Source organism: Bufo gargarizans, chromosome 6 (assembly GCF_014858855.1).
Source record: "Bufo gargarizans isolate SCDJY-AF-19 chromosome 6, ASM1485885v1, whole genome shotgun sequence".
NCBI classification, from domain to species: domain Eukaryota; kingdom Metazoa; phylum Chordata; class Amphibia; order Anura; family Bufonidae; genus Bufo; species Bufo gargarizans.
Genome location: NC_058085.1, coordinates 276879128 through 276945077, shown reverse-complemented (window position 1 = coordinate 276945077; position 65950 = coordinate 276879128). Strand labels below are relative to the sequence as shown.

The 65950-nt window shown below is 45.2% G+C and overlaps 1 protein-coding gene across 4 annotated transcripts; it reads right to left on the bottom strand.

Moving 5' to 3' along the window:
• Positions 1 to 5749: 5749 nt before the first annotated feature.
• PKIG (cAMP-dependent protein kinase inhibitor gamma) lies at positions 5750 to 57364 on the bottom strand. Of its 4 annotated transcripts, none has more exons than XM_044297514.1 (3): positions 57297 to 57364; positions 8992 to 9172; positions 5750 to 6554 (listed from the first exon to the last, which is right to left on the bottom strand). In XM_044297514.1, exons 2-3 carry the CDS (start codon positions 9140 to 9142, stop codon positions 6475 to 6477), a joined length of 231 nt encoding a protein of 76 aa, XP_044153449.1. In that variant the 5' UTR covers positions 9143 to 9172; positions 57297 to 57364; the 3' UTR covers positions 5750 to 6474. The 4 variants fall into 4 exon arrangements, with proteins under 4 accessions (XP_044153449.1, XP_044153448.1, XP_044153450.1 ...); XM_044297513.1 differs by lacking the exon at positions 57297 to 57364 and adding an exon at positions 48339 to 48537; XM_044297515.1 differs by lacking the exon at positions 57297 to 57364 and adding an exon at positions 45407 to 45517.
• Positions 57365 to 65950: the final 8586 nt, after the last annotated feature.

Here is a 65950-nt window from a genome sequence, read left to right as displayed (position 1 = left end):
ATTTAAACTCTCTTCATGTGTTCCTGCCCCTACAGAGGTCAAGGGTCAATCTCATTGTGGGGCGTCATGGTGGATTCAAGGAAACAGAATTACCGGTAAGTCCAATTGCGTTTTTTTTGCGGTGCGGAGGCACGGAACGGAACCCCAGAAAGCACTTCGTAGTGTTCCGTTCTGCATCTCCGGATTCGCGGACCCATCGTAATCAATGGGTCCGCATCCGTGATGCGGAATGACGATGGAATGGTGCCCATGTATTGCGGATCTGAAAACGCGGACCGCAATACGGGAACAGCACACCAACGGTCATGTGAACGAGCCCTAACAGAGGAACACGACGCAGTCATAAGAAAAGATGCTATTTTATGTGGAATACAAGTACTTATTAAAAGATGTCAGGAGAGGCGACAGGTGCAAAACGGACACAGGTGTGTGAATAAGCTCTTAGGCACAAAAGTAAAGACTTATCACTCCCTGCCATCTAGAGGCTTCTGCCATTTTAAGCCTCATTCACACCACCGTGTCCGTGCTCAAACTGCGAGAAGGTGGTCAGTGATGCATCCGTGAAGGATCCGTGTTTCACTGACCTTGCACAGCTGGAAAAAAAGAAAAATTGGCATTCATGTTGCATCCGTGGCTTTCATGGACCCATAGACTATAATGGCCGCGATGGATCCGTGAACGCGGACAAAATAGAGCATGCATCTGTGCTAAAAACATGGACCCACGGACCGTGCTAAAACACATTAAAATGAATGGGGACGTGTGTGTCCGTGAAACACTGACATGTGAACGAGGCTTTAGGCCCCTTGCAGACGAGCGTGTCTGGATTAGGTCCGGATGCGTTGCGTCTGCGATCAGGTAAAATCGTGCGAGTAGGTGCGCAATTGCAGTCAGTTTTGACTGCGATTCGGTTCTGATGTTCAGTTTTTATTGTGCAGGTGCAATGCGTTTTGCACGCACATGATAAAAATAATGACTGTGGTACCCAAACCCGAACCCAGACTATTTCACTGAAGTTCGGGTTTGGGATTGGTGTTTTGTATATTTTATTATTTTCCATTATAACATGGTTATAATAGAAAATAATAGCGCGCTTTAATTCAGAATGCTAAGTAAAAGGTCCATTGTGGGGTTAAAAATAAAAAATTCATGTAACTCACCTCATCCACTTGATCGCGCAGCCGGGCTCGTCTTCTTTCTACTTCTTCTTGCAGGACCTGGCTGGGAGAGGACCTTTGGTGATGTAATCGTGCTCACCACGTGGTGAGCATGGCGACATCAGCGCAGGTCCTGCTGAATGAAGATAGAAGAACCTTCTATCTTCATTCAGCAGGACCTGCGCTGACGTCACCGCGCTCACCCTGTGGTGAGCGTGATGATGTCACCGAAGGTCCTTTTCCAGCCAGGTCCTGCAAGAAGACGAGCCCGGCTGCGCGATCAAGTGGATGAGGTGAGTTACAGTTATTTTTTATCTTTAACCCCACAACGGACCTTTTACTAAGGGTACTTTCACACTAGCGTTAGTGTGATCCGGCAGGCAGTTCCATCCGTCCTTCAGTTGTTTTGCAATGCCAGATCCGGCACTAATGCAAGTCAATGAATTTCGGCAACTGATCAGGCATTTTGGACGGACATAATACAGTAAAAATAAAAATGCCCTGTTGTGTGGCAGTATAAAAATACCTCCTCTTAGTGCCCCCTGTAGAGTGAATGTCCCCATAGTGCCCTCATGATGTGTGCCATAGCCCCCTACTGTGTGACCAAAAAACCTTAGTGCCCCCCAGTTGAGACAAGGTCCCCATAGTGCCCTATAATTTGCACCAGTATAAAATACTCCTATATCGTGCCCCAATAGTGCGCCTCCCCTTATCCCCATGGTGCCTGACAATTTGCCAGTATAAAATGCCCCCATAATGTGTGCCAGTATAATTCCGCTATATAATGACCCCAATAGTGCTCCTATCCCCCCTTTTCCATATTGCCCCCATGTGTGCCAGTATATAAGATAGGGTCCCCAGTAGATGCCCCTTCCCCCCCTTCTCTATAGTGCTCCCCATGTGTGCCAGTATATAAGATGAGGTCCCCACTCCCCATAGTGCTCCTCCCTCTCCATTGTGCCCCCCATGTCTGCCAGTATATAAAATAGGCAGGGCCCCGTATGTCACTTGCTCAGAACCCCCAGAGTGAGGAGGACCCCCCCTCCCCTAATATCAGTTGTTAATTATTTATTCAGGCCCCCCATATCAATGTGACAGACCCCCCCCCCCCCCCCCCATCAGACTAAAAATAAATAATTAAAACTTACCTCTCCTGCTTCACTTCTCTCCATGTCCGCTGGTCGCCAACAGCCCGCGCTGCACAGTCACGTGACCCGACTGCGTACAGCGTCAGGTCATAGTGCGCGCTGTACGCAGTCAGGCTGGAGGAGACCAGGGAGGAAGAGGAGCTGGAGGGGTAAGTAAGCGCCTCTCTCTTGCATACTAGAGGGGGCCCATTTATACTAGTGGGCACTTCTAGATGCGCTCACTAGTATGAATGGGCCCCCACACAGGCCGGGCCCCTGTGCAGCTGAACTGGCTGCACAGGCGATATGTCCGCCCCTGTGTCAGAGCTTTTAAGCAGCTTTCTAAGAATTAACATTAGAGGCCTTGTTTATATAATATATAAAAGGTGCGTGCCCCATTTAGTATACAAGAATTGATTTCAATGGGCATTGAGTAATGCATCATTCTCCCTGCGGGGGCGCTGCAGCAGAACTGAACACCTACTGCTAAGTTGCTTCACTGATGACAGCAGATAATCTATAATTGGTTTATCTTAAAAAAAAAAAAAAAAATTAACAAAAAGATTGTCAAAGCGGATAACCCCTTTAACTACTGCTCATGACATCCAACCAATTAATTGAATAGGGGTGGCCCTAGTAACTGCTGATTATGCGTATTTGACTCCTCACCTGGGTTGTCACCACATTCTGGCCGCTGAGGTGTCCAGCGCTGCCCTGTGACTCCTGACTGGGGAAGAGTAATGACCCCACACCTGACTCAGCAGTGCTGGCCCCACAGTCCATTAGGAATATGACAAAGTTATTACTGCGCCACTTACTACCTGACCATTCCAGGGCATCCGCTTACAATAATGGTGTCGTGATGACAGGAAATCAATAGCCCATTATAGGCTGCAGCCTCAGCTCCACGTCCTGCTGCCAAGTGTCCCCTCACCAGTAAGTGTCAGCAGTGGGAATGCCGCCTAAATGAGTCAGAAATTGGGTCTACTTTCTAACATGCAGGCCAATAAAAAGTCTCTGTTGATTGACAGATTTCACCCATTGCCAGCGCAGCAGAGCCGAGCTTGTCATATGGTACAATTCCTTGTGAAACCACAATGCGATTTTATCCAGGACTGCAGGAAAACAATTAATGTTTGGCTATGTAAGCGCTCATGCACACAACCATATGTATTTTGCAGTCCGCAAAAAACGGATCTGCAAAAAATGCGGATGACGTCCGTGTCTATTCCGTATTTTGCGTAACGGAACAGCTGGCCCCCAATAGAACAGTCCTATCCTTGTCCATAATGCGTACAATAATAGGACATGTTCTATTTTTTTTTGCGGAACGGAAATACGGACATACGGAAACGGAATGCACAAACTTCCATTTTTTTGTGGTCCCATTGAAATGAATGGTTCCACATACAGTCCGCCAAAAAAAAAAAAAAACGGAACGGACACGGAAATAAAATACATTTGTGTGCATGAGCCCTAAGGGCACCTTCACACGCGGCAGATTTTTTGTGGCAGAAATTTCTGTAACTGAAAATCTGTTCCATTCATCTGTGTGAGGTTTTTTTTCATGAGGAACTTAACCTTCCGTGCGGATTTCCAAATGTCAATTATATTTGCGGTTTGAGCTGCGGATTTGGGAAATCTGCGACAAATGCGCATCTAATCCGCAGATTTTAGTGCGGATATGTTGCAGAAACGCACATAAGGATATTTGTGCAGATTTTATGTGAGATCACTGGCATCCTAAGGTTACCTGCAGAAATTTTGCACAGATGTCCGTGCGTTTCTGTACCAAAAATCGCACATATTACTTGCTGTTTTTGGTGCGGATTTTATGCGCTTTTGTCACAGATCTCACCCTTGCATTGAAATGGGTGAAATCCGGACAAAAGAACCGCACAAAGAATTGACACACTATGGATTGCAATTTCTGCACAGCAGGTAAATTTCTGCAAGGAATGAAAAAGCAAAGTTTAGGCTACTTTCACACTAGCGTTTTAGTTTTCCGTTATTGAGGTCCGTCATAGGGGCTCAATACCGGAAAAAAAAGGCTTCCGTCTTGTCCCCATTCATTGTCAATGGGGACAAAACTGAACAAAACGGAATGCTCCAAAATGCATTCCGTTCCGCTTAGTTGTGTTCCCAGACCGGAGAGCAAACCGCAACATGTATATTGTTTTCCGTTCTGGGATGCGGAACAAGACAATGCAAGTCAATGGGGACGGATCCGTTTTCTCTACCACAATAGAAAACGGATCCGCCCTCATATACACAGACCTATTGAAATGAATGGGTCAGGATTCAGTGCGGGTGCTATGCGTTCACATCACGCATTGCACCCGCGCGGAAAACTGAGACTGTGCAGAAATCTCTCACCAAAGCAATGTGGCGTAACACAACCTGAGCGCGGTATATTAACACACGGCGGTCCAAGCTCCAGTCTGGTGCTAAGCGTGTAACGAGGGCGGCTTCAGATCTCTATAATATAGGGGCATGCAACACCCCCCGGTACAACTGAAACGATCGCCCCAGGCTCTTATAGTGATTAAGGAATTGATGCAGGTGTTGAAATGCTGATGTATTATGGCCGTCTTAAACCAGGCTAAGGCTACTTTCACACTAGCGTCAAGGAACTCCGGCAGGCTGTTCCGGCGGGTGAACAGCCTGTCGGATCCGTGCTGCCGTTAGTGCACGCGTACCCCCGGGCTACCGCTCCAGCCCCATTGACTATAATGGGGGGCGGACCGGAGTTCCGGCAGCAGCACAGCAAACATGCAGAGAGGCCGCTGGAATAAAACTATGACAAGCTATGGCTCTTCAGCAGTTGAGAAACTGCAGCTCCCAGCATGCGCCGTCAGGACATGCTGGGGGTAGTAATTTAGCAACAGCTGGAGAGCCAAGGTTGCAGATCACTGGAAAAGAGACTTAAGGGGCTGTCCAGTTTCGGGAGGAAACCAGACAATCCTGGGGATCCAGCTGCAATACAGAACTGATCGGTACCTACCTAGCAGATTCACCGCCCCTGCAGCAGTTCCCTCTGCCAGGCACTGTTAACCTGGTGGTAATGTCATGTCGACAGCACGTGACTGCTGCAGCCAATCACTCGCCTCAGGTGCACTGTTGAGCCTAGTCACTGGCTGCAGAAGTCACATGCTGTCAAGGTGATGTCACCGCTGCAGCCGGGTAAATAGAGCCCAGCCACACTAGATCTGTACTTACTGATCACTTCTATATTGCAGGCTGCTCTCCAGGGTAATCCCTTTAAGTGACTTCATGTGACTCAGTTCATACTGCAACCAATCAGATCACTGCATCGGCTGCAATGAACAGTCCCTGCTGAGCCTTGTGGTCCAACAACATGCCTACCTATAGGATAGCTAGGTGTGCCTTCTCTGGGACTAGTGGTTCCACAGTAGCTGGCACACTACCCATCCCTGTACTCTAATGGCAATGATAAGACTTTGGTGTCTTAATGGTGTTTATTACATTTTTCATTCACACAAAATTATAATATTTTGAGGGCCAAATATTTCAATTTTTCTAACAAAGAAAAAAAAATGTTAAAAAAGGATGCACCATTGTTCTCCTGTGCAAACTAAATATCCAATCTAAGCCGAATTTCGTACCAATCCGAGATATAGTACTTAAAAACGTGGACTAAAAAAAAAAGAAAAAAGAAAAGTTGGCAGTCTGGACAGGCCATGGACGTCTGGCTTCAATTTGGTCCACTGAAAGGTTATAAGGCAGTGCTTTGTCACATAATCTGTACGTTGGTCTCTGCTCATATGTGACCCAGGTCTCCTAGGGCAGAATTATTTCCTATGGACAATAAATAATCCCATACACATTCAAAGGGGAAGCGGGCAGTGCCATCTGCAAAATATCACCCCAAAGAAATATTGCATATGATTCTTCTATAAAGGAAATGAAAAAAAATAAAAAAAATCTGCTAAGGCAAGTTTAGGTTGAGCGGTGTTTGAGAAGATGTTATGACTATATTGTGCCACCAGGTGGCGTGTGGAGTCCTGCATTGCGATTCCATTCTTGGGCATCTAACCATCACTGGATTTTTTTTTTTATTCCAGCCTCACTGGAAAGCTCAGTGTGAACAGTCTTAAGGTTCTGTTCTCTCTTTTTGTACAAAAGAAAAAAAAGTCAGTCAGCATTGATGTCTGCAAGACATAAGCGATTCATGACGGCGAGCTGCCATCTTGTGCTTCAGGCGTCTGTTCTTGTCCGCTATTGGAGGATGCCGCTGCTGCTTGTCCTTCTGAAGAGAGAAAAAATAATAATGATCAGTCCTTGTATAATGAAACTGTTCTTCTGGTTTATACAGTATATACACTCACCATTTTTTTTTTCAAGATCACTGCTTGCTGTCAGTGAATGGGGGCATTATCGTTTATATAACAATTCTGTATAGAGCTAATGCTTCTCTAGACACATTTGTATCCACTCTAGACAATCCTGTGAAGGCGATTATTAAATTGGGGGTAAGTTCTAGGTGTGTTGGTGTACACAAGCAAATTTGTCTGAGCACGCTTGACCAGCAGAACTCCGCTCAGGCGGTGTTTGTGCACATTGATATACACTTTGAACACCAGGTGGCACCAAACTATGTAAGAAAATCTCACAACTCTTCACTGGATTGTTTTTACCAGCATGTTAATAGCAAATAGGCTTTATAAATGTAATAGGAAATCAACCTTTAATTGATCTCACTCTGCCTGACTGCAGCTGCCACTAGGGGGAGCTCATGGCACAGGATCCTAAAATGAATAATAAAGAGGCCCTTTCACTGGTCCTGACATTACAATACAAGTGCCTGGCAGTGTTGGGCATATTGAGGAGATGTCCTATCGCTAATTTTTTTCTGATGGGCTGCTCCTTTGCTGCGCTGTGCCCCCTGCTTTTTTCCCGCCTTGTATGCTAATCCATACCATCGGTGCAAGGAGGAGGAGACGGCCATGTTTCTTAGGGGGCGTCTCCTTCTCCCTGGCTGTGAGCTGACCAATCATAGCGGAGCACATCACAGCCAGGGAGTAGGTGAGCTTTTTCTCCTCCCTGGCTGTAACACTCTCCGCTGCGATTGGACCTCTCACAGCCAGGGAGAAGGAGACGCCCCCTAAGAAACATGGCCGTCTCCTCCTCCCTGTACCGATATCACATCTCCTCAATATGCCCAACACTGCCAGGTACTTACATTGTAATGTGAGGACTGATGAAAGGTCCTCTGTAAATCAGCAAGCAGTGAGCTCCCCCTAGTGGAGACAGAAATGTTTCCATTTAACTCCATGTTTTGCTCCTGACCTGTTCAGAGAGGTGGCGTCCAATAAATAATCACATTTATCTCTCCTGCCCCGACAGTTTGTTACAATGTATCAGTGCAGGTAAAATGTATGAATGGAGTCCTGACCGTTTCACTCACGGAGGATTGTCTAGACTGGAAACAAGTGTAACAAACTCTCAGCTGTGAGAAGTATTAGGTCTGTTGCAAGGGGACATTTAGAAAATGATGAGAAATTAAAGAGGACCTGTCCCCTCTCCTGACATGTCTGTTTTAGTAACTACTAGTATTCCCCCATGTAATAACAATTCTGGATGCTGATCCTTTATTACTCCTTCTGGAAGTTATAAATGAATTACTAGAAGTTTGCATTGAAGGTCCAGCTAGGTGTAACCAGTTGGGGATTTGTCCCTATATGACACTACTCAATCAGTGGTGCCAGTGTCAGACTGGGCAGGGACAACCCCCCCAACTGGTAACACCCACCTGGACCTTTACAGCAAACTTTTAGCAATTCATTCTTAACTTCTAACAGGAATAATAAAGGAATGGCACATCACAGAGTCAGGCCTAGTTCACACGACCGTATGGCTTTTTCAGTGTTTTGCGGTCCGTTTTTCACGGATCCGTTGTTCTGTTTTTTGTTTCCGTTGCGTTTCCGTTTCTGATCCGTTTTTCCGTATGGCATATATAGTATACAGTAATTACATAGAAAAAATTGGGCTGGGCATAACATTTTCAATAGATGGTTCAGAAAAAACGGAACGGATACGGAAGACATACGGATGCATTTCCGTATGTGTTCCGTTTTTTTTGTTGCGGACCCATTGACTTGAATGGAGCCATGGAATGTGATTTGCGGACAATAATAGGACATGTTCTATCTTTCAACGGAACGGAAAAACGGAAATACGGAAACTTAATGCATACGGAGTACATTCCGTTTTTTTGCGGAACCATTGAAATGAATGGTTCCGTATACGGAACACAAAAAAACGGCCCGTACACTCGCAAAAAAAAAACGATTGTGTGAACTAGGCCTCAGGAATAAATGCTCCAGAATTGTTATTACATGGAGGATACAAGTAGACATGTCAGGAGAGGAGACAGGGCCTCATTAAAACACAAAGTAAGGCTACATGCACACGACCTTATGTGTTGTGTTTTGTTTTTTTGCGGATCCATTGTAACAATGCCTAAAACGGACAAGAATAGGACATGTTCCATTTCTTTTGCGGGGCTACGGAAGGGACATACTGATACGGACAGTACACGGTGTGCTGTCCGCATTTTTTGCGGACCCATTGAAATTAGTGGGTCCACATCCTGTCCGCAAAAAAAAAATGGAACGTACACGGAAACAAACAACTTTCATGTGCATGTAGCCTAAATCAGAAACGACAAATCAGCAATGACTCACCTGCTCCTTGGATGGCTAGGTCTCCCATGTTTTCCGACAGCTCCCTCACCCCCGCAGGGCCACATTCCCCCCCTTTGATGTCCGGTACTGCATTCCGTCGGCCGGTTCTGTCGCAGGTTATGAATTCAGTGTATGCAGACTCCACATCCATAACGTCGCTCTCATATCAGATTCATGAGCTCTGGAAGGGGAACAGGGCTGCAGTTATTTATCAGACCGCAAGGGGAACGCCCGAGACCCCCAGAAAATAACATGTAACGATTGACTAAACGGTTTATGGTTAACCGACACCTTTTCTGTCATACTACATCAACTATCCTGTATACGAGACCCCAAAACCAGCACTTACTGGTTGCAAAGAGTGACAACCAGTACACTGCATGGGCAGGGGTTGTCACTCACAGCCATTCCAGTATCACGAAAAGCTGCATGGAAACCCCTGTGGGAACTGTAATGGCGCATATACAGGCTGGCGTCCTATATTAATGTGGGGCCCTAGAAGGCAGACCCCCATATTCTAGCCACAGCTCATAACTTAGTAAAACCCAACCAATATGAAAAGAAAACTTTTGATACTGAGGGCGCTTATGTGCCAATGATTACAAACTCCGCTCTGCTACTTCTCTAAATATCTATTACAATAGTGAGTGGACCTGACAAGGTGCATGGCTGCCCATATGGCTGATATTGTAGGACACCATGTGGATCCTTTGGTGCTTTCATTTTGGAGGATTTTACTGCAGTGCTGACACTTGCCCAGCAGATGGCAGCAGTGTAGCAGTCCTGCAGGCACAGTGGTGATGGATGGATAAATGTGTGCAAGAACTAATGGGGCGATTGATCTAAAATTCTGCTGATACTATTTACAGGGTAAAATGGATTTACCGTACAAATCAGCCTTCCCTAATGCTTCCAGCGGATAAATTATGTATCACTGTGCCCGAGAACAAAAGGGAACATGTACACTTAATACCCATCACATGAGCACTCCCATAGGGCACCGTGTACACTCAGAGTTTCCACGTCTGGACAGGTCGACCATTCCAACCTGGACTACCTGCTGATCCAAAATGTCACATAAGCGCGAAGGCCAATCCTGCAGATTCCGAAAAACCGCCAGCCGGAGCAGACAGGACACAAAGGGTTAGTAGTTACGAGTTGGCCCCCCACAAATTGAACATTAATGGCACATCCAGACTACAGACCTCAGTGGTGAGACCCCTTCCCTTTAATGCTGAGAACCTAGTCATGCTGAAGGCTTGTTACAATGTACTAGGGAAGCCAACCATGTGCTGCTGTGGTGTATGGATAGCCTGGAATGATACAGTGTCACAAACATCAGCTCTGTGAGCAGGCCGGCCAGGCCGTATTTCCATTCATCAAAAAACGGATCTTGAAAATTAGCCATCTTCAACGGAAGTCCGTATCTTGCCGGCCAGGAGCGGACATGGCCAATGAAGCCCACAGGAGAGGCTGCAAAGTGGTTTCCTGTAGGTTGGTTGGAAATGACATAGAAAAAGAATAGTCTAAAAGCGGAGGACCCCTTTAAGGGAAATCTTCAGCAGCCACGTGTAATCCTACACACCACCCCAAGCCTGACCCACACTATAACAGGAGAGGCTACACACTGTGCCCTGTGCAGCAGCAATAGGCAGACAATAGCCTCACATCTACCTGAATGGACAGACATTCTGCGATTTAGAAATCTACAAGACACCACAGCGACATCATAACTACCGATTGGACCTAATGTGAACAGAGTTTCCCTTTAAGGCCACTTTTGCAAAGTCAGTGTTTGATCCGTGATTTCCATCAGTAAGGGCTCATGCACACGACTGGATGCCCTGTGAGACATACAGTCCGTGAGCGGGCCATATGTCCGACGCGGCATACATCGTGCGCACAGGAGTAAACATCATAGGTTACTATGATGCTGTGCGCATCGGGCCGCCTGCAGGACTACTGTCCCACACTCATATGAGTACAGAACAATAGTCTCGCGGCGCGGCCAGACGTGCACAGTATCATAGTAACCTATGATGCGGTGTCCTCCCGTGCACACGATCAATGCCGCTCTGGGACATATGGCCCGCTCACAGACCGTATGTCTCGGAGGGCATCCGGTCGTGTGCATGAGCCCTAATTGTGACCCAAAACCAGGAGTGGAGCCTACAGAGAGATGAGGTATAATGGAAGGATTTGCATCTGTCCGGCGTTTTGTCCTGCGCCCGGTTTTGGCTCACAATCGCTGATGGAGAGCAGCCCAAGGGCTCATGCACACGACCGTATATATTTGCTGTCCAACAAAAAAATACGGATGACGTCCGTGTGCATTCTGTATTTTTGCGGAAGAGAACTGCCGGCCCCTAATAGAACAGTCCTATCCTTGTCCACAGAATAGGACATGTTCTACTTTTTTACGGAACGGACATGTGGACATAGGGAAACGGAACGCACACAGAGTAACTGTGGACCCATTGAAATGAATGGTTCCGGACACGGTCTGCAAATAAAAAAAAAAAATGTTTGTGCATGAGCCCTAAGGGCGCATTCACACGATCACGCAGTGTTTTGCGGTCTGCAAATTGAGGAACGGAACAGGCAGCCCATTATAGACATGCTCTATATTTTTGGTGGGGCCGCGGAACGGAACAACGGATGTGGACAGCACACAGTCCTGAGGCCTTATTCACACGTCAGTGGTGTTCTCCACGGACAGCACACATACTGATTCCCTTTAATGCGTGTATTCGCCCATCCATGTTTTAGCGCGGTCTGTTGGTGCGTGGTTTTAGCACAGAAACATGCTTTATTTTGTCCGTTTTTACGGACCCATCACGTCCATTAGAATCTACTGGCCCTTGACAAACACAGACTCCACAGGGACGCCATCCGTGTTTCACGGACCATTCATAGGAGAGGCTCTAAAAATTCTTTTTTCAGCTGTGCAGCGTCAGTGGAACATGGATGACACGGATTCTTCGCGGAAATCTTCATGGATGAATCACTCACCATCTTATTATGGATCTAAGGCTGGAGCAACCCGGCATCTTGTGTCACGTGACAGCAAGTCACAGAAAAGATGCGTGACGAAACAATACGACTGATTTTGCTGTCGCGCGACTATTTTGGAGCTGTGATTTGGCTTTAAAAACACATTAAAGTCAGTGGAGTAGAAGTCCATTGCAAGCTGCGACACAAAATCCATCAGGTCTGGATTTTTTTTGCTACCATAGCATCGCAGTGGCGGCACTATGATCATTAGATCCGATGTCACGTGACATGTCGCCGCGTAGCCCCACCCACTCCATTGATCTATGGAGCTAGAGCTGTAGTCCAGGGCAGTACACGGACTTACGTGCAATCTTCTGCTCTGCAGCTGTCACTCCTTTAGCCAAGATCAGTCTACAGGAATACAAAGTCTAGGACATCAATAACAGCCAGAACTAATATTTGAGACAGTCGGTATAAACAAGCGCAGAAATAACGCTTCCTCCAGCTGTAGCTGCGGACCATCCAAAACATCTTGGCGCTTACTTCAAAGTCCAGTGATGTCCTTGAAATACAGGGAGATCTAACGTCCAAGCGGGTCCCAGGGAGGTCGCCCGCAGGGCCAGTGCCACCAACAACTGCCAGAGAGACCCGTGAGACCTGCCCGCCTGGCACAGCTGTGCCCTGTGTGAAAGTAGGTTTGGGATGGATCCCACATGGTGCAATCTGACCAGATCTGCATCCAATTCTGGGCCCGGTGGTACAATAAGACCGTGCGGGTGCCGCCATCTCCTCCTATGTTACATTTACCCATATGCCATTATAGACAAAGGCCACTCAGCTTCTCGACATTCCTTAGTCATGACATCATGTGTACTCATCTACTCCATTCACTTCCAGAGCTGCAATCAAAATTCTGCTGCCCAAGACGAGCTTCCATGGATCCAGGGTAAACTTCCTACATCATACATTTGTAGATTACCTCATATAAAGACTAATGTTCTGTATGTAAGTTGTGTGTGCTCATAGCTCAACAGAATTTTGAATGCAGCTTTGGATATGACTAGAGAATGCAAAGAAACGTAGTTTAAATAGATTAAAAGGCATCAGTCAGCAGGTTTGTACCTATGACAATGGCTGTCCTGTTGGCTGACGGCATCCGTGTTGGACCCATGGTCATATATGTCCACATTACTGAGAAAAATTGATGTTTTAATATATGCAAAAGAGCCTCTAGGAGCAACGGGGGCGTTACCATTACACCTAGAGGCTCTGCTCTCTCTGCAACTGTGTACACTTAGATTGGCTTTAGGAGAAGTCAGGGCTAGGCGTGATCACATTTACACTGCCTGGTCCTGTCAATTAAAGTGCAGAGGGCGCAGCAGTTGCAGAAAAACTTCTGCCTCTAGGTGTAACGGTAACGCCCCCGTTGCTCCTAGAGACTTATTTGCATATAACAAAACATCATTTTTCTCAGCAATGTGGTCACATATGAACATGGGACCAACACAGATGCCTTCAGCTGCCAGGTGCACATGTAACAGGTCAGCCAGTGTCATAGGTACAGATCTGCTGACAGATGCCCTTTAATGCTTGGGAGACATCGGGGGTCATTTAATAACAGTACTAAGTCCGTTTTTAATGTCACACGTGGCATATGTACGCCACCCTCGCCCCACTTAATTTATTAACATTTACAGGCGTAAAAGTGGAGAGAAATCCACTCCAGTCCGGGGCTGTAGTAGATTTCTCTCTAGCCGCACGAACTGTCGGTGGTGTGCCTCATTTATGACGCGGCATGGCGGCGTGTGCATAGCCATAAATTAGGCACTTCCTCCGGCCGCTCAGGGGCTATCAAAGACCGTAATGAAAAGCCGTCCTTTGATAAATGACCCCCATTGTACACAGCTGCATTGGCTTCCATTACACGTGACCATGTACAGCGCACGAGATGCATTTGTCTCCGGTTCTTTACACGGTCATCAAACACCATGAAAACCAAACAGTAGAGAACGGCGGGGCCTACGAGGGACTAACACCCGGCCCATTGTATGAGGTCATTGTGGCAGGATCAGGTGTCCGCACCCGGCATACACGGAGGACAATGAGGCCTCTGGACATCTGTAGTCAGGAGTCACTCACGTGGAACGAGGCACTTTGTACAGTTATGGCTCATCGCACTCATACGACCGCTGGGATAGCTTTACGGGACTCAGACCGTGTCAAACGCTGGCGCAACTGCATATAATGGTGTCCGGCGAGATTTTCTTTTTTTACAACAAAACGAGCAGAATTTTCGAATGCAGCTTTGGCTGTGACTGGAGTATAAAGCATAACCAGCTTTCATTTTTCACAGCTCCTTTGGAAAATGAAAGGTGGAATCTGATTGGTTGCTATGGGCATCTAAGCCAGTTCTACTTTACACCAGTTTTAACAAATCTCCTGCAGCGATGTTCACCCCGGGCACTTAGATGATGTGGGAATGTGACTCATTGCCACTTCAAGCCCCCAAATCCTCCCAGTGGTGCAAGTGGTGGCAACCACTAATGCGGCCATTACACTGCTCATAAGTGGTTCACCCGACAGTACATGACCATAGCATGTGCCAGTGGTTTTTGTAGTTCTGGTATTCTATTCAGGAACAAGGAAGATCCGGATGAACAATGCCACAGCTCCTGCTCCTAGAGGCTCATTTGCATATAATAAAACATCATTTTTCTCAGTAATGCGGCACATATGAACATGGGACCAACACAGATGCCGTCAGCTGCCAAGTGCACATGTAACAGGTCAGCCAGTGTCATAGGGACATATCTGAGGCAGCTTCCGTGGGCTCTCACGTCTGTGCCTCTGCATCGCAAAAGATAGGACATGTCCCACCCTTTGCCGTATCTTGCAGATTGCGGACTCATTCAAGTCAATGGGTCCGCACCACAATACGGGATTCACGTGGCTAGTGCCCGTGCATTGCAAACCGCTTTTTGCCGTCCTCGGCACAGGCGCGGTGCACTCACTTGACAGCTGTAGCAAATAGACTATGTTCCTATGCAGAAAACGTCAGACTGAGCGGCGATGCAAACTGGGAATGGTAACACTCATTTATCCCTTTATTCATACACTTCCAGGAGGAATAACAGGAGGGGCAGCTCTGAAAAGCTGCTCTAACATTGCGATTTTATGGCCAATACAAGTATCTGCTAAAGTAGACAAGTCCGGGGAGGTGACAGAAGAGGACAGATCCTGGATGCAGATTTAATAGAGGTTTCAGGGGGGGATCATTCTCTACATAGAAAGCCGGATACGCAAAGAAAAGAGCGTACTGAAAAGATGGATCTAAAAAAATAAAAAAAAGAAGTGCTGCAATGCCGAAAGCGGGTGCCGAGCCTCCTTGTACATCACCCGGCTGGCACGCATGGCTGCCCCCTTTATTTCACATCTGATCCACTGTGAGGCGTCTGTTCATTGTGCCTGCACAGCCGACTGCTCGGACCCGCTTCCAGCGTGGAGGTAATCAATACGACAGGATTAGCATTCTGATGTGTCGCCCGCTCCACACACGTGACGCTGGGACATCACTGAAGCAGGGGGCAGACTCTCGTCTCTCATGCTGCACCACGCGTCAGTGACGTCCCCCAAACCAATGGCAATTACAATACAATCTGATCCACAAATCCATGGCAACCAATTGTACATTTAAAGGATAAGTCCACTTTTTGCACCAATGCATCTAAAATGAAAATAAATTATCAGGCAATTTTACAAATAGCCTTGATTAAAAATCTCCTTCCGTTTTCCATCCGTGGTTACAGATCACATACAAACCCTGGGTGGGTCTGACCCCGCAGACCTGATACTCCCTTCCCTCTATCTCCTCCACTACTACCTGTAGATAAGCGTGAGGCAGAAGACAGATGGGAGGACACAGGGCCCCGACAAAAGGGTATGTAACCATGGAGACACATCGCTACGCACAAGAGCGGCAGATTTTTACCAAGACTATTTCAAAAGTTGCTTCATCTCTTTTTGATTTTAGATGCCCTGGAGCGACAGAAAACGGTTACAGAAGTCTAATCTCCAGCCATGCCCCGACAGTATCAGGCTGTCAAAGCATGATGGGAGGTGTAGTTTTGCTGGAGAGCCACAGGGTGGAAACTGTTAGTGCTTGAAGGCGCCCCAAAGGACCCTCTACCACACTGACATATAAAGGTCATGTGATGATTGGCACCGAGGCCCTGTGAAAGATTTTGGATCAGGTCCGCAATGCTTTAAGCTTCACCTCTTTTCATTAAAGAACCCCCCACAATAAAGGTTATCCTCCGACCTGTTAGAAATGTACACAATGTAAACTGTAGTGAAGGTAATTTACCAGTGTGTGTATTTGTGAGTTATAACCTCCCTTCTGATCCTCGGCGGTGTCATGTGACCAATACTCTGACTTTCCCAATAACACAGCATCTTATGTGTGGACAGGAAGCCAGTTTCTCTAATGGGAGCCTCAATATCCGTCTCATAGGAATGAATAGAGAAGTCACTGACTTTCTGTCCTGTGTCAGTTGGAAATCAGAGTGTTGGTCACATGACACAGCTGAGGATCAGAAGGGAGGTTATAACTCGCAAATTCAGTCACTGGAAAGATTACCTTCACTACAGTTTACATCATGAACCTTTCTAATAGGTCAGAAAAAAAAATAAAAATTGTGGCAGTGCTTCTTTAAATCCTAGTAAAATGAAAAAACAAAACAAAACAAAACTAATATAATCTCAGACATTGGGCGGTCATTTATCAAAGACTGGTCTTTGATATCCCCTATGAGCTGGAGGGTGCACCCAATTTATGATGAGCCACATGCCTCGCCATAGGGGGCCATTCACACGTCCGCAATTCTGTTTCGCATTTTTCAGAACGGAATTGCGGACCCATTCATTTCTATGGGCCTGCACGATGTGCTGCCTGGATCCGGAATTCCATTCCCGAAAAAAATAGAACATGTCCTATTCTATTAAGCATTTTCTATTATAGTGCCGACGATGTGCGGTCCGCAAAATGCGGAATGCACATTGCCGGTGTCCGTGTTTCGCAAAATACACACGGATGTGTGAATGGACCCTAAGTTTGGTGCATCATTCACCAGTCTGTGTACCTAGATTGAATCTACTTCAGTCCCCAGTGGTATTTGGTTCAAATCATTTATGCAGGGAAGCCACTGGATCCCCATCGGATCATATTATAGTCAATGAGGAGACGGTGGTGTGCAGCGGTATCCCGCTATGCCGGATATGGCATCTCCGGTAGTCTGTTTTTCTGCTGGAACGGACTACCGGAGTTAAGTGCCGGTCAGGTCATGTGAACCCACTCTTGAAATTAAGTAACAATACGGTTGCCCCAAGCAACCCATAAAATGGCGGTGACACTGAGCAGGTTGCCATGGGCAATAGGTTTATACACAGGTGCATGGCTGGATGCTGAGGAGTATCAGGAATGTACCACTGGGATATAAACCATTAATATACAGTTATGATTGCTGGGGTTGCCTAGCAACAGTATGACTTCCTGTCTGGGTGACTACATTTCACTACATATTACGTTGCATCAGGCAAATATATCAACAGTCTCAGGAACCGGCAAATAAAATGGGGTAAAGGTTATGCAAATCCTACCCAAAAAGCGGCCTTTTGGGGGCATTGTCAGGCGAGCTGGGTGGCCCTCTGGGGGCCTATTTTTGCTATTAAAATGTTGGTAAGTAATTATCCGGTTTAGGCCTCGTACACATGACCATATCCGATTTGCAGTCTGCTAATCGCAAATCCATAAATTACAGAGCGCAGAGAGCTCAGCTGGGTGATCAGGAGCAGAGGAGTGGGGTGAAACTAGACAACCCCTTTAAATCCGTATTTGCCGACACATGGTATATTTTTAATATCAACTGCTGTATTATTCTCAGTCTGTGATAAAAGACGATCTAAAAACTGGCGTGAATAGGTTAATAGGGACGGTAAATAATCCCGAGGCCGTCGTCTTCTCCAGTCTGCAGCGGGAATTGCAAGCGAATCCTTCTCTCCTTCTCATTAGCATTCAGCTCCCGCCGATGAGAAATGACCGAGGCTGTATCTCAGGAGCAGCCGTTCCTGCGCCTCCCCGCTATAAAGCGGCCATGTTATATTTAGAATTTCCCTAATGGGTCAATATCCATAACAACAGGCAAATTAACCCGACCGTGACCTCCGCAGCTTCAAAAATATTCAAATTATGCGATGCTGGAAAAGGCCTCGGCAGAATGAGAAGCGGGGATTTAGAGAAATATTTTAGCACAACACGACGACCCCTGTGCTACAAAAGCAGATGGCTCCACTTTCCATCTGGGCGTCAGATACTTGTGGTATTCAGTTTGTCGTCATCGTACGCTATGGAATGCGAGCAGATCCGGAGAGGCCGATAGTGTACGTCCCGTCTGCTGGAAGCCACCTCGTCTCTGCCAGATGGGACCGACACTATTTAGATAGAAAATGTGCGCAAACAGCTTCTAATTTCCATATAGTTGTATAGCAGTGATGCAATGTACATACTAAAGGCCTCATGCACACGACTGTTCCGTTTTTTGCAGTTCACAAATTGCGGATCCGCAAAACACGGAAGCCGCCGTGTGCCTTCCGCAATTTGCGGAACGGAACAGACGGCCCATTGTAGAAATGCCTATTCTTGTCTGCAAAATGGACAAGAATAGGACAGGTTATTTATTTTTATTTTTGCGGGGCCACGGAACGGAGAAAACGGATACGGACAGCACACGGAGTGCTGTCCGCATCTTTTGCAGCCCCATTGAAGTGAATGGGTCTTGAAGTGAATGGGTCTGCACCCGAGCCGCAAAAACTGCGGCTCGGATGCGGACCAGAACAACGGTCGTGTGCATGAGGCCTAACATTTCAGTTGGTAAAATTAGGGCACATAAGCCCTCATGGGTGGGGTTTGTGTTAGCCCTGACCATTTTTGGCAGGATTGTCTCTGTAAATCAGGGACAGTCCCAGCAAATTCGGGACAGTTAGCAACTATGAATGTAGTCCTTGTTTGCATTTACATTGCAGCCATGCTAGCTTGCACATGAACCCCCTTTTTTGTACATAGCTCGGAGGCGCTGGTCTAACTTTCTTTAGCATTCTACATTTGGGAAAGTGGCTTCACCTTTTTTAGATTGGGTGCTATCACCCCTCTGCCTAGTGCTTATAATCAGAGTATCAGATAGCTGGATTCTACATTGCCTTGAATTTTGTAGGTCAAAAGCCCAGGAGAGGCACGTCTAAGAGTAGGTCCTGTCTGTTGGAAGCCACCTTGTCGCTGGCAGATGGGCCGGACACTATTTTGATTAAAAAAAGTGCATAAAGAGCTTCAAATTTTGATATAGTAAGTACTGTAGTAATGCAATTCAGATTTACCCATGTTTCCAGTGTTTGAATGTGTCTTTGTGCACAAAGCAGTGTGCTGCTACTTGTAGTCCTTGTTTGCTTTTACAGATTCAAAGGCATAATGTTTTGGAAATTTCCAAGGATTTTCACAGTATGTCTACGCTTATTTATCACAAACCCTATGTTGTGTCTTCTTAGGCCCCTTTCAGACGAGCGAGTTTTCCGCACGGGTGCAATGTGTGATGCGAACTGAATCCGGACCCATTCATTTCAATGGGTCTGTGTACATGAGCACTGTTTTTCACTAATCACTTGTGCGTTGCGTGAAAATCACAGCATGTTCTATATTTAGCGTTTTTCACGCAACCCTGACCCCACAGAAGTGAATGGGGCTGCGTGAAAAACGCATCGCATCCGCTGTGATGTGATGCGTTTTTCACTGATGGTTGCTAAGAGATGTTGTTTTCTACCGTATCACTCGCGTGAAAAACGCATCAATGCGCATTTTACCCGCGCGATAAAAACTGAACAACTAAATGCAATCACTAACAAAACTGACTGAACTTGCTTGTGAAATGATGCGAGTTTTCCTGAACGCATCCAGAGCCAATCCATATCGTTCATGTGCAAGAGGCTTTAGGCCTCCTACACACGAACGTGTGCGCCCCCGTGACCGTGCTGAACATAGAACATGTCCTATCTTTTTGCGGAACGGGCGGATCGCGGACCCATTAAAGTAAATGGGTCTGCGATCCTCTGCGACTGCCCCACGGTCGGTTTGCGTGCATTGCGGCCCGCAGCACGGCCACAGGGCGCACACGTTCGTGTGCAGGAGGCCTTAGTGTTATGTTATCAGCCATATTGATAGCCAAGGAGGAAAAGACGTTACTGGCAGACACTTCCTTCCCCACTGAAACACATGGGGCATGTTCACACACAGCGTTTTCTGCGCCAGAATCCACAAAAATGCTTACAATGCTCCTTCCATTGTTTTCAGAGGGAAAACGAGACAGTTTCAGTGAATACGGCTAATCTGCAGGTGAATTTCCCAGCAGTTCAAACAGCAAACTGCGGCAGAAATCTGAGGGTCAGTCTCGGGTTCAGTGGCAAAAATACACATTTTTAAACTGTGTGCTTTTATTTTAAAGAAGCACTCCCACAAATATGTTTATCCTCTAACCTGTTAGAAAGGTACATGATGTAGTGAAGGTAATTTTCTTACTAGTGTCTGTATTTGTAAGTTATCCCCTCCCTTCTGATCCTCAGCTGTGTCATGTGACCAGCATTCCTACTTTCCAAGTAACACAGCATCTTATGTGTGGACAGGAAGTCAGCTTCTCTATGTATTCCTATGGGTGCCCCAATGTCAGTCTCATAGGAATGAACAGAGAAGTAATGGATCTCCCGTGTCAGTTGGAAATCAAACTGTTGGTCACATGACACAACTGAGGATAGGAAGGGAGGTTATAACTCACAAATACAGTCACCGGTAAAAGGATTACCTTCACTACAGTTTACATCAACAACGTCAGGTCAGAGAATAAGATTTTTTGTGGGAGTGCTTCTTTAACCGATATGACTGATAACCCACAATCTTATAGGCTACAAATAAAAGGTTGACCAAATTAGAAAAAAGGTTCTCATTTTTATGGAAACAGCGCCATTCTTATCGACACAGCCCTATTCACTTCAATGTGAATGAACTGCAATACCAGATACGGTCCATGAAAAAGAGAGGCACTGTTCCTGGGGAGAAAAGCAGACATTAGGTCCTCCAATTCCAGATCGTGGCTCACACGGTAGAGACAATGGGGGTCATTTACTAAAGACTGGCGTTTCACATGCCAAAATATTAAGAGACACAGGCCTCTTAATAAATTTGTTGCATCCGTGATGTCCGTGCTGAAATCTACGCCAACTACCAGCTAGAGTAGATTTCTGCAGTTTTCTGGTGCCAATTTTAGTAAATGTGTCAGGTGGCACACTTTTTTAAGACAGTGGTATTGAAGCTCAAAAATCCATGTTATTCTTGCCCTTAGGCTGTTCCTAGTATTGCAGTTCAGCCCCATACATATAAATGCAATACCAGACACAGCCTATGGAGAAAAGTGGCGCTGTTTCTGGGACAAAATAACCCAAATCTTTTCTAATCTCATACAATCCAATAAATACTGCCTATGCTGTAATGCTTGTAAGGCTCTAGGCGCCAACATGTCGCCCTCAATGTGGTGAAAAAGACAAGTCCCAAGATCTTGATTTAAAAAAAAAAAACACCACTTATGCCAGAATATAAAGGGGACAGCTATCCGAAAGCTGTGGCGGCCAAAAGCACAGCTCGCTTTAGTAAAAATGAGTCAGTAATGTGATTCTGCTGTTTGTACAGACGGGGAACCAATGAAGGAGGAGGACAATAAGGGAACAGCTTAATTACACATAAAACCCATAATTAGTGCATACACAAGAAGACGCCCTCCCACAGCAAATCCTGCCACCTAAATGATATAAGGAAGATTTCAAACGTCATGGGCACTGGAGCCCGCTTTCCTATCACCTCCAGCTGTCTCTGCAGTAGCGACACAGCTTTCCCAGAATGCTCAACCTGCTGCATTAACCAATCCTGAGAGTATTAGACCATCCGAATGCAAATAATAAATATCTTCAATTCTACAAAAATAAAAGCTGCGTACCGAATCTTCAGCAGTACAATCGCTGCCGTTTTTCTCATTACCGTCCTCTGCCTTCTAGTGATAATAAACAGTAAAAGAGCAGTGATTTTACAGCAGGCTGTAGAGTGAGGTTTTCAAGGTAATCTGTTCTGCTGCCATCTAGTGGCCAGTACAAAAACCGTAAATAGCTATAAAATTTCAGTTGACTGTTCAGATTAAAAATGCATTTCTGTGGAGGCTGAGAGCTCTGGATCTCTAGAATATGATGCCGTGCCAACTATTTGCGGTCCAGAGGCTTAAGAGGAATGCGTATTATGTGGAAGCAGCACAAAAATGCAGTAAATAACACGAAGAGGGGAAAGGAAATAAACAGAAATAATCCCAATGCCAGATTAGCAGGCTAATGCTTAAATCTCAGTGGTACGTTTTTGGAAATAATGCAATCTAGGTTGTGGAACGTGCCATGCATGCCATGATACCTGCGTCCTACTATATTTTATTTTTTCAGAGTTTGCCAATTTTTATGTCCAAAATGCCAGCTTGAGGAATGCTGTGAAGCAGCAGCAGGCAGAAGCCATCAAGAGACACAAGGAAAGGACACAGACATGACTGTTAGGGCTCAATCACAAGACTCTAGGCTGTCCGTGCCCGTATTGTGGACCGCAAACGGGTCTGCAATATACAAGCACCAGCCATGTGAATCCCGATTCGCGGATGTGGACCCATTCAAGTCAATGCAACATACAGCGCGGTGCGGAGCAGAGGCACGGATTGGAAGCCCACGGAAGTACTATGAAGCATTTCAGTGGGCTTTTGGGTCCCATGCCTCTGCAACACAGAAGATAGTTCATGACCTATCTTTTGGCGTATACTGCTGACCCCTTCAAGTCAATGGGTCCACGCCGCAATACAGGATTCATATGCCCTTAAAGGGGTTGTCTCACCTCAGTAAGTGGCATTTATCACATAGAGAAGGTTAATACAAGTCACTTACTGGATTCATTTTTCCATCACATTATACACTGCTCGTTTCCATGGTTACAGACCACCCTGCAATCCATCAGTGGTGGTCGTGCTTGCACACTATAGGAAAAAGCACCTGCCTATGTGCGCTCCCATGGTCCCAGCCACCAGATAGGCTGCTGCTTTTTCCTATAGTGTGCAAGCATGACCACCACTGATGGATTGCAGGGTGGTCGTAACCATGGAAAAGAGCAGTGTATAATGTAATGGAAAAATCCAGCCAGCAAAGAAAGCAATATGGACAATAACAATACATTAGTAAGTGGCTTGTATTAACTTTCTCTACATGATAAATGCCACTTACTGAAGTGAGACAACCCCTTTAATATGTAAGGCACCAGCTCAGATAATTATTAATCCTAATACCAATCTGCTATTTGTTTCACATGCCCCTACATTAAGTCTCATGCACACAATCATATGTATTTTGTGGTCCTCGAATTGTGGATCTGTAAAATACGGATAGCGTCTATATTGCATCCGCATTTGGTCTGCATTTTGCAGCCAAGTATAGGATATGTTCTATCTTTTTGTGGAATGGACATTCCGCATCCATATGACAATCCAAAATTTAAAGGGGAACAATCTACTTTGGGTTGTTACCCTTAAAGGGGCTGTCTCACTTCAGCAAATGCCATTTATCATGTAGAGAAAGTTAATATGAGCCACTTACTAATGTATTGTGACTGTCCATATTGCCTCCTTTGCTGGCTGCATTCATTTTTCCATCACATTATACACTGCTCGTTTCCATGGTTACAGACCACCCTCAAATCCATCAGTGGTGGTCATGCTTGCACACTGTAGGAAAAAGTGTCAGCCTCTCTGGTGGCCAGGACCATGGGAGGGCACATAGGCTGGTGCTTTTTCCTATATTGTGCAAGCACGACCACCACTGATGGATTGCAGGGTGGTCTGTAACCATGGAAACAAGCTGTGTATAATTTGAGGGGAAAATTAATCCAGCCAGGAAAGAAAGCAATATGGACAATCACAATACATTAGTAAGTGGCTTATATTAACGTTCTCTACATGATAAATGCTACCTACTGAAGTGAGACAACCCCTTTAAAGGCTATGTACACATTTGGTGAGCTCATAAACATAAGGTGGGCACATATTAAACCTGCTGTTAGGAGCCCCCAGATCAGACAGTGGTGAGCTCATACACATAAGGTGGACACATTAAAGCCAATGCCAGGAGCCCCCAGATCAGACAGTGGTGAGCCCATAAACATAAGGTGGACACATTAAAGCCAATGCCAGGAGCCCCCAGATCAGACAGTGGTGAGCCCATAAACATAAGGTGGGCACATATTAAACCTGCTGTTAGGAACCCCCAGATCAGACAGTGGTGAGCAGCGCTCATACACATAAGGTGGACACATTAAAGCCAATGCCAGGAGCCCCCAGATCAGACAGTGGTGAGCCCATAAACATAAGGTGGGCACATATTAAACCTGCTGTTAGGAGCCCCCAGATCAGACAGTGGTGAGCTCATACTCACAGAATCTCCTCTAATTGAGTAGAGAAGATGGAGAGTGCCTGCCTCTTACCCCTGTCCATCCTGTTGCCAGCGGTACTGGCAGCTTCCAATATTCTTGCTGCCAAAACAGTTACTAAAGTCTCTGTGGAACAACAGGATAATCTTCTTTTATAAACTTCTGGGCAATAGAACGCTGGAAAACCCAAAGAAGGGAGAAGTGTTTTTCTAATACCGCGGCCTGGAAACAATTTATAATGTGTGAGCTCTTATATAAGACAAGCGGGGGTGGTGTGTAGGTGTCCATGACAAAATGCAGGATTGTGTTACCGGACACAGCTCAGAAGAAGCAATCCTGCATGACTGTGTCTGAAACGCGTCACGACGGTTCACTTTATATTGCTCATAAAATATTGGCTTCTAGCGCCTTGACATTGAATGGGACCAGTGACCAGTATAGTATCAGTATCTATGTATGTAATGATGAATGTGCTGAAAAACCGGGAGTGCCATCCTAGATGCCAGTTTGTGCCACATTCTACTATATAGAAGACTGGCAAAGGCTAGAAGATTTGTAGACTGCCTAAAGTAAAAAGTTAATTGGTGTCCTTAACATCAAAAACCAATATTCGTGTCACAGGTTACCAACTAGAAAAAAAAAAACAGACTTGGACTTGGCTTATCTCCAGAAACAGTGCCACTCCTGCCCATTGGCTGTGACTGGTATTACACTTCCAGTCCACTGACTGCTTCATTATACAAAATAATGAGAAAACCACAGCACTCAAGGCACATGCCTAACTTCTCTAAACATGTTCTTCTAGATGATAATCTCTGATCATGTACTCTTAAATACTATGTCCCTATTTCTATGTAACGATTATGGATTACTGATGGTAAACGAGCTATGTTGTACTACTACTTTCGAATTATGAAGTATTGTTCTTAATGAATTCTTGTGTAATTATGTTTGTAATTTTATTTTCATTTACTTTATTACTATAATTATCCTACCAATTATGTAACTCAAAAATAATCCCTAAATGTTGCACTTATGTATACATTAGGCCGTGAACAAGGTCTAGGGCAGACCAAAACATTGGCCAGTGGCTTTACTATTTTTTGGATGGATTAATAAATGACATTTATGCAAGATACTACTTGAGTGCCGTGGTTTTCTCATTATTTTGGAATATTCCATTTACCACTGAGCACCATCTCCACCTATGAGGAGTGCCGTTCAATCTTCTTCCAAGATGATTTAATATACAAACACAGCCGCACCCAACAGAGGCATGTTTTTTGGAAAATAAAAAATCCAAAAAGCCTAATCTTGTATGTTTCTGACAACGGAGGATCTAGTCTGCTGTCTGTTGCCAAGAGAAACCATCAGGCTTTTCGAAGGCTGCTATGAATTTCAATACAAAAAACTTCAAAAAGTGGGTTAAACTGTGAAATGTTGCTGGAAGTGGAATTCCAAAATACATGATCGATATATACACTAGTGCCACATTTACTATACATATAAACATGGGGTGCTTAGAAAATATACTTTGATCAAACATATCTATGCCCAGCTACCACGGCAAGATGACCTCGGTCTGGAGAGGAACCTTACTATTGAATACCTATGCTTGTGCCATTCGTGACCACCTAAATTCAAGGAGAGTATAAGCCACAAATATATGCTGTGTCTGCTACAACTGTTACTCTCCAGGTCAGCAGGCCGCAATATGTTGCATCGCTCATGTCAGCAGGCCACCAATTATGACCTGCTGATCTGGGAGGTAACAATTGTAGCAGACACAACATATATTAGTGGTTTCTGCTCTCCTTGAATTTAGGTGCCAATGAACGGCACAGCCATAGGTATGCAATAGAGTTAGGTCCAAATCCAGACCGAGGTCACCTTGCCGTGGTTGATGGGCATAGATATTTTTGATCAAAATATATCTGCTAAGCACCGCATGTTTATATGTATAGTAAATGTGACATATATATATATATATATATATATATATATATATATATATATATACACACACACACACACACAGTACAGAACAAAAGTTTGGACACACCTTCTCATTCAAAGAGTTTTCTTTATTTTCATGACTATGAAAATTGTAGATTCACACTGAAGGCATCAAAACTATGAATTAACACATGTGGAATTATATACATAACAAAAAAGTGTGAAACAACTGAAAATATGTCATATTCTAGGTTCTTCAAAGTAGCCACCTTTTGCTTTGATTACTGCTTTGCACACTCTTGGCATTCTCTTGATGAGCTTCAAGAGGTAATCACCTGAAATGGTTTTCACTTCACAGGTGTGCCCTGTCAGGTTTAATAAGTGGGATTTCTTGCCTTATAAATGGGGTTGGGACCATCAGTTGCGTTGTGGAGAAGTCAGGTGGATACACAGCTGATAGTCCTACTGAATAGACTGAAAAAAAGCAGCTAAGTAAAGAAAAACGAGTGGCCATCATTACTTTAAGAAATGAAGGTCAGTCAGTCCGAAAAATTGGGAAAACTTTGAAAGTGTCCACAAGTGCAGTCACAAGAACCATCAAGCGCTACAAAGAAACTGGCTCACATGCGGACCGCCCCAGGAAAGGAAGACCAAGAGTCATCTCTGCTGCGGAGGATAAGTTCATCCGAGTCACCAGCCTCAGAAATCGCAGGTTAACAGCAGCTCAGATTAGAGACCAAGTCAATGCCACACAGAGTTCTAGCAGCAGACACATCTCTAGAACAACTGTTAAGAGGAGACTGCGTGAATCAGGCCTTCATGGTAGAATATCTGCTAGGAAACTACTGCTAAGGAAAGGCAACAAGCAGAAGATACTTGCTTGGGCTAAAGAACACAAGGAATGGACATTAGACCAGTGGAAATCTGTGCCTTGGTCTGATGAGTCCAAATTTGAGATCTTTGGTTCCAACCACCGTGTCTTTGTGCGACGCAGAAAAGGTGAACGGATGGACTCTACATGCCTGGTTCCCACCGTGAAGCATGGAGGAGGAGGTGTGATGGTGTGGGGGTGCTTTGCTGGTGACACTGTTGGGGATTTATTCAAAATTGAAGGCATACTGAACCAGCATGGCTACCACAGCATCTTGCAGCGGCATGCTATTCCATCCGGTTTGCGTTTAGTTGGACCATCATTTATTTTTCAACAGGACAATGACCCCAAACACACCTCCAGGCTGTGTAAGGGCTATTTGACCATGAAGGAGAGTGATGGGGTGCTGCGCCAGATGACCTGGCCTCCACAGTCACCGGACCTGAACCCAATCAAGATGGTTTGGGGTGAGCTGGACCGCAGAGTGAAGGCAAAAGGGCCAACAAGTGCTAAGCATCTCTGGGAACTCCTTCAAGACTGTTGGAAGACCATTTCAGGTGACTACCTCTTGAAGCTCATCAGGAGAATGCCAAGAGTGTGCAAAGCAGTAATCAAAGCAAAAGGTGGCTACTTTGAAGAACCTAGAATATGACATATTTTCAGTTGTTTCACACTTGTTTGTTATGTATATAATTCCACATGTGTTAATTCATAGTTTTGATGCCTTCAGTGTGAATCTACAATTTTCATAGTCATGAAAATAAAGAAAACTCTTTGAATGAGAAGGTGTGTCCAAACTTTTGGTCTGTACGGTAGATATATATAATATCCTTTACATTTATAGAGTGCTGCTATATGCAATATCCTGTCTTCCCGTGGAAGTGGGAGTCTACCTTATAATAAAATAAAAAAAACACAGAAAAGCAAAAACAGGTAAAGCAATTGATAATCGGTGCCCACATTTCCACTGTGGTTTACCGTGTGAATAGAAATTCCATTTTAACTATAGCATCTGGATACAATGCAAGCCAAGTAAAACCCTGACACAATCAAAAAAGCAGCCCCCCAACAGGTTTGTGTCAGACACAGTTATTAAGATGTAATTCTGGTGACTCAAACCCAACATCAGCTGCACGGGGGAAATCCCATAAGCCTTCTTACACGTCAGTCCCAAAAAGGTCTCTTTTTCCCACATCAGAGCATTGTGGAGCTGCAGACATGGGCAGCTGTGCCAGCTCTCATCATCTGCCAGTGCCAGTCCACTTTACTATACAGCACGGTTGTAGCCAAAGGAAGCAGAGGGTAGCCACAAAGGATGAAAGCCTGGCATTGTTGACCCCGTCTGTCCCGATAGGTCACCTCTTTCGTCTTTCTAGCTCACTGACAAGAGTACACTTTACAGCTATAACCATGTCGACTGGCACATAAATTCGTGCCAGACAGAGAAGCCCTGACTACCCATATGGGGAGTAAGACATAAGCTGAAGAAAATGGAGGGAAGAGTGAAGGCAAGAAAAGACAAAGTAGTGGCTCTCCTGTGCCACTAATTCCAGTGCCAAGGGGCATTGTTGGCATATCTTATCCAGTCAATATGTCCTTCACACGACAACTTCTGCAATAAGACAAAAATACCGTACTTTGATATTTCTGACTTACAAACCCTGTCAATTTCTTATAGTACGGGTTGTTAAGGTTATGGGGATACCAAATATATGGGTTTCTTTTTTTTTTATGGTATGTTCTGTCATTTGGCCATCCCCTTTGCATCCGCTGCGCTGGGAAACTATACAAATGCGATTTTCTTTAGATCACAATGGTGAATGCCTTCTAAATCGACGATCTAACCACGAGCTGCGTCGGACGGGGAGACTGACAGGCACCAGTAAGGAAACCAGTCTCTTAAAGGGGTTGTCCACTTTTGTAATACTGATGACCTATCCTCAGGATAGGTCATTAATATCAGATCGGTGGGGGTCCGACTGCCGGCATCCCCAGCGATCAGCTGTTTGAAGAGACTGCAGCTTGTAGGACATTGCAGTGGCAAGCAGGTGTAATTACAGCTCCGCCATTCCACTCACTTCAACGAGACGGCTCCTTCCTGTCCAAGTGAATAGGATCGAGCCGTCCCATTGAAGTGAGTGGGACGGCTTCGTTGCAATTCCACCTGCTCCTTCCTGTGGCTGCGTAGATGAGCAGGAAAACAAAGAAGAGAAGACAGGGATCGTACGAGCACTGCGTTCTCTTCAATCTGATATTGATGACCTATCCTGAGGACAGGTCATCGATAGTATAAAAGCGGACAACCCCTTTAGAGCGCTGGAGACAGCAGCCATCAGCATTTTGTACACACGCTCAATCTCAAGGTAGGGACAGGTGATCTGTTCTTAAAGGGACATGACTATTACATTTTTTTAATCATAACAACGAGTCGATGTTTTCTGGATAGAATTATTTGACGGTCATGGTGTTATCTCAATTCTACACCCACTATTATCATGAGGATAACATAGCAGATAAAATCTTCCCTCACAACAGCAGTAAACTGACAATAGGTTACCCATCTACACAGGAGTTTTATCTCTCTGCTGACTGCTACAGAGGGACAATATTTTAAATGGAATTTTCAAGCGGCCGTGCAGAATCTGCCTCCCACTGTTTTCAATGGGAGGCTGCAGTTTATGGCACGGGTACGGCTATATCTGCATCCGCATGAATGGCAGCGCATCCTCCCATTGAAAGCAATGGAAGGTGGACTCTGCTCGCCCGCAGTTGCCTTTTTGGTCTGTGGGTCTACTGACCTGAATTCACAACATCACAGGATCTATGCGGCCGTCTAGGGCACGAGATGCACTCGTAGGAAACTGGCTTCTGTAAGTCACGTAGAGAAGAGAAAATGTAATAAGGACTCATTCACATGACTGTATGGCTATCGTGCACTTGTTGCGGACCGCAAACTGTGGGTCCGCAATACATAGACACTGACTGACCCATTGACTTTAACTGGTCTGCGATCCGCAAAATATGGCAAAAGATGGGGCATGTCTTTTCTTTTGTGGAGCAGCGGCACGGATTGGAAGCACATGGAAACACTATGAAGCCCTTCCATGGGCTTTCGGGTTCATGCCTCCGCACCACAAAAGATAGAACATGCCCTATCTTTTACAGATTGCAGACCCATTCAAGTCAATGGGTCTTCATAGCCAGAGCCCATGCATTGGGAGCTGCTATTTGCAGTCTGCAGCATTGGCACGGCGACCATGCGGTCGCGTTAATGAGCCCTAAGAATGAGAAAACCCATGACTCTTAAAGGGCATGTCCACAATATTATTCATATAGAAATAGCCATCAATGCATCTCCTGGTGCCACATTCAGAATAAAAGACCAGACGAATGCCAGCTTCCCTAACTAAAATTTTACAAATGTTAATGTCATTTTCAAAATCTCTGCTTGCTGAAAGTGAACTTTCACATTCTTCAATACACCCAGGCCTGAAAACCCTACACTGTAAGATAAGATGCCTACACTAGCAGCAGAAATCCCATCCCTGTCAGTTTGCTACAATGTGTCAGCGCAGGTAAAATGTATCACCCTGCAGTTCAGATTCGTTAGCTTACAGAGGATGAATAGGAAATATGGCAACTGTTCGAAACCAGAAACAGGAACCAGCCAAAAATATTAGCCATCCACAGATGAAAAACACAATGGAGAGAATTAGAGCGTATAGGCTTCACATGGTGAAGAACCACGTGTGGAAATGTACATCCGAAGCCTAGCGCATAAGACCATATTTTGGATCAGTGTTCGATCCACATTCTTTTCGTATTGCACATGGACCCATTCTTCTCTAGGAGTTCGTAAAAAAACAGGGGCAGCACACTGATGTCATCCATACCACGGATGAGAATAGTCATGTCTAGTGATGGGAGCGAGAAAAATACGGATTGCACACAGAAGGGATCCATATTTTGTGGACCACAGTATGGACACTGTTGTGTGCATGAGGCCTTAAAGTAATAGAGACAAGGTCATCTCTAAATGTCCTAAGAGCCATGAGGTCTAGCAGAGGACAACCCCAAATGCCCATGTAGCACATCGCCAGAAGCTGGGGATGATCTCTTCTTAAGGGGGCATTCACACGACTAAGTGTTTTGCGGACCGCACATGGCCGGCGCTATATGGAGAATGCCTAGGCGGACAAGAATAGGACATGCTCTATATTTTTTGCGGGGCCGTGGAACGGAGCAATGGTGTGCTGTCTGCATCTTTTGCAGCCCCATTAAAATGATGCGGATCCATTTATACGGTCGCGTGAATGCACCCTATAGTGTAGCCTCACATTGACTAGGCACAGAGAACTACAATACGATCGGTAACATGGTTGAATAAAATAGAAAAATGACCCGAGGAACCGGATTTTTTATATAAATTGTTCTGTTATTGTAGCTGAGAGAAAAGTGGTCTGTAATCAGGGCGGACTGGCCATAGACCCCACAGGGAAATTTCCTGGTGGGCCGATGCCCAGGGGGGCCACTAGAGCCCTTCTTAGGCCGCTGTGTATGTAACAATCTGACGCTTTCTTTGGGGGCATCAGGTACGTATGTACCCAGCTGGGTACCACAGATGCCCTCCAGAATTACCATTATTACCACTGAATACTGTGGCAGGCACAGGAGCCTCATGCTACATGCAACGCTGTTCACCCCGCCTGTGGCCTGCATTTCATATGATATAACCGAGCCCCTCTACTCGTGCTGCTCCCACCTTCTGTAAATTTGTAGGCGCCACATTTTTTTGTCCGACCCTGTCTGTAATGAACGGGAAAGGAATTGTCAGCTGCAGACAGCAGTCCTACAACAAATGATGGAAGGCCTGTAACTACAAGTCATGAGAAAAGGCTGGAAGAAATTGGCTTTATCGTTGCTAAAGATGATGGTTAATACAGATTAAAAAGCAAGTCAACCCTATTAAACAAGGCATACTGCTTGGTAAGGTTGATCCTGCTGATGAAAATGATACCAGTCTTGTGAAAACCGGTTCTGGCGTTCCCGAGAATAAAAGGGTTTTAATCTTAATGCACATGAGGGTTTCTCAGGGGCGTGGCCAGCACTATAGCTAGGCCACGCCCCTCAGGGGTTTTGAAGTTCTCAGCTGCATAAAGAATAAAGGTCTTTTCTCTTGGGAACGCCGTCAGCGATTTACACAAGACGGGTATTATCTTAATCAGAGGGATCAACTCTACCAGACTGTCTGCCTAGTTTCATAAGGTTGATCTTGCTGTCAGGTGCTCTTTAAATTGACAGTCCAGGATTGGGGAAAAGGACTGCTCCTGTGCAAAGCCTAACTACGGACTGTATCTGGTATTGAAGCGTTCAAGTGAGCAGGGCTGAACTGCAACATCAGGCACAGCCCATGGACAAGGGAGGGGTGAACTCACGGGGTAGGTTTGTTCCAGACATCTCATAAACTAAGGGGGATATCTATCAAACTGTTGTAAAGTAGAACTGGCTTAGTTGCCCGTAGCAACCAGATTCCACTTTTCATTATCCAAAGGAACTGTGAAAAATGAAAAGGTGGAATCTGATTGGTTCCTATGGGCAACTAAGCCAGCTCTACTTTACACCGGTTTGATAGATATCCCCCTAAATCTCCATTCCATTGATGTGAAGGGGTTGTTTTTTGCAGCAAGCATGTGGCCATCTGCAAGCCCTAGTCCGATAAACAGAACAGTCGCAGAAATATCTACAACAAATCTGATGTATGTGAATATACCCCTAAAGGATAGTCCCTGAGCTATGACAATTTTCTAACCTGATCCCTTACATAGGCCAACAGAAGGGACATGAAGAGGAATGAACGAGTACTACCAGATCATCGTCCGCTTGTGTGAGCTACATTTACATGCTGCAAGCATTGTGGATGAACAATCATTACTACGATCATTAGTTCCCAAACAGTAACAACGTACACCAAGATTCAGCAATCTGCTCAGTGGCACACAGGGACAATTGTCACGAATGAGCGTTCATATGAACCTAGCCAGATAACCTGCCTGTGTAAACGCGCCATCTCTTCTCAATAAAGGACTATCCTGCAATTATAATGATGTTCTGGCGCTTGATAAATGCTCCCTTTAAGGCTATATGCAGACGACAGTGAAAAAACGTTTTAAGACCAATGGTAGTCGATGGGGTTATTCACTTGGCAGTTTTTTTGACGGTCAGTGAAAAACGATTAAGAAAAAAAAACAAAAAACGAACATGCTCTATCTTGTCCGTTTTTCACTGACAGACTGCCCTCATACAATTGAATGGGTCAATTTTTTATATCCATTTCTCAGAAAGGCATCAGTGAAAAAAAGTCCATTAAAAATGTCTGTTTTTCACCGTCGTGTGCATGTGGCCTAAGAATAGGTGTTTCCTTACATAAATCTGCCACAACAGCCTCAATAACACATTCTCTCTGCAGACAGTGATCACGTTAGACACCCAAAAATGTTTTCTTGAAGACCTGAAGAAGGTTTTAGATGCCACCCAAATCCAAGCTAGAACGCAAAGGAAATGGTCAGACGGGTAACATAAAAAAAAAATCATTCTTATTACTGCCCATTACCGTGCCACATGACTGATATTATGCCATTTACTTGTGTACTCCGTTACACAATGATGCTCAAAAAGCCGCCTCACAACACGGCGGCATGTCAGCCAGAAGCAAAAAAATTTGGGAGTTTTCCGGGCTGAAATAGTAAAACGTGAACAATGGATAAATATAATGGCGTTCAGCTCTGGCCAAAAGCAAAAACAGAACAAGCACCTCTATATAAAGGAATCGTACAGGAACAGAGCGCTATTGTATTATATGCAGTCTGTTATATGATTGGACATACTGTGTCGCATATACCACTTTAATACCTGCAGGTTTGGTACCATGACAAAACTCAGTAATTGATCGAAATGAGTCGGTTCTGAGTGCCCCCGATATATGAAGATTTCAATATACATTAATAAAGACTGAAGATTTTATTCCTGTGCCGGACATCTCTTCACTTGCTGAAATCTTCACGTACCGGAAAGGGTCCGCAGCACAGAGATGGATTCAGTCATGCTGGCGTGAGTTTTGTTTTCTAGGTTTGGGACTGCCATGGGTCCTGCATTCACCCCAATTCATACCATGTTTTTAGTTTTTTTCTGTGTAATCTGTATACTTCAACCTAGCCATAGGACCCCCATTCATCTGACAAAGGCCAAGAGTGTCTCTTTGGCCCCCACCCCTCCAGTGGGCCACCACACAAAAAAAACTGCAGCACTTTATGTGCATGGTGAATGCGTCCGACATATACATCTGTCCCATAGTGTGATGTGAAAATAACCTTATAGTGTCACACGTGATCGCAATGTGACAATACCCAATAATCAGGAGTACTCATTATCTAAATATGGAAATTAAAGAGTTCTAAGAAAACTCTCCCAGCGCCCCCAAATGTGATAAAATAATATGAGAACATATACTCATCACTTAGACACTTGACCACTGCAGCCAGTCACTGCCCTCAGTGGTGTACATCACAAGACCACTGAGGCCAGTAACTGGTTGCAACAGTCAGATGCCGAAAACCAGAGGTGAGGTGGAGGTGGCAAGGAACTAAGTGCTACGTTCTTCTATCATTTGGGGCACTGGACAAACGTTTCAAAAAAGTGTGATTTGGGCAATATGGGTACTATGGGGGATCTATGAGATGTAGCAGTAAATCCAGCAAATTGAAGATGAAGGTATTAAATATGTACACACTGGCATGGTAGTAGTATGATTTGGGACAGACAGGGCACCCCATGTACCGGCTACCTATATATAACCGACGGATAATACATAACCCATCTGTACAGCACTCACCACGTGAGGCTCAGATTTTATTATCTCCTTTTAGTCTCCATCCACCCATTAATAACACGGGATGTAGTTTATATATTGCTTGTGTACAAGCTCATAACCAGGAACATATAAATCTTTTATTAGCATTCCTATGAACATTACTGGATCTAGGGCGAGAAAACCATAAAAGAGGTTTTAATAAACGATTCATAAGAAATGCACAGGAAGACTGCCGCCCTGCCAACGGAGATCCCTCATAAGAGCTGCACAAACGATTTGTGGCAATGCATCCATGCCCTGCATTAAAAACAGGGCTCCAACCTGTGGCTGTAGGATAGCTACTACTCCCAGCATCCCCAGCTGTCATCGTTTCGGACAGGGAGAGCATCCTAATTCAGAAAAATTATGCCCAGGGGTCGTCTTGATGAGACAACCCCTCTAAAAAAAGGTCGGAATACCACCTTACTGCAACGAAAGGCGGCCATTTTCTAGTCCAAAATAGGCTATGAAAACAAGGCAGAAAGCAAAATGGTTCTGAGGCCCATAACAACCAATCAGATTACAGTTCTAACTTTCCAGAGACGGGGATAGAAAACCAGACACCTGGCTAGTTGCTATGGGCAACATCGCCACACTTAGGCCCAGGAAGCCTCTGACCCTTGGCCGACAAAATGGCAGCCTCGAGTAGGACGGATGGAAAAGTAACGCGCAGCCTGTCTGACAGAGCGATACTCCACTATGAATAGATATCTGTGGAAATAACTTTCAGCTGTTCACATCCTGGTTAATGCCGTAAGTGCCTGCGACAATTGTGGTGAAAACATCTGCTGGCAAGCGTCAGGGTAATTTGATAAAATGTGACCTCCCATGATGCTTTGCTACAGCAGCTGTTCATCCTCTGAGCAGCTGGTGTCGGGTTAACCCCCTCACAGCCCAGCGGCCCAATATAAGAACAAGTAAATCAGTAATAATACCGGTTCAATATTGTATGGAAACTGTGAAATGTTCATATGTTGTGTCAAAATGGAGTTTTCTTTTTCGGTGATAGACTTTAGAGCACGTGTCAAACTCGAGGCCTGTGGCCCGCACGAGATCTGGCTGCAGAAGAACCGGCTCTTCACTTTCACTGGAGGACGTGGCTGGTTCTTTCTGCTTGCACCCACACTAAACATGGCGCTCGTGCCACAAACCTTTCATAGCACCTGCCCCTCTTCTAGATACCGGCCCTATAGGTATGCCACGGCGCCAGCACCGACTGTTTTGGCGTCCTACTAATACATAGTACAAGTGCAGCACTTTGCATACATTGGGGGAGATTTATCAAACTGGTGTAAAGTAGAACTGACTTAAGTTGCCCATAGCAACCAATCAGATTCCACCCTTCATCTTTCACAGCTCCTTTGGAAAATGAAAGGTGCAATCTGATTGGTTGCGATGGGCAACTTAGCCAGTCCTACTTTACGCCAGTTTGATAAATCTCCCCCATAGTACCTGAATTACTCCTCCTGGGGGCGTTGTCATCCTGGGCAGGCACAATCTCTACTTTAGGATGTGGTCCGTCCCCACTCCATATTCGCTTTATACGGGCATGCTAGACCAGTGTTTCCCAACCAGTGTGCCTCCAGCTGTTGCAAAACTACAACTCCCAGCATGCCTGGACAGCATTTGACTGTGCAGGCATGCTGGGAGTTGTAGTTTTGCAACAGCTGGAGGCACACTGGTTGGGAAACACTGTGCTAGACGACATTATCCTTCCACACATTCCATTATACTCCTTGTGGTAAGTCCTCTTCATGATGTCTTGCAGACCTTATACTCCTTTTCTCAGCAGGTGTGTGATGGCGTCTCGGGTCATTTAGTAGTTACATTTAGGGTTCGTCAAAACGGCGAACTTTGTCGCGCAACAACTGTCAAGCCCAAGTATCGCAAGGAAGCAGTGCTCCCATAGAAATGAATGGGCTGGCAGAACGACTCGCACATCTGCCAAAACCTTTGAAGGCAACCATAACACTGATGTAGCCCTCGGCAGGGGTGGATTGGCCATAGACCTTACAGGGAAATTTCCGGGTGGGCCGATGCCCAGACCCTCCTCATGGCCGGTCAGTGGAAGTTTTTGGGGATGTATTTTGTGCTGCTGGCAGTATTTTGTGATGGACTGTGGTATTTGGCTCTGCTGGGGTGGTATAATGTGCCACAATATGGTATTGCTGGCCCTGCCTTCCATTAATTCGGACCCGACTACAAAACGGGGCCACTTTTAGTATTTTTTCCAGGGCCACTTTAAGTTCCCAGTCCGCCCCTGGCCCTCGATGAAAAGGAGTTTAACGCCCCTGCTTCAGAGTATTCAGCGGGATCTGCAGACGATGGAGGGGAGGAAGATAAGTGGCTGCAAGACAGAAATGGCGCCGCTACCTCTCGAGAAAACAAAAGACTTTACATAACTGGTAGAAAATCTTAATTCTTTCAACTTCAATAACACTGCCATAAGTGACATGTCAACACTCCCTGCCATCTCCCGAATCCCACCCATCAAACATTGGCAAGCATGACGTAAAAGAACATAAACTGGTACAAAAACTGGAATGCAAGGTTCATAAAAAGTCTCTTAAAAAGGGGTTGAGCCATCTGCACATTATCAATAGGATATGCCATAAATGTCTGATAGGTGCCGGTTCCACTTCTGGGAACCGCTCCTATCTCGAGAACAAGTCATGACATGAGTGAAGAACATATCTCCATCCATTTACTGCTAGGGACCTTCCAAAAATAGCCAGGCCAGCGTTCGCCTGTTCTCAGAAGTCCCATTCCGGTATATGGAGAAAACATTGCACGCATGGCTTGCTCTCCATTCACACTGGAACATGTTCCAGAGGTGACACCACACCTATCGGACATTTATGGAATCAATATGCCATAAAATGTTCAGATAGAAATATCATTTTAACTGGTCATGGAAGTTCATACCCTGAAACGTTGTTGACATCAGAATGATCATCTACACAGATACCCAGCAGACAACTATAAGGGTCCCACGTCCGTAAGTGTTTTGCGTATCCGCAAAACACTGACACTGGCCATGTGCACATGGCAGGCACTATAATATAAAATGCCTATTCTTGTCCGTTACGGGCATGTTCTATTTTTTCATTTTTTTTTTTGCGGAGCCGCGGAACGGAAGTGCGGATGCAGACAGCACACTGTGTGCTGTCTGCATCTTTTCCGGCCCCATGGAAAATGAATGGGTTGGCACCCGTTCCGCATAAATGCAGAATGGATCCGGACCATCCATACGGACGTCTGAATGGAGCCCAACACGGGGTATATTGCTTTGTTACCGTCATAGAAGGGCTATCCTCAGAATAGGTCATCAATATTTGCTCAATGAAGATCCAACTCCTGACATTGCCACCGATCAGCTGTTTAAAGGACATGCAGCGCTCAGCCTATTCATGTATACTAAGCACAGCGCCATACAATGTATAGTGGCTGTGTTTGGTATTGCAGCTCAATCCCATTCACTTGAATTGGAATGTGCTGTACAAAGACCATGTGACGGATGGATGTGACATCAATGGGCTAGAAAGAGCCCGCAGCACTTGCCAGCTGATTGGCAGGGGTGCAGACCCCCAATGATCTGATTATAGACCTATCCTGGGGATCGGTCACCAATATTTAACTCCCAGAAAACCCTGTGGTACAAACATTTTGACATTCTTCTTTGGGGTAGTACAATTCACCTAGGATTAGGATATTACATTTCAGTTCAGTTATGACCAATGTACTGGAAGTCAGCATTAGTCCTGGCACACTGTGCTGGGCATCATTATCTAATGGCATTATTAACATCATGTATGTAATGGGCACAATAACTAGTAATAATTAATAACCGTACACTCATGCAGAATTATTAAAGACGGATATTGTTGTGCTTGCCACTTTATCATTCTCCACACTGCTGGTACATACCAATGGGGCATGACGTCTTGTTGGGCATTACTATACACTACAACCTTCTTCGTCTGCATACTTGGATTACAAACCATCTCAATATATGACCACATTAGCCCTGGCACATTACCCTAAGATGGGCATTAAGAAAGAACAAGTTCTGCTATCTCTATGGAAAAAAAATATAGCATGGCACAACTGGCACATGTCCATTAGCATAAAATGTTAGTCTTTTAATATATACGGTAACTAGGCGTTACGACTGGCAAGTTACCCCTAGACGTGAGCTGCCACTACAGGTGGACTGGCCATAGACCCCACAGGAAATTTTCCTAGTGGGTCAATGTCCCAAAGGGCCACCTGAGCCCTCCTCACTGCTGATGGCTGGGTACGTACTACTGAGGGAACCATAGGGGTCATTATTAGTGGAAGTCCAGGCAGCATGCTGAAGGTAGGGCTGGCTTGGTGTTGTGGCCCACATCTCACCTCGTAAGCCCCCTGCTCGATATTCATATTAGAGACCAGGGGTGTAGCTATAGGGGGTGCAGAGGTAGCAGTCGCTACCGGGCCCAGGAACTTGAGGGGGTCCAAAGACCCTTGTGCCGCATAAGAAGACAACGGTATTATAGAAAGTGCATGCTGGTCTGGAGGGAAGGGGTTAGGTCAAGAATTTGGCATGGGGGTGCAGTTTCGATTTTTGCCTCAGGCAGCACGAAGGCTATATGTTTCCCTGCCCCTGGCCACAAAGCACTGAGGGAAGGAGGGCCAAGCTAAACTCTTGCACCAGGGCCCATGAGCCCCTGTTAGAGACAACTGGATGAGGACAGACTGTGCCAGCTATTGATGGTCACCACAGAAGGACAGCTTTTGAGGAGGTATTTTATGATGCACCATGGTATATGGTTCTGTGGGATGGTATTCTGTGCTGCCCTATGGGACTACGGACCCTGCCAACTTCTATTGGCTCCATCTACCTGTGTTGCCCCACCTTTTAGACCAATTTGGACCAACATTACAACATTGGAGCCACCTTTAGTTTTTTTTCCAGGGCCACCAATTTCGAGTGCAACAATCAGGTTACAACCTACCTACCGCTACAGTACAGATAGCCTGGCATTTTAACTGGCATATTACCTCCCACTGGGTTCAATCCACGGCCTGGAACATTGTCCCAGAGCTACACGCAGGTTGGTTCAACGTGGTTACACTACTTCAGTATATGCCGCTTATGATATAACGCATGTGAGAAAGCGGCCATATTACTTGTATAATTGTCACAGTGAACCAATTACGCATAGAAGGGCACCGCTCATCTCGCCCAGTCACAGGTCCCACTTGTATGAACTTTCTTGTCTTGTGCCACCTGCTGAAATAAAGGGCACCCTCTACTTTTCAGAAGAGGTACTGCAGCAGCGGAGTGCTTTTATGCGATCTCTGTAATTTCTAATGTTCTGATGATTAACCAGGAGGGGCGTTCTCCTATAAAGGTCTATTACTTTCTGCATGACCAGCGTGCACAAAGAGTTAATAAAATGGGGAAGTTGCACAGACTCTCCCGGCATGGTCGTCCGAGTATAGTAATTACATCAAACTGTCCAATGGAAACAATAACACAGGCGATGGCGGCGGCGCAGGCACACACCGCTGATGTAAGCTGGATCATTCTGCTCCGTGACGCCTCCTGTCATCATAATGGGTAAGAGATCAATCGGCGAGTGAGTCTGGGCCGCAGCAGAAAGGTGTGACCATAAAGCTGATGACACATGGCCGGTGGGGTTGACAGGCCACTTCCTCGACATTTTTATGGCAGCGTTCCAAAATCCATATCTGCACAAATGATTTCGGTTCCTCAATTATATTATATTATATTGTATAACTATATTATTATGGCAGGAAAAATTGTAGAGGCTCCGGGATATGACGTATGGCAGTGGAGTCCAAGTATTTCCCTGGCAAAGCTTAGAAACCTTATCTTACCTTAGGTGGCACCTAAAAATGTCTGTACAATCGAAAAGACCAGGGAAAATAAGAAGAGACACAAATAATAGCGTGCCTAGTCTTTGGAGTGTGCTGTGGGTGGTTGGGGATTGGGGATCCCACCCTCAATACTGTAGCATATCGGGCAAGTGTAGCTTCACAAGGTTTTGCTGCAGAAAGCTCCTATGAGTTATACATAGCGGGATCACTGGTGTAGATTTGTTCTATAACTTATGGCAATTTCTGGCGGAAATTATAGGAAATCTGCCAGGCTGCCGGATACCATACAACTCCCACTAAACCACACAAGAGAAGTGGATATAAGACAAAAGTCGCACATTTCAACGCAAATTAGGCTTGCGACTACATTTGTGAATTTTTGCCAGTTTTCTACAATAAAGTTATTCATAAATTCATCCTCTTGACTTAAAGGGGTTGTCCAGGTCCCATAATTTCACCCAAGCAGCCCCCCTGATGTTAACAGTGGAGCATTTCATGCTCCGATGCTCTCCCTTGCCCTGCACTGGATCGCGCAGAGCACGGACTCTTTTATATACAATAACACACTGCCGGGCGAAACGAAATGCAGGCTGTGAAGGTTCCCATCAGGGCCATAGCTTGACAAACTGAAAAGGAGTTTTTCTTTTTGAAGTCTTAGATTTTTTTTTTACAAAATCGGTTTTTATTCAAATTTTCAAGTACAAACAGACGATAACAGTTTACACAAAGTACAATGTGATCATCTGACACATTTTCAAATAATACAAATACATTGACGTATTCGATTTGACCCTGAACCTTCTGGATTTTCTCTGGAGGGAGGAATCAGATCAGATGAACCGAGTCTATTAGTATTGCCAAAAAAACATTTTCTAGGTCGGAACCATGTGAGATTTCCACCAATTTATCAGCCATTCCCTGAAAAAGGGAATGATAACCATATTCTTTAACCATGCTACCACTTCTAACATTATTTTTGTAAATATTCTGGGGGAAATTCCTGGAATTTAGAACTCCGCAATCCTCAAGAATTTTTTAATGCAACGGGAGAATGGAAATATGAAAGTCTTATAAGTCCAAAGATGAAATTAACACTCCTTGCAGAAGATTTTATTGACCATTTTAGAAACTTTCATCCTTTCAGGTTTATTATCGGACTAAATCCACAACTACCTTCTCTAGAGTCTCATGTAATAAGTCCGAACTCAGAATTCGAGTGGTTTTGAACGCTTTGGGAGGTCTTTTCAGGAATTAAATAATGTAAGCCTGTGACTGGGTGTTTATTATGCAGGGGTTTGAAGAATTTTGTTTCCAAAGTTCCACAAACCTCTTCAGCCTCCCTCCCACAGGACTCCTGGCGTCATTTCTTTGAGAGCCCTGCACTATTGGGATTACCGTCAACAAAACCAGTTTTTTTTACCCCTTTGTTATACTGCCAATTATCTGCTTTCCCTTTCTTGTCTTGAAACCTATCCGACTTTAAAGGGATTTTTTTTTTACTTTTTTGGATATTTTCTTTTCTAAAGTTTTCTCTAGATCTTTAATCGAAAAGCAATTCCTCACGAAAGGGAACATTACACAATTTCATCTTAGAAAGAACATCTCCAGGCCAAGATTTTAGCCATAAAGCCCTTCTTACTATATTAGCAAGAGCAGTACCCACACAGAATCTGCAGTAGCATCTGACGAAAAAGTTACTGCCTTAAGAAGAAGGGTAAAATAGTCAGTAAGGATTTCATAGAGAGTATTATTTTTTAACAATTTTTTCACCTGAATTAACCAGTGACCGAGCAACACAAGTGGCTGCAAGATTGGGCTTAAACAAAGCTGATGAGGCTTCCCACCTTCTTAGGCAAGAATCAAATTTTGAATCCATAAAGGTGACATGAGGTCCCACCCCGTGTTGGAAGCGAGCCCCTTAAATCTCATGTATGTCATTTTATGCCATTCACCCACACATATATATTAGCGTGTGTCAAGTCAGAGGTAAAAGGAAGGAAGTTAGCTGAGGATTAAGGAGAGAGGTAGATGTGTGAGGAGCAGGAGAAGCAAAGTCCAATATGGAGCTGCTATCTTAGCCCCTTGGCCCTGGCCAAGCTGAGGGAGTGTGAAAAACCTACCTACAGCTACCTAGCACAGACCAGAGTAAACTGTGGATATAGAGAAAGTCTAGTGGAGATAGAAGCAGCACTATGGACTCCACAGCACCAGTGACCAGAAGCCTAAAAGCACCTGGACACAGCCGGACGACTAGGCGCAAGGTTGTCCATTACCACATACCTCTATGGATATTGTGGACCAGTGTTTCTAAAAGCAACCAGTGCAAACAATGGAGCAGAGGAGTCATGCCTGCCGTTAGGGAGACCGCCCTGTGGGTTGCCAAACACAAGTAAGAGTCATTATTATATATAGTATCTGGCGGCTAGAATGTGGACATAGGGAGGACAGTTAGAAAGGAACTCTCTCAGACCAGTCAAAGGAAAATCTCAATGCTCCTATTGTCAAGCCTGTGTCTAGGATTGCAGCTAAGCCAATCGCGTATGCATCATATGGGTAGTCACCCTTGCCATGTAAATGTACAGCACTAACTACCTCAAGGCAATTGATTAAGTAAAAAGTTCCGTTGTTTACAACCATTGACTCCTCATGCTTTCTACCACCCTCTTTTGCACCCAACGGTGCTGGCGTCAGGAACACCAGGGATCCTGCCTCCATGGCACCTTAAACCATTCCACCAAGGGCACCTCAACCACCATTTGGCAGGAGTCCCTGGACAACAGTGTGTGCCCCGAAGGAACTAGTGCTGTCCTTCCATTCACTGCACACCGGCCCAGTGAGTAAACAACTACTACCTCCATCGGCCCACCAACACTCACATATTGCCCCTACTGCCCGGTCGCTGCATATTGATCCTATGTCCTCGAAAGGTAATTAACTATTTTTAGACAATTTGCTTAGGGATACATCTGCTTTCCATCAGAATCTTTTCATCCTGTTCATCAAATGGTAGTGTGCTCCTCATGGTCCTAGGTAGAAACGTTTTCCCATCAGAGTTCCTCTATTCACGCTTAATTAAAGAATGCAAACTGATAAGTACTGGAAAAACACATTTTCTTCTTTCCTTCCGACCACAAAAAATCTCATCATGAACCGTTTTCTGAGCCTTAACGTCCTTAATGTCCATAGTTGCACGGACCGCTTTTAACAACTCATTAGTGTCTTCAGAAGAAAATAAATATTTTTTATATTCAAAATCATCATCCGATGACTCAGAGTCCATACCAGATCTATTAAAACCAATGTCAGTAACAGATCCAGAAGAAGAGCAGGACGTAGAAGCACCTCTTCTCCCCCTAGGTCTAGATGTGCCATAGCTAATCGAATCTCCTGTCGCACTAGACTTTTTATGTCAACTCTTAGAGAAGGGACTTCCTCTCCAACAATATCATTCGTACAAATGTTGTTAGTATTTTTTCGGGCAATTTAACTGAACAGATGCTGCATTCTAGAGTAAACAGACTAAATCTGCATTTAGACCACCTAATGTTCGGGCCATTTATCTGGATCAAGTGTCCCTGCGAATGCTCGTTCCCGATATTCGGCTTGTGTAAAGGCACCACATATCACCTTATGAATGGGCAAAACGGTCATTCATTGGGTGAAAAGATGTCCTCAATCATTATTTCGGGGTAGCCCAGGAACAAGGAGTTTGTATAGGGACGAGCAGTAGCAGCAGACATTACTCGTCCTCATACCGCGGAGGTGATCGCTGCATGTAAAATGCTTCCTTTCCGACAATCGGCTGCTCCTCCTACAGAGCGCTGCGGGTAATACACTGACCTCTACGGCAACAAGCTCTAAACATTCCTCTGCTTCCGAAACAATGGCAATAGGAACACGGAAAGAAGCGACCCAATTTAAATAGTATTGCATGCACCACACATCAGAGGGCGACTTCCGTCTGGCAAGCGCGCCAGATTTTCCAGCCAATCGCCGCAGACAGACTACGTCAGGAACAGGTACAGCACAGGACCGCCTCGTCCCAAAGGCTTGCAGTCGCCACCCACTGGACAGCGCATAGACAGTAACAGACTGACTGCTCTCCGTGAATGTCCAGTCGCCGCCATGCCAGTTATAGCTCCCTCACCCGCACTGGCATTGGAAGGTTGCGGGGCACGGATGCACTGTAGCAGCAGACTCTAAAACTCAGACTCACTTGCCCAAGATAGGCCTGGATGACAGAACTTGCTGCATTGCGCCGACGTTCCTCTCCCCATCTGGAAGGCACATGAAGACACTGGAGAGAAGAGAAAGGAGGGCCCTTTTAAGCTTCCTGTTCCTGCCCAGAGGAGGATAATCTCGTGGTCAGGTGCCGTCATGGAGGGTGAAGATGAAAAGTTAATATATAAACCTATTTTACTGTGACCGTTATAAACCTGAACCGTATAATAATTAACAGCCAAAAATAAAATTGAAACATACGTAATAAAAAAAATACATATTGACAAAGCAAATGAGCCCAGCAAGCAAAAAATAACCCAGCAAACACTCCAAACGGCGACAGCTTGAAATTATTATATGTGTACAAAAAAAATTAATCCCAACCATATGCCAACTAGAAACATTCATGTTGACTGCATGGCCGGTGCCCCATTATATGCTATGCCTGTAATCAAACCACAGATCAGATGTGAGGAAGGCATATACCAGTAAAGCCTGTCATCTACTGGTCACAACTGGGCAACTGACCTGTCATTCGTAAGGTTTGCTAATGGCACCTAAGCTGAATTTACAGTATATGTTCTGTTAGCAAGTGAAGTGAAGTCACATATAGTTACACGCTACTGGTAGGAAGTCAGATGTCACTGGGGCATCTTTAGATGGCCAAACCTCAGCTGTATACGGTCGTGCAGGTGGTTTAGTAGCCTCAAACCTAATGACAGGTTCCAACTAAATTGGTTCTTAGCGGTTATACTTAGCGGTTATATAGCAGAGGCGTAGCTATGGAGGTTGTATTGCCTCTATTTATCTGGGCAACACATGGCTCCATTTCTCTGGACCAGGCATCCTCAAACTGCGTTCCTCCAGCTGTTGTAAAACTGCCCGAACAGCCTACAGCTATCAGCCTACAGCAGGGCATTGTGGGAGTTGTAGTTTTGCAACAGCTGGAGGGCCGCAGTTTGAGGATGCCTGCTCTGGACAATGTATAGCTCGATGTGGGCAACGTATGGCCCTATCTGGGCAATTAATGGTATGGCTCTATTCATCTGAGCAACATATAGCACTATTTATCTGGGCAATGTATGGCACTATTTATCTGAGCAACCTATGGCTCTATCTGGGCAATGTATGGCACTATTTATCTGAGCAACCTATGGCTCTATCTGGGAAAGTTTATTTGGGTAGTATATTGCATTATTTCTGGGTAAGAGTATATGTAGCTGAATAGGAACAGATACTCTATGATAAAGTTGTACAGGAGCTTCTGGAGCTACTGTTTGGGCTCTTAGATGTGTCTGGCATTATACTGTATTAAAAGAACTAAACACATGTAATGCTACGGCTTAGCACATGTATGGTTGACAAACCTTAGGAGCCCCTTTAGGTGTATACATTCTTATCAGAAAAGTCAAAAGTTAATGCCAACAACCATCCCACTGGTGGGTCCTTACAACATCTCCCAGTACTCCATGTACAGCCATCCAATGTTATACCATTGCCTTTGTACATGCAATCCACCCCAACCAATTCCACCACAATGCAAGTCAAAGTTCTTCAAGATCTTCATCTCTTCTTCCAGCAGAAGGTTCACACCTATGTACAACAAAAACTGGCAGAGCACTTTTCCAAAAGTTCTATATACATGCCTCAACCACGGAGGGGCTCTAGGCCATTTTCTATTTATTTTTAAGTTCCATCTAATCTATGCTTTTGGTAGAACTCCATGGAAATGTCAGGGGCCACGTAACCCATGTGCCTAGGATCCAACCATTTTTTTTATTTATTTGGGTCGATGAAACGTGCTAGGAGAGAGGAATCTTAGGGTCTAGCTATATAGCACATGTTCAGCTATCAGAAGTCACCTCCATTAGTAAAAATAAGACTCTGTCGCTGAGGAGGACCACAACTGTAACAGAGAGAAGCTTGGATCATCTTCTATCCATGTTATACCATTGCTGCTCGAGGTCCACATCTAAATTTGCATGTATGTTAAACATGACCTTATATTAACACCAGCCGAGCCAACCCCATGCACTGGTATAACACTGAAGAGAAGCCCCCGGCTGCAGAAATGTCACAGAGGGGAATTCAATGCAGACTGGAAATGTGACATTTACTCCAAGGAGACTCAACAGGCACTGCAACAGCGTAATATTTCCCAACATGCAAATGTAGCAGAGCTGAATATGTCATGTAACTTTTGGGTTGCATCAAGACAGGTTCCTAAAGGCATGCGGTAGGCCCTAGGTAATGACAGACTGCACATTACGGTATGGCCAAAGGTTGTGTCAACAGACAAACTCAGCTCTGTTACATCTGAATAATGCATGGCGGTTGCCTCACTAACATATGTAACATCAATAATAAATGATGGTTTTCTAGCTACTTTTGCTGGCCCCACGGCACAGGAGAGGTGCAACATGTGGCTCTATGGCGGCCGTGGAACTGGAGATGCCAGCGGAAACCGAGCTGCAGGTTGCCTATAAAAGTGTTAAACCACAAGGTGTTAGGATGCTTGAGCTACCAGTGAAGTGAAGCATCGGATCCCTGGCCATGGTGGAACTACAAGTCGCAGCAGCACCTTCCAAACAGCTAGAGAGCTACAAGTTACAAAGCCTTCAGGAAAGAGTTAAACCCAAAACCCATAGCAAATGCAAAAAAGTCAAGAGACCGCCAGACACCATCAAGCGTAGGACTACAAGACCCAGCAAGCCCTCCAGCAACAACTGGAAGGTGACAGAGCGCTCAAGACTCTGCGAATCACTGCACAAGGAATCCATTACTTCTGCAATTAACCATTTAGTTACCAGCTGCACAGAAAATGCACAAATGATCGCAAAGCCTAAGTATTTAAAGGGGTCACACAAGTGCCCATGCCACCTGGACGGGGCACCCCTGGGTTTTCTACACTATGGCGTGGTACTTACAGAGAGCTGGATCTCCCCCCCAGGCAGAGTGAACTTGGATGGATCAGTAGGGAAGAGCCCAGGGTGCCAGCGTCCAGGCAGTCAGCCTCATACTGCTGGATACTGGGGCTGCAGTGGGTGGTTCCCGTGTCTGCTGTAATCCAATACTAGACTCAGTGATGTCACCCAACCACACAAAAGATCCCTCCTGCGTGTACAAACAGCCCTGTATTGTCACCGCGCTTCATCCCTGCATTTCCAGGAACCTCGCCATTGTGCCTTTTATAACTGGGATTTGGGGATTAAATGGATCCCGTGCGGGTTGTATAGTCACCGCCTTGGGTTCTGATGTGCTGACTACCGCACATGGTGGACAGACCTCTACCACCGTACAGTCACACGTCATCCACTATGGAGGTCAGGAATGTCCCTTGTATGAGACGTTCCTTTTGGGGACACTAAGCGAGTCCACAGGTCGCACCCCATCTACTCCACGGCTTTTATGGCAACAGCATATCCTGCAGCGCAGTACAGTCAGTCAAGGGTCTCACTTTCTATACACATTAGGAGCAATTCAATCAGAAACCAGGGTAGGAGGGGGGAGGTAGTGGGTCCGACCATGTTGTGTTGCCAGCTTTGTGCCAGTCTGTCATGTGGCTAGTGTGGTATCCTGATCAATACGGCGAGGATACAGTGATCCAAATGTCTCTGCTGAACGCACGCCGACCTATTCATTTCTATTGGTCCGCAAATCAGGAGATGCGGAATGGTGCGGAACGGAAGCACAGAACGGAACACTATGGAGTGCTTCCATGGGGTTTCATCCCATACTTCCCTTCCTATCTTTTTGTGGAACGGCCGGATAGCGGACCCATTAAAATGAATGGGCCCGCGATCCGCTCCGGCTGCCCCACGGATGGTGTTCGTGCATTGCAGGCCGCAGTGTGCAGGAGGCTAAAGAGGCATTGTTTCTTATAAGGCCTCATGCACACGGCCGTTGGGCGGCTGTGGCCATATTGCGGCCCACAAGCGGCAGGTCGGCAATCAAGTTGAATGGGTCCGGCCCGCTGCACGGATGTTGCCCGTGCACTGGGGACCGCAATTGTGGTCCCCAACGCACGGAACGGCCGCGTGCATGAGGCCTAACTCTGCATTGCGTCATTCCTCAGTTATTCCTCCTAGAAACAAATGCATACATTGCGACCTGGAGGTTACCATTTCCATCGCCAAAGTGGTGTGACCGTACAGAGGCACTGGACGGCATCAGAGCGTGTAGGGGCACACCACAAACATGTACCACCCAGTTGTCAATTTGATCATACAATTGCAGGAGGCATAACAGAGGAACAGCACAAAGCAGAGTTTTGAGGAAAGATAGAACAGGATTATTATGTGACGAAGAATAAAAGTATTTGCTACAATAGACATGTCCGGAGAGGCGACGGGTTCTCTTTAATGGTCGATTTTCTGGGTATTACTAAATACCAAGGGTATAAACCCACGGTGTGGCTGACTGTACCCCAACCTGGGGCATGTGTAACCACTGGCTGCTGAGGGTGGGCAGCACCGTGGGGTCATATCCTTAGACTCTCTGATATATCTAGAAGCGACAGAGCCCAGTTTGTCATACCTAGCAGAGTGGAGTCTGCCAACATAGCAGAGCTGAGAATGTCATCCGACACAAGATATTGTGATGCAATGATTTTTGCAATGATGCAAATTCTCCTCTGCTTGGATCTTTTCCAGTTTTTTGGCAAATAAAAAAAGAACTCAAGACAAAATCTGTCGGGGTGAATGCACCCTACAACCAGTGTGGTCACACAGATGACATACCCGTGCGCAGCCATCATCGCTGGAGCCCCATTTTAGGGCAAACAATTAGCATTTTCCTTCGGTTGCGTTTCCCCAGTCTGGTTGGTTCCTGCGAGTTAGTGGAAGAGTCCCTGGGGCCAGAATTAAAAATCTCCACTTGTTATTTGAAATGCCAGCGGCGCGGATTCACATGGCGATGAACTTTACACAATTACACATCCCCACCGAGACGGCTGGATGAGATGACAATGCCCTATTGAGGCAGGAAGGATATTCATTTCATGCCCCTTTAAATAAGTTGCGCTAACCTCTATCCTGTGCATGGGATGCAGTAAGATGAGTCAGTGTTCATCCACCTGCTTCCCACACCCGGGACTAAGAGGAAGCAAGTGCGTGGCATATGACAGCTGGGAGATTTCCCCGGGGGAGGCACAAACGACTTCTCAGTGAGGAAATATATCAAGTTCTGCAGAGCAAAGGGTTAAACATAGAACAGCGCTCCGCACGGAGAGTTTGAGAACACGTTAAAATATTTAAATGGTTTGTCCAGGGTTAGAAAAGTGACTGCTTCCTTGTGAAAACGTCACCGCCCTTAGGCTACATGCACACGGTCATATGTGTTCTGCGGGCCGCAAATGAAAACGGATGACATCCTTATGCCATCAGTTGTTTTTTTTTTTGCGGATCCACTGTAACGATGCTTAAAACGGACAAGAATAGGACATGTTCTATTTTTTGGGCGGGGCTACGGAACGGACATACGGATGCAGACAGCACACGGTGTGCTGTCCGCATTTTTTGCGGACCCATTGAAATGAATGGGACCGCATCCTGTCCGCAAAAAAAAAAAAAAAAACTGAACGGACACGGAAATAAAATACAGACGTGTGCATGAGGCCTTATCCACGGGTTGCGTGTGGCATTGCAGCAGCATCCTATTCACAACTCAGGGGCTAGTTTTGGAAGAAAGCCGCCATGTTTTTCAGCAAGACCCGTTATTCTGGCTTTACTCAACATACAGGGGGTCATTTGCTAATATCCGTACACAGTATTTGGTGTAAAAAAAAAGCAACAATATTTTGTCACATGAGCGTTTTTGCACTGTCCTTGACACTTGGGGGAGCAAGGACATCAGCCCTGAAAAATTTACTAACTTTTACCGGAAAGAGTCATAAAAGAGGAGTGAAAACTACTCCAGTCAGGTGCTGGTGTAGTTTTCACTCCCAGCGCATGGACTGCTGGATGTGCGCCAAATTTATGATGAGGCCTGCACCTGGTCATAAGCTGCTAGGCAAATCCTCCGGCAGTGCAGAGGAGAAACAGACTGGCGTAAAAAGAAAACGGTCTTTGTAAATAGCCCCCTCTGTGTGAGCGTAACCCAATTATACTAGTATAGCTGAGGTCTTTTCTGGTTATTCTGTTAAGGGCTCATGCACACAAACGTATTTTCTTTCCGTGTTTATTCAGTTTTTTTGTGGACCGTATGTGGAACCATTCACTTTAATGGTTCCGCAAAAAAACTGAAGTTACTCCGTGTGCATTCTGTTTTTGTATGTCCGTATTTCCGTTCCGCAAAAAAACAGAACATGTCCTATTATTGTCCACATTACGGACAAGGATAGGACTGTTCTATCAGGGGCCAGCTGTTCTGTCCCGCAAAATACGGAATGCACACGGACGTCATCTGTATTTTTTGAGGATCCATTTTTTGCGGACCGTAAAATACATACGGTCGTGTGCATGAGCCCTAAGTCAGAGGACAAAAAAAATCATCCATGTTAATCCCCACTTGCGTGCAGTTTGTGTTCGTTCCGTCAGGTTTCCGTTATTTTTGATTGATGGGGGAACATCTGTGGAAACACGACAAAGCAGTTTTCCTTTTTTTTAACACTGAAATCAATGAATGACGGATAGAAACGGAAAATGTTCCATTTGCATCCACCAAATTATGTTTATGGCTTCCGTTCAACGCATACTCTATGGCTCTTCCATCAAACGGATGCCTCTGACAGATGATATAGAGCGCCATCCGTCACCTTTCACTGTAAAAAACAACAACACATTATGGGGGTCATTTATCAAGGGAATTGCAACTATTTAGTCGTAAAAATAGTTACAAGTCCCCTTTTTGACTGGCCATGCGACAATAATAAGCCGCACGGCTGGAGTTGAAACGTTTTTAACAGTCGGCGGGGGAAAAGCAGGGGGGTGTCGGGGGCCGTAGACTTTTCTGTTACGCACATCCCGCACTATTGTCCGAAATATGTGCAAGAATAGGACATGTTCCATCTTCTTTGTGGAGCTGACATACAGATACAAATTAAAAGGTCCACATCCAATCCTCAAAAAATGCGGATCGCATGCGGACAATACAGTCTTATCCATGAGGCCTCAAGCACGCAACCCTATTTTGTATCTATGTCCAATATGCATTTTTATTTTTTTCATTTCTATGAGTCTGCAAAAAAGAAATAAAAAAAATAACATATCCGTGTGTCAGTTCTGCGAATTCTAGAACAAGTCCTATTGTAGGCAAGAATAGTAATTTCTAGTAATAGGAGTGAGGAAAAAAGCAGACTGCACCCAGAAGGTGTCCGCATTTTGCGGTTCCGTGGTTTGTGGATGCAATAGGGACACAGTTGTGTGCACGCGGCCTAATAGACATAAACTTGGAAGGATATGACTGGTTATTAACAGGTCCATATGTCTACCTGATGGAAAATTGCCATGAACATTTTTATGGGATACAATTTTTTCCCCTGCAGATGAACCTTCAGATCATCTTGAAGACACTTGGCAGACGTCAGGTGTAGGATCCCTTTCTTCCCAGGGATACTGTGCAGGTCAGCAGAGCTTCCTTCACGCGCAGAACCTCTATTTATATCTGTTAGTATGCACTCAGAGTCATTTTTCAGTCTGTCACTTGTATTTACAGTGCCTTGTTCTGGACTGGATCTTCACAGGCCACATTCATTACAGCACTAGGCTCCATCATAATAAGGCTGACCAACGTAAGGGATCACCAAAAAACATGAGGAACTTGTAAGAACTGAAGGAGTGAGGGTTTTTGACTACAGAAAATGCTACTGTGAGGGAAGACGTGCAGAATGGAGCTTAGCTATGAGGAGCACAAGGCTTTACAGCCCCCATTACAAATTAGTGTTTATAAACCAAATATGAATGGAGGATGTGCCTACATCTGGATTGTGTGTCCATTACAAATATCCACGATCTACATCTATTCCAACCTTCCATATGTTGTGAATATGGTGGCATACATTCCAGGTAGTCAATCCATCTAGAAATTTGTTGCTGGAGCCTACTTTTGTCGGTTTGTTTCCTATTGGTATCTATGAATTAGAACCAGAATACTAACATCTTAACCGAACCGGTATAGGACACATCCGGTGAGAGGCATTAGGATCGTCTTGGTGCACACCATGCATCCATCTACCTTTTCCTGGCATAAGAGTCAAATTCTCATCCTTTAACAGTATGACAAAAGTCGCCTTTGATTTTTTTTTTCAGTCATCCATAGTATATATCTAGAAGTGTTAAATCAAAATCATCAAAAAAATCTTGAAGACATCTGACCAAACCTGCAAGCAGCTTGGAAGGATGGGATGCACCCGATGATTCTACACTAGTTTAGTTGACTTACCACTATTAGGGTACAGCCACACATTCACATTTTGTGATGCAGTTTTGGAAGCCAAAACCAGGAGTGAATAAAAAAATGAAGTCATAGCTGTCCTTTAAATTTTCTCTCCTTTTATGATCCACTCCTGATTTTGGCTTACAAAACTGCCCTTGTAGCCGTACCCTTAGGCTCTGTTGACATTTGCGTTGAGGCGCTGTCTTGAATGTCATGAATCTTAAATACAACTTGTGTTTGCTAAACCAAAGCGCAGAATTTAAGGGATTTCCTGATTCACCATTTTACCACTATACAGGGATCTAGACTTCGATGCAGGGAGTCCCCAGGTTGTAGTCCCTGGACTAGTCTCGTACTGGTGACAGTAATGCTGTAGACAAAATGGTATGGTCAGAAACTAAACACAAGTTCGTCACCAGGAAGGCAGACAGGGAGCATCAGGCCAAGGGATAATACAGAAGCATTGTTAAGGTCTAGGAGAAGGGCACTCAGAAATGGAAGGCAAGGTATCCAAAGGACTAGACAGATGCATAGGTCAGGAAAGAGGCAGAGGTCAGAATCGGATTAGCACCACAACAACCAGGCAGACTAATGCAGGAGGGTTAGGCAGAGACAAGTTCAGGAACATGGCCAAGGTCTGGAGACTAAGTATAATTATGGCAATGGACGGGAGCTGCTCACTGACGTCACTAGAATGTGCCAGTCACATAGGCATGACGCTGCAGCCATGAGAAACCAAAGAGCTGCTATCAAGGACCGGTGGGGAGGAAGAGTCGGGTTGGACAGACACCCAACATGGCTACTGATGGGAACAGTCCACCAGAAACCAGCTCTGTAGCAGTGAGATCCCTCAGTACGCAATTCCAAGAGAGTTCACAGGGCTACACTTGCTGTCAAACTATCGGCCACAATGTATGAACTTAGATGGACCTTGTGAGACGATAGATTTGTTTTTTCTGTGCATACAGCAGCCATGTTTGCACCTTTCTCCTACCAAGTTTATGGGCCAAGTTCCTCTGGCAGTACCGAGGATCATTTCTGCTATTCCCATTAAAAGCTTTGCTGTAATGAGAGCCTATGCTAATACAGAGAGGACCATTGATCCCTCTATCTCTTAGGCCAGGGAAGCAGAAAAATGGTTTGATAATTGTATTGACTTTCTCTAGGCCAAGCTATTGAACGTGTTGCTGAGAAGCAGAAAGTCCCACGATTTATGTGCATTAGGTGGTATTACTTTCCATTCAGAATTTGCAATATTGCAAAGCAAAAATTACTTTGATAGATATTCCGGCCTGACGGGGGGTTGTACAGGACTAGAAAACGTTGACTCATTCTTCTGGAGAAATGTGACACCTGTTTAATGGGTTGTGTCAGGCATTCCAGCTCAGTCTTTAGTGAAGTAAATGGAATGAACATGCAATACTTTACACAATCTGTGGACGGGTGAGGCGCTGTTTTTGGAAGAAGATAGGCATGCTTTTTTAATGCTCTGTAAGCGATATATTGTCCATTACCTCCATTCTTACTAACGTGAGTCCTCAAAGACTCTTTAATAGGGCTTTCACCATGGATAGCTTCTTTAGCAGTTCCAGCCCCCTTCCACAAGTCGTATCAATGGGGTTCAGATATGGCTTGAAGGTTCCTCACTCAGGGAAGCTATTCCCTGCTGAACAGAACAGACATGGGGAGAACAAGGTGGTCCCATGAAAACAGTGGCCTTGTAGGGTTAAGATGTCCACACTGACTCCAGACTATTTCTTTGGGCAGGGAAATAAGGTTGCAGGTGATGACTTCAGCTCTGAGGCACATGGGAAAGCTCTCCAGTGTGGTGCTCACCAAAAACGGAATATCCCAAATGTAGTGAGAACGGCCACGAGAACCGGCCTTACAGATTGAGACTACAGATCTCCAGCCGATGTGTCAACAGCATAAACTGTAGGGGAACCTTCTGGGTCTGCATTTCCTTTCCCGAAAAAAATAGGACATGCCCTATTCTATTAGTGCCAGCTATGTGCGGTCCGCAAAATGCGGAACACACATTGTTGGTGTCAGTTTTTAGCGGATCCGTGAAACACACACGGATGTGTGAATGGACCCTTAGACTGTTCCTGCTATTCGTCAGAGCAGCGCATTGAATATACAGTAGGCAGGCTAGTATAGCTTAGTGATAAAGTACTTGAAAGATTGGACTGTAATGGACTGTAGTATTCAGGCTAACTTGCCGTGTTGGCACTTTGCAATAAATAAGTGGGGTTTGGGTTACAGTTTGGGCACTCAGTCTGTAAAAGGTTCACCATCACTGATCTATAGGTTCTCCAAGTTGTAAGCTCTACCACATCCAGCTGACTGATCCGGCTGTTGGCCGCACAATAAAACATTGCATGCAAAGGATTTGTCCAGCCGAAACCCGGCATTTATGCTGGAAAGCGGCCAGATCACCTCCAGATCTCATTACAGTCAATGGGAATCAGGAGGTAAACTAGAGCAATGTTCTCTGCCAGAACAGCCTGCCGGATCTGCTTTACCGAGATGTGAACGAGGCCCTAGGCTTCCTCCACAAATAAAGCACATGGTTTTTACTTTCGTTTGTGCCTTTTATTATTGTATACCATAAACAGGAGTTTACTTTTTTTTTTTTTAACTCCTATGGATAAGCCTAAGGCCTCATGCACACAGCCCTTGTGCGGCCGTTCCGTGCATTGGGGACCGCAATTTGCAGTGCGGAGGCACAGACAGAAACACCGTTCCACACCGCAGCTCTGGATTGCGGACCCATTTAAGTGAATGGGTCCGCATCCGTGATGCGGGGAGCACGCGGCCGGTGCCCGCATATTGCAGACCCGCTGTTTGCAGGCTGCAATACAGTCACGGCTGGGCAACAGCCGTGTGTATGAGGCCTAAGGGAAACTTTCCAGCAAAAACGCCATACCTAGAGAATAGTGCATTTTATGAAAAACTGCTAAAAACAACACAACAAAACAATTAACATCTGGCTGCGCTGCATAAAAAACACTGTGAAAAAAAGTAAAAAAATAAAATAAAACACCACTAAGATTGTGTGAAACCTCCCTTAATGGTACTTGACAACAGTTATACACCACTGGTTTCTTACATAGTAGGTCTTTTGTGTTAAACTGGTATTGACCAGTCTCTACTGAAACTACTGGTCGGAACCTCCAATAGCCTTAGAGGATACACGGTGACGTGTGGTGTGACAGCAAGTCTCAGAATGCATGCAAGCTGCTGTCACACGACTTGGCTGTAAAAACACAGCCAAACCCCAGAAAAGCATCAGGCAGCTCACAAGCGACCCGCATCGGGGTCTACGAGGAAAAGCCGCGTGCAATTTGTGACCTGCAACCCAAAAAACTGTTGCGCTGCAGTATGTCACGTGTCTTGTCACATCCTCATTCTCTGGTGCAATGAGACATTGTGATCCTCATGACACATGGCGGCTTACAGGCATTTACTTGTGAATGTGGACGCTGTTAGATATTGGAAGGATTACATACCAGCGGGGACTGCACAGCTTCAATGGATTTACCGAAATCTTCCTGCTCCTCATCCAGCAAATCGGTGACTGCAAATGCAAAGGGAGCACCCCATTAATATTATGATAGGAACCTATGTAAAGAGAATGATTTAGAGTACGGGTAAAGGTCATCGTCTGAACAAAACACATTAAAGGGGTTGTCCGGAGCCAAAACCCCAATGGTTGAAGTCGGTGTCCAGTAAAAAAAAAAAAAAAAAAAAAATTCACGTCTTCAGTCCCACCATTCCCATGCCACTGCCACTGCTTCATTCCCGGCCTCTTCTATCCCCCTTCAAACCAGAAATGGCTCCATCCTGTAACCACTGTGGCCAATTGCTGGTCTCAGTGGTCACATGTGTCAGAACGACACGTCACTCCTAGTGACACGTTAAAAGGGGTTGTCCAGAGCAAAAAACTTAATGGTTGAAGCCGGTGTCCAGTATAAAAAAAATTCACTTGTCTTCAGTCCCACCATGCCACTGCTCCATTCCCGGCTGCTTCTAGTCCATTTTAATCCAGGAGAAGCTCCATCCTTTAACCGCTGCGGCCAATCGCTGGCATCAGTCGTCACATGTGCCAGAACAACAAGTCCCTCCTAGGCACGTCCTAAAGACGTGCCGTTCTAACACGTGAGTGCTGAGGCCAGTGACTGGCTACTGCGATCACAGGCCCATGCCACCTCAGTCCAGCAGAGACCAGAAGCGAATGGGACAGTAGCAGACGAGTAGATTTGATTTGTTTTAGTTTATTTTATTTTTTACTGGGCACCGGTTCCAACCATTGGGTTGTCCACTTCTAGACCAGACAATCTCTTAAGGATACAGAAGCAAATGCTCTTCTCAGAGCTACAGAGTTAATATATCTCTTCCACCGCCGTCATGTCCATCTTCTTAAACCTGAATTTCCAGTCCCTGGAATGGACATGCACATCATTTCCAGGACCAACATAGAGCGGTGCAGTGAAGAGTGCTGTAATCCTATGGAAGGAGTTCTCCCTTACCTATTAGCACATGTGCTGAGGCAGTGAGTCTACTCTGCGCATGCGCCGATAGATGAGGGAGAGTCCCTTCCACGGGATTACAGCCCTGTCCACTGAACCGCCCCGGTGCTGGTCATGGAAATGATGTGCCTGTCCATTTCAGGGACAGGAAACATCAGAAGTAAGGAGGTGGACGTCAGATCGGTGTCAAGATTTTCCGAACAGGAACTGGAGACGAATCCATAGCTCTTTTTTTTTTCCTTTTCTTTTTTTTTTAACAGGTTCACCTGGATGAGCGGAGAATAGGAAGTCCAAGAAAACCGCTTTAAGTGTTTTTAGAGAAAACAATGAGCTCTACGTCATGACTTCCTATAGCCGCTAATAGAAGGAGCATAGGAGCGTTCGGTAAATAATAACACAGTATGCAGTAAGCGCCCTCTAGTGGTGGCTGGAGACAGACTGTTAAGTGAATGTTAGGGCTCCTGCTTTAGAAAACAAAATCACTTGGGCACCTTTGGCTCCCAAACCGAAAAATTGAGGCGCCAAATGATATTTCTGGGTAGCATCTACAACCAATTTAATTGCTGTCTGGATCTCTGCTTTTATGATATTAGGGCTGTTTCCTAACCAGTGAGGGATGAGGAGGCCTCCATGTTCATTTTGCTCTAAAGCCTCCATTACTTTTGCAAGTTCCTGATACAGACTTTAAAGTTCTTGAAAATATGGACCGAAAATCGAAAAATATCAATTACATTTTGTCTAAGGTCATCTTAAATTCAAACTATTCTCAATGGCGTGTGATCTGCATAGACCAAGGGGCCTCGTGATCTTACAAGAAAACATATTTTATGATTCTATACAGCAATAATGGAGGCTTTATGGCTCATAACACGCTCTATTTTATTAGGGTGTTACCTACCGGTACACTGTGTAATAGTCATCCTATTTATAAGGAGCCTTACACCAGTCATGTCAAAGAACCAGGCGCCCCACAGAGTCACAGCCCAAATGCCAGGAAATAACTAGACTTTGGAGGTTCTGACCGAGTCCTCCACCACCGGATGCTTTGTACAGTGACTGTATGCAGCTGATGATGCCCGAACAGAGGAGGCCCCAGTTCTGCTTGGTCCCCGATGAAAAATAGACTATAATGCTAGGAAAAAACATAGCGGGGGCGTAACCGAACAGACGTAGCACCATTATCCTGTAGAAGAGATGGGAAGGAGGTGATGGATCACATGTAAGGCTACTCTCACACTTGCGTTGTTCTTGTTTTTCAATGCATCCTGATATGCAAAATCAATACGGATCCGTTTGATTCTGGTACTGAGATCCTCAATACCGGAATTAACAAAGCATGTGTGAAAATAGCCTTAGGGTCCATTCAGACGTCCGCAAATGGGTCCGCATCCGTTCCCCAATATCATGAACGGGTGCGGACCCATCAATTCTCAACGAGGCAAAACTGGATGCAGAGAGCACACTATGTGCTCTCCGCATCCGCATTTCTGGAGCGCGGCCCCGAACTTCCGGCCCGCGTCTCCGCAAAAAAAATAGAACATGTCCTATTCTTGTCCGCAATTGCGGACAAGAATAGGCAGCTGTATGGGGGGTGCCGGCCGGGTGTATTGCGGATCCGCAATACACCACGGACGTGTGAATGGACCCTTAAAGTGATTTATTTAAAGGGGTTTTCTGAGACTTTTATACTGATGACCTTGACATTAACCAGATCACAAAGCATCCCCGGTGTGACCCTCCGCAATCATCACTTATTCATGGGGAACCTAGGCACTAAGTATACAGTTTGCCTGAAGCACCACTACAGTTAAAGGGGCTGTCAAGGATTTTAATACTGATGGCTTGTCTTCAGGATAGGCCATCAATAACTGATCGGTGGGGATCGGCACCCTGCACCCGTCAATCAGCTGTTCGGAGTGGTTCTAGGGTCAGAACTGTGTCCAATGCATAGTGGAAGAAGCTAGCTAAGGCAGCGCTGCTTCCATTCACTTCAATGGCTGCAGCAACAGCTATTACACAAAGGACGGCGCTGTGCCGTCCTGGCGCAGGAGTGACTGCCAAACAATTATTTGGAAAGGGTGTCGGCTGCTGGACTCCTGCTAATCAGATATTGATGGCCTATCCTTAGGACGTCAATATAAGAGGAGTAGACAACCCATTTAAAAGCCAAATAAAATTAATGTGTAAATGAGGCCTTACACTTTTGATTTGACTGTGTTTTGCAAAGCAGCTTTTAATATTGAGCTGGTTCATCTACAGAACTACAATCCCTATCATTCCAAGTTTATTAAAAAAGATTTTACTCAGTTTCAGTGGATTTCAAGCATTTGATTTAAAATATTGACGTCCTGCAGAGGCATTTATTACAAACCGGATTCCCAAAAAGTTGGGACACTAAACAAATTGTGAATAAAAACTGAATGCAATGATGTGGAGATGGCAAATGTCAATATTTTATTTGTAATAGAACGTAGATGACAGATCAAACGTTTAATCCGAGTAAATGTATCATTTTAAAGGAAAAATACGTTGATTCAAATTTTCACGGTGTCAACAAATCCCAAAAAAGTTGGGACAAGTAGCAATAAGAGGCTGGAAAAAGTAAATATGAGCATAACGAAGAACTGGAAGACCAATTAACATTAATTAGGTCAATTGGCAACATGATTGGGTATAAAAAGAGCTTCTCGGAGTGGCAGTGTCTCTCAGAAGCCAAGATGGGTAGAGGATCACCAATTCCCACAATGTTGCGCAGAAAGATAGTGGAGCAATATCAGAAAGGTGTTACCCAGCGAAAAATTGCAAAGACTTTGCATCTATCATCATCAACTGTGCATAACATCATCCGAAGATTCAGAGAATCTGGAACAATCTCTGTGCGTAAGGGTCAAGGCCGTAAAACCATACTGGATGCCCGTGATCTCCGGGCCCTTAAACGACACTGCACCACAAACAGGAATGCTACTGTAAAGGAAATCACAGAATGGGCTCAGGAATACTTCCAGAAACCATTGTCAGTGAACACAATCCACCGTGCCATCCGCCATTGCCAGCTGAAACTCTACAGTGCAAAGAAGCAGCCATTTCTAAGCAAGATCCACAAGCTCAGGCGTTTTCACTGGGCCCGGGATCATTTAAAATGGAGTGTGGCAAAGTGGAAGACTGTTCTGTGGAAATCTGGGACGCCATGTCATCCGGACCAAAGAGGACAAGGACAACCCAAGTTGTTATCAACGCTCAGTTCAGAAGCCTGCATCTCTGATGGTATGGGGTTGCATGAGTGCGTGTGGCATGGGCAGCTTGCATGTCTGGAAAGGCACCATCAATGCAGAAATATATATTCAGGTTCTAGAACAACATATGCTCCCATCCAGACGTCATCTCTTTCAGGGAAGACCCTGCATTTTTCAACAAGATAATGCCAAACCACATTCTGCATCAATCACAACATCATGGCTGCGTAGGAGAAGGATCCGGGTACTGAAATGGCCAGTCTGCAGTCCAGATCTTTCACCTATAGAGAACATTTGGCGTATCATAAAGAGGAAGGTGCAACAAAGAAGGCCCAAGACGATTGAACAGTTAGAGGCCTGTATTAGACAAGAATGGGAGAGCATTCCTATTTCTAAACTTGAGAAACTGGTCTCCTCGGTCCCCAGACGTCTGTTGAGTGTTGTAAGAAGGGGAGATGCCACACAGTGGTGAAAATGGCCTTGTCCCAACTTTTTGGGGATTTGTTGACACCATGAAATTCTGATTCAACATATTTTTCCCTTAAAATGGTACATTTTCTAGGTTTAAACTTTTGTTCCGTGATTTATGTTCTATTCTGAATAAAATATTAGAAGTTGGCACCTCCACATCATTGCATTCAGTATTAATTCACGATTTGTATAGTGTCCCAACTTTTTTGGAATCCGGTTTGTACATACTAAACTGCACACCTCTAGGCTTCAGAGCTGCCATCAAGTGGAGCAGAACCCAGGGGACCCTAATGAGATGCTGAATTAAAATAGTGATTAATGGGGTTTTGTAGGACTCAAAATACATGGCTACATGGCCTCTGAATCCCGGATGTCTACTGTCCGTGTTCTCTACAGACGGAGCGTACCCAATGATCTTAATGTGTTTATTCACACGCCATTGTTTTCCCACTAGCCATGGCTCAGTGGAAAAATTACACTGCCATGCACTGCCTTGGCCAATGGTGTAGACCAAACACACCCATTGAGGTCTATGGGTCCGTGAAAACCACTGACACAACACAGATGCTGGTGGTTTTCAGACCATTGGTAGGAGATGGTTCAGCCTAGCAGTGTCCGTGGAATACGGATGACACACTGAGGGCAAAAAACAGACACACGGACCAAACAAGCATCCTTCAAGGACAGTTTCACGGATGACCTGACTATCTCGTCATGGATGTCATCATGGACAAGGATGTGTGAAGGAGGCCTAAGCGTCAGGTGTACGTGTATTCTTAGAAGGAGCCAATAGGTTAGCTATTGAGAATGCAGGGGATGGGCTTAGGAGGGAGTCCAACTCTGCCTGTTAAGATGACACCAGTAGTGACATGATGGTTGGGAGGACATTTTATCTAATCCACCCCTGCTCAGCAAATCCGTGGGAGGAAAGAGCGTGTTGGATCAGAATATTGATGGTCTTATACTCAGGATAGGACCTCAATATCTGATCATCAGGAGACTTGTCCATGGGCTGTGTATAATTTCTTTCTCCATTAAAGTGGTGTCCACCTTTTATTAAGTGAAGGCCTGGATAGTCCATGACAGCTGTCTGCTTCCGGTGGCAGAGTTATTGCTGAACAGCTGATCGGGGAAGGTGCAGGGTGTTGGACACTCATCACAGGCCATCACTGAATAAAAGGTGAACAACCCCTTTAAATAACAGAGCTGGAGCATCTATTTTTAGAACTCAGCATTGTGCCGTCCCTCTATTATTCCTCCTGGAAACGTGTGCCTAAATGAATATGTGGATGTTATCGTACTCCTTGTCAGTAGGGTATAGATCCGCACAGTTTGACTTTGTAAGCAGGAATTGGGCAGAGTCCCCCTTGATGAGGGGCAACAGTAACCCAGTTCTCAATTTAGTCTCTCTTTTCCAGAGGTACAGCACAATACAAATAGCTGTCTGATCCGTTGGGTTTTCTAGAAATGGGACTCCCACCTATGGGAAGAACGGGGTCTTCTCTTCCCCATGTATGATTTTCAGTGTCCCTATGGACGTAAAGAACAGCATGGTGGACCTCAAGTTGTGCCTCTCTGCTGCGGACCTCTCCAGGCGCCAGTTTAAAGGGGTTGTCCGGGATTAGGATATGGCCATACATCCAATTTTGACAGTATTTGTTTCTGCAGTGGTTTTTCATTTTAAATGCTGTGATCTCACTCTCCGTTTCGTTCCATTGAATGAAGGTAAAATGCAGGCAGACTCCCGCCACGGTTCTCCCAAAGTGTCCACGTCAAGAATAGACATGGCCATTCTTGGCACAATCTGGAAAACCGCACGTGAATAATCCTTGGCTGCATGAACTGTGGTGTGGCCTCCCGCTGAAAACAATGGGGGGGGGGGGGGACTCAACGCAGGCGGCGTGTGTTTTTTTTAGTTCATAATCTGCACTCAAACCCGTGTCTAAAACCCTTAGAAAAACATGGCTGCTTCATTCCAACACAGCGCCACCCCTGTCCATGGGCGGTGTCCTATACTGCAGCTCCATAGACGTGAAAGGGGCTGAGCTGTAATACCACACACAAACTGTGCACCCGCGTGGAGCTGTTTTTGGAAGGAAGCAGACATTTTTCTTGTTCTGGAGAAAAGGACAAAAGGACCTTTATAGCATGACACAAAGTTGGTCACGGCTCCTGCTTTTGGATTAGATCTGTACTAAGCCCTGGACCCTGGGAAAGAATTTTAATAGTGCCTATATTAGGAAGTGTGAGTGCTACATTATCTCCAAATCAACTCCTTTAAGTGCAAAATGAAGCGGCAGATAAAAGATTTAAAAACGACATCTGTGCCCCTTTAAAAAGCGCGTTTCGGGTTTATTTATCGGAGCAGATAATAAGCTGCACTTGGCTATTTATAGATCTGTTTGGAGGAATTCACCCACAGGCTGATCGCCTTTTCAAGACATGGGCCCCAGTCACGGGCGGAGAAGGCTTCTGCTGAACGCTGCCCAGACGCATCCTGCGTTGTTTCAAGGGGATTTGGCACCTGAGGCAAAACTATATAAATATACTGTATAAACGATATATAATATACTGTATGTATCACCTTATCAATCCCCTGCCTCTCAGTGCATCCCCTGCTCCCCCCCCCCTCACTATACTAGTGCTATGTCACAAATATGTTGCCCTCCTATAGACAGACTATCAGGACTATGACTATACGTGCCAGCTCTCCCGGACCTTAGGGAGGCTCCTGGAAAGAGGTGGAAAATCTCTCAGGCACCACAGAAGCCTCCCGAAAAGTCGGGCCCAATGTGTGGAAGTATGGGTTCACATCACATTTTTCACCTCCCTTTGACATAAATCTTTAAAAAAAAGATACAGAAACGCAGCAAACCATGTTATCGTGTCCTGTAAGAAAAAATTTTTTTTTTGTTTTTTTTTACAGTGGAACAGATGCCACTGTATGGCATCAGTCTGAGGCATCCATTTAACATATATGTTTTTTGCATATGTTAAACAGATAGGAAAAACTTGATGTGAACCCAGCCTAAGAGGGATGCTGCATCATCGGACTCCACCCCCAGCGGGCAAACGCACATTCAGGGGGTGGAGCCTTGCAGAGAGGAGTGGCCTATAAAAAAGGAGTGTGGTTATGGCCAGAATCCATTTTCAAAAAGTTGTCAAGTATAATTATCATGAACCCCAACTATCATAGGATTATGACCACCACTAAATATAAATAAGACCCATACAAGGAATCGTGAAATCATAATCCTAATATAACAGGGTTTATAATGCTGATAAGGAGAGGGAGGACTACGGGGGCTCATGATAGGGAATTAATGGGGGGGTCATGATTCTGATGTATAAAATATTAGGTCTCGGTATATCAGGGTTAGGACTTCCTATAGATAATTCTAATTTTCCACGATTATCAAGAAGCGGGGTTATGATACGGCTATAACATCTATAACATTGGTCACACTAGTGATGTACGGGGGGGGGGGGGGGGTTGGTTCAGAATCTGAATTTATCATGTTACAACTATGTTATCAAGACAAGTTACATTCCCCTCCCCCATGTATTTTTAAGATGACCCCTTAATTGATACGAGCATGGCGGTTAGCACTGGTGTCTTGCAGCACTGGAGGGGCAGACTGGCCATAGACCTTACAGGGGTGCCACCTGAGCCCATCTCACAGCCATCAGGTACACGACGATCTGATACACTCAGCATTACTCAATGTAGGAGCATCAGGTACTTTTGCACCCGGTCACACTCCTGAATTCAACTGTATCACCGTCCTCAGGACCATGATACAAATTATACTGCGACAAGGTGGCAGTATTTTGTGCCGCATTGTGGTATTTGGTTCTTCCCTGCCTACTCCTGTTCTCCAGCCTTCTGTTAATTTGGACCTGCCAAAATGGGGCCATTTTAAGTTCCCA

Coding starts and splice junctions, on each gene's coding strand:
- PKIG (XM_044297514.1), bottom strand. CDS start 9,142: ATGGATGTGGAGTCTGCATACACTGAATTCATAACCTGCGACAGAACC. Junction 6,555..8,991: donor CCTAGCCATCCAAGGAGCAG/GTGAGTCATTGC, acceptor TTCTCTCTTCAG/AAGGACAAGCAGCAGCGGCA.